Source organism: Scaptodrosophila lebanonensis, unplaced genomic scaffold (genome assembly GCF_003285725.1).
Source record: "Scaptodrosophila lebanonensis strain 11010-0011.00,11010-0021.00 unplaced genomic scaffold, SlebRS2 tig00001412-arrow-pilon, whole genome shotgun sequence".
Taxonomy (NCBI): Eukaryota; Metazoa; Arthropoda; class Insecta; order Diptera; family Drosophilidae; genus Scaptodrosophila; species Scaptodrosophila lebanonensis.
This window is the reverse complement of record NW_022060739.1, coordinates 12,602,102-12,674,190: the sequence shown is the minus strand read 5'-3', so window position 1 is coordinate 12,674,190 and position 72,089 is coordinate 12,602,102. Positions and strand designations below refer to the sequence as shown.

The window sequence follows — 72,089 nt, the reverse complement described above, 5'->3', positions numbered from 1 at the left end:
GTTCGCCTTTTTATCGTGTGCGAAGGCGACGGCGAAGACGATAAACACGCACGATGTGTTGGCTTTGAATTCCAATTAAGGTTTTAGTTTGGTTTAGTTTTTAGTTTTTTTATTATTTCGTGACTGCTTGTTTTAGAGCTGGGTAATGAAGGTTTTATGGTCGACATACCCTATACCTACACCTATTAGTATGCTTTTTAATATAAAGTTACATGTATTATGTAATCCACTAAAGCGTTCGAGAACCTTACGCGAATAGCGAGAATGGACGCTTTGTAAAGAAGCAGAGTGTAGCTCAGTGGGATGTTTGTATTGAAAGGCCCATTGGATTGGAACAATTATTTCAATTGCGTTAGATCTATTTACAAGTGGATTCTTTTTTTTTTTAGAGAATATTGGATACGCTCCTATAATTGGATTCATTGCTTATACGAGTATATACTTGACCCATGTATGTAAAGCCGGAAACGAAATGTCCCTTCCAAAATAATATTTTGAAATCACCTACTTTTACAAACTGTGATGGAACATTGTCAAAAATCTTATGAAAATAGGGACTAAATTTAAATTGCAGCTTTTTATTTATCGTACAAGTATATATACACTCTTTGAAAAGATACCCACTGCTTAAATTTAAAAACAAGGAAGGAATGCTAAAGTCGAGCAGGCTCAACTCTTAAATACCCTGTACCACCCCACAAAAAAGTAATTAAATTAATTAATTAATTAAATTTAATTAATTAACTAAATTAATTTAATTAATTAACTAAATTAAATATAAAATATTCCATGCATGCATACATACATTTACATTTACATCAGAATCGTGCCTTATGCGTGTTTGTGTACTTGTACATATGTATGTATGTGTGCATTGGGCCTGGTTATATGGCTATAACTTTCTTTCCGATCATTCTATCATAATGAGACTTGGTATACGGTTATATAATAACTAACCTAATGTGACTACCAAATTTTAGTTCAAAATTCCAAGAATTACGGGAGTTATAGAAAATCGTTAATAGGGGGGGAGTGGGGGGGTGGATCAGAAAAAATGAACAAACTCGTCCTTTCTCGGTCTCAGGAGAATCTGTATACCAAGTTTGGTTATTCTAGCTCTTATACTTTCGGAGATCCTTGCGTTCATACAGACAGACAGACGGACAGACGGACATGGCTATATCGACTCGGCTTGTCATGCTGATCAAGAATATATATACTTTGTGGGGTCTACCAAGCCTCCTTCTGTGTGTTCCATGTGCACTCGCACAAAACTAATATACCCTTGTACCCTTTTGGGTACAGGGTATAATAAATAATTATTTGTTGTGAATTAAACAAAAAAGGGTTCAATAATTATTATTTTTTCGGCATTATAAAACGAGTTGGATGGAAGTTTTGGATATCGTACTTAACTCTTCTAGTTGGAACAGTGAATATTATATAATTAATTTATATAATTAATTTATTTCCCTCCTCGATCTCACATGAATGGCTGCTCTACATAACTTCTCAATCAAGCTGACTGGCTGGCATATATCAAATGGGCCTTGGGATGGAGACCCTGCGGGGCTGGCCATAACGGCCAAACAATGGCGTGTTAATGGCTACTTTAAAGTGACACTGTCTGCTGCCGAAGGTTAATCGTTTGGTGCAACGGTGCGAACGGGAAAGGGCACCCCCGCTGTTATCTGTGTCGGGCTTGGCTCTCCCTCCGCCAGCGCCGCTATGATAAATAGTTGTATACAAGTATAGAGTATAACAGCTGCTGCCGCTTTGCGCTTCAGATGACCAATATCGGCGCGCGATAGAGTTGTCAAGTTTTCGGGCTGCAATCGGGTCTCGTAATCCCAAATGTTTCCAATTTATTGCGGTTTCGATTGCCAAAATGCCACAATTTTGTATTTGCCGCCTGCCCCAACCCCTGTATCGCATATTTTTGATTCAATTACGTTCGATAGAGACGTAGGTCAGCAAAAAATGTGTTGCATATTAATTGAATTGATAAACTACACAATCACAAATATTTGCAATCTACCGCGGTGTCGATTGTCAGTTGATTTTTGTGGTCTACTAACAAAAGTGTTCGACGAGTTTTCCACACATTTTCGCACATTCGCATCCAACTAACACGGCCTACACACACAAACACATGCATATATGTACGTACATATAGATAGCGACATATACAAAGTATATTTATGCCACAGTTTTCAGTGCAACACCGCCCCTCACGCACGCCCTTTTGAAGACTATTGTTTCCTAGCTGGGCCGTTTTTTGCAATTTTGATGGCTGTTGATGGTTTGTTTTCCATTAAACGGTTTGTGTGTGTTTTGCCAACCAATGTGTTGTTGATTTTATTGCCAATCGCCACTTTTCTTCTTCTCTACCAGATACAAGTACATAGTTGCAGGCCTCCAAAAGAGCAGAGTTATAAATCTTTCGAAATGCCAAAATCAGCCAATCATGGAGTTGATATCCCGCTTACGGATTATCAAATTTGAATCAATTGAAAGTATATGAACTACCTATTCGGAATACATAACTAATTTTTGAATGTGGGGTAGGACGATGTTGAAAGCTCCCTTTAATGGAAACATTTGTTGAGCTTAGACAGTTCTTTTGTAAATGCTAGAAGCTATTTCGGCTCATATCGCTCAAGAATTTGAGCAGAAATAATCGTTTTAAATAAATGTCCAGTGTGAAACAAAAGAAATCAATTTGTGCATTGCATGGATTGAGTCCGATTCTGGAAATTGCGAGCGCTCTGAAATCTGTGGAAATCAATTCAACATTTTTTAATATCTACAAAATTCAGCTTGGACACGCGTATTGGGAGCAAACAATCAAGAAATAATGCCAATCATTCCCCGCACGCTTCTATGAAGCATGAAACCCCATTCAGAAAATGAAACAGTAGCAGAACCTCTGGTCCCATTGTCTTTGCCCTTTGAGGACAAACAACAATTGCACTAATTTCGAATAAAATTTTTAATTCCCAACCATCGAACAATAGCCATCTAGACACACACGTCCGCCCACATCTACGGCCTTGCCGTCCACTAATGTGTCACCCTCGTCTTCATGGTCAGAACCCTGCGGGTCAGATGACCGTTGGTCAGCACGCACCCCCATGTCCATCGACGAAGACAAACGTCAAATAAACAAACGATTTTTCCCAACTTTACGCTCAAAAATGTGCGAAATCGCAATCAAAATTGCTTCTAAAAAAGAATTACAAATAAGAGCAGTTGATGGCGATGCGGTTGAAAGCGGATTTGGAACGGACAGCATGGATTACAAAGGAGGGTGAACTTGCTTTTAGAGTTCTACAATTGGTAGCTCCCATAATGACAACGAACAACCAGCTAATGTTTCATCGACTGATCATTATAAGACTTCAAGTAGATAGACCTCAAAGGTATTATGATTTCGTTACCACAATACCAAAGTATGTTTTCAAATACTTAATACTGCGTTTTATCAATTATTAATCGAATCGAACACGAAAACAAACGTTTTTTAGGATTGAGATAATTGATTTTTCGATCTAGTCCTTAGAATCCTAAAATACACAAAAATATAAATTATAATTGGGAAGTGAACAACACCTTGTTCAAGTCTAAGCTTTCAGCAAACCGACTGAAAGAATACCTCTGCTTGATGGCAAGTCTATTTATTCGGTTATTTGTATTCATAGCTTATTCGATTTGAAAATGGCAGCCACAGAATTTTGTTATGGGATGGGTAGTCGTATTGGTAGTCACTTCTGTTCATGTTCGGTACACTCGTATCGTAAAACAGAAAACTACATAAAAATGTCAGGCAATCTCATAAACAGAAAATAAAAGCAAAACAACTTTGCATGGCACAGAGGACGAATCCTTTAGCTCGCTCTTTGGGTATAGGGGGATAGGTGGAAGTCGGCCGAGAACGTGAGGCTGGGGCTAAGTCACAGCCGCCGTTTGGAATATCTTATTTCATAAACAAATAAGACATGAAGTAAATTGTGAGATGAACCCTTCGTGCAGCGCATATTCCACGTACCGCGTAAGCGCTCAAAGTTTACGCAGATTGTGCCGCAAAATCCTTTGGCGGCGCAAAGCCAACACAGAAGTCGCCCAAACTCCATCAAATTTCAGGCCACAAAGCAAGCCGCACGCACAACTCTGCGACCGCGGATACGCCAAAGGACACGGCCAAGTTGGCTCCCCGGGGGAATGCCGGCGAAAGGGTTGCGGCCGCACCTTGACTCTAGACGGGGGTTGTCTCGACGCCTTGACTTACAGATTCTGGCAGAAAACTTGTACCAAAAATATTTAGACGCCGACCACATGCGGAGGACATAAAACTCTCGCCCCCCATTTGTTGGAGCGGACGGGGGGGGGGGGGGGGGGGGGATGGCAAATTAGCGCCACGAATAAGCCTAGATGTGTTGCTAAGTGAGCGGCACAAGAGTTAATAAACTTGTCAAAATCCACGAGCCAGAGACGCGTGTCGAAGCACAGGACTTGATTTCGATAGTCTCTTACACTTCGGCTGGACAGGGCAGGGGTAGACGGAGAGGTGCGGGAGAGGTACGTAGGGTTAGACAAAGAGGTAAGTTGCTTGCACCTTTTCGGCCGCTGGTTAATCGATTTCCATGGCCAGCGGCTGTCACCTGCGCTGCCAACAAAGGATTATCGAGAGGGCAAGAGAAGTGACGGGTCGGGTCGGGACGGGACGGCACGAACCCTATCTATAGTATATTCACACGCATAAATGTACGTAGATATGTATGTTTATATGTACATCTGCTTATGGGGGCACTAAAAATTGCACCGGCGCGGCGCTGTAACGCCTGCGTAGATGCATAAAATTCAAATAAATTCTCAACTGTTGGTGTTGGTTGGCATTGTTCAATTTTTCACTTTTTGTGCATGGGGGTGCGCATTAACATTAACATTAGCATTAACTTTTGCCATTCCGCTCCCTTTCTCCCTCGCTCTCCCTCGCTCTCCCTCGCTCTCCCTCGCTCTCCCTCGCTCTCTCTCTCTCTCTCTCTCTCTAGCTGTCTCAGTCCCTGGCTCAGTTTCGTCAGAAGAAGAAGGTGCAATTCACAATTTCATTTTCGTTTTATTACATGAAACAAAGACAAATTACATAAAATATGTGCCCACTCGGCGCAACGGCCTGCACTCTTTTTGTGGCCCAGAGTGCCGACCAGAGTGGGACCATCTTGCAAGGCCCACACCTGGGATTGTTGTTGTCTTTTTTATGTAAATGCGCCGACGGCAAGCACGGTCGCCGAAGCGGTCCCAAACAATCAGCAGCAGGAAAGCCAAAAGCTCAGTCCGCGACGAGTTCATCGCGCCTGTAATTGCTAGAGGAAGTTGTTACTTTGTAATTAAAATTTGAGATTGATTAACTTTACCTTTTTCTGTTTCTGTTTCTGTTTCTATTACTGTTACTATTTCTGTCTCTATTCGTACAACCCCAACTATTACCTGCAATTTGATGATTTGATTTTGCTCTTCACTGTCAATTCTGCCACCGCCCTCCCCTCCCAATGTTTCCCTCAACCCACTTATCTAGTTCTTTCATAGTTTCTATTTTGCTGGCTTAATGACTAGACTAGACCTAACGCTCTAACACTCTAATTGCACACATTTATAGACATTTTAAATTGCAATTAACATTTTATTTCCTCTGCCATTCAGTCATTGCGGCATAGATTAAGAAACTTCCAAAAATTAAAAAACAAATCATTTATTTTCACACATTAGTGGTTTTCCGGCAAGCGATTAAGCTTTAAATTAATATCATAAAATAGATTGCCGAAAGAAAGCGTTGAACGAGCTGTGCTCAATATTTCCGAGAAATAACTTTCTGGATAAATGAAGCCTGGCAACTGATTTTGTTTCAACTAATTGTGAGAACTTTTTATTTTTTTTTTTCATTATTAGAAGTTGTTGGATGAAATCTTATTACAAATCTAAATCACTAGCAGGAATACGTTGGAATCGATTTTTGGTTTCCTGTTCTAGTCTAAACTAAACCTTACTATTTAGCGTTAATGCGGACAATCACACTTTTTGGGCATTTATTTTGGTAACTTGCATTCCATTCTAAAGATAAAACTACTGTAAACTGAATTCCTGCTACCGCTTAAGTAATATTTAAAGTATAACCGCATTTGGTGGGCCATAAAACCACTTATCCTAAAAGCTTTACGCGTACTAATAAATTCACACTAATCGCGAAATTTATAATTCATAAAGGATATATTCAGCAGTCGACCCAACATATCATTTCAAAAGTTGAACCTGAAATCGAATTTCAATTTAATATTTCAGTGGTGGAGGTGGCAAGTGGCATGTGGCCTGCCTTTGGTTGCTGGCATCACGTATTCCTCGTAATACGGCAAATAAATGCTCTCAAGGATAACGACGATTTCCACTAGCTGCTATTTTGCAAGAATATTGCGAAAAAGTTTCAAAAATTGATTTTCATCTGCGAACGCTGCACCCTTAAAAGGATTTCTTCTACTTGCGACGGTAGGCGGCGATACCAATCGGAATTGATTTTTTCGTAACGTAAACATTAATAAAATATGTATGAACACAACGTTTATTCCGGTGTAGATGCACAGAGGCAGCGGGCGCCTTGTTTGGCGAGCAAATATTTTATTTCTCGTATGAACTCTTGCTTGATGTGTGACGGTGGGAGTGTGTGTGTGTGTGGGAGTCCAAGATATGGACGTCTCTGCCATCCACTCATCAACAGTTAAGCTATGAGCTGGTCAAATAAAGCAGCCCGTAAGTATTTCATAAGTCGCTCGCTGGGCATCCTTGCAACCTCACAGATAAGCAATAAGTCCCGACCTCGACTGCACTGGTCTGCTCTGGCCTGGCCTGGCCGGCCGGCCGGACCCGGAGAAGTGCCGAACTTTTATCCCAGAGCCATAGTCGAGTGCCAAATTCATTGGCACACGTACGTCTAATACAAACAAGGGTATGAGTGCTGTTCGTGACTGAAAAGTTTCATCTCGACTCGCTCGGACTGCTTTCCCGTAGTTTTTGTATTTTATTTCCATCATTTTTATTTTTATTCTCCGCTCGGACAAACCAACGGCCAAAGTTTGCCTTCTGCCGCTGCTGGCTGAATGTTTCAAATAAAAATTTGTTATTTATGGCTTAAGGTTTTAAACCAAAAAGCTCTCAATAAATTCAATGTCTTGACTACCGAGGCATCGCACTTACATGCATTCATACATAACTGAAGCACGAAAGTTAAAACAAATGAGAACTTCAATTTTTGGCAGGAACTACAAATACCCATTAGAATAAAGATTGTAGAAAGAGAGGTTTAGAATACTAAAAGCTTGCCGACAATAGTTTTGGAAATACGTCTGCTACCACCTAATCAGTTTCGTATTTTAATCGTAAAGGGAAACCAAACAACTTGGCAATTATTGGTAATTGATCTGTATATAGAAAGCTATAGTTCAGAAAAGCTGACAATAGTTAAAGAAATAAGCACATTTCTTCTTCCACCGCAAATGACAAAAGCAGAGACTTGATATTTCCATTTTTTTTTGTACTGTTTGCTAATCGATGCAATTAGCAATTGGCATTTTATTTTATTTTATGCAAATAAAAAAAAAACAAAAAATGTGTAGTAATTTTATTTTTAACCCTGTATATGTTTTCTTTGTTGTTGTCGTTTGTTGCTGTAATTTGGGAAACCGACTATAAAATACTTTCTTACAATTGCTTTCCGAATGCACTATTGAAAAATTCTTCAGCTCTTTTTCAAGTTTTATTATAATTGAAATTCCCGTGCATCGATTAATGCCAACAAAAATAATTAAAATAAATTAAAATGCAATTAAATAAATCGAACGAACGAACGGTCGGTCGGTCGGCCGGCCACGTATCGCATTGAGTGAAAAATCGCAAAATTGTAGACGAGCAATATTTTTTATGTGCTGATTAAAAAACATTCCTTGGGTATTGGCCAAAATATGCAGCAGCCCGACGCGTCGTCCGCCAGCCAGCCAGCCGATCCGATTCATTTGCATTTACAATGCATTGTTTCGGTTTTTATTGCCTCGTACATCTGCAAAATGTATCTGTATCTATATGTCTGTATCTGTATCTGTGGCATCATCAATTGACGGTTCGGTTGTCTTGTTTTATTTTTTGTAATTGTAATGACAGCTCATTGGTTTCTTTGAAAAACGACAGCGATGTGATTTCGGCATCGGACATGAGGAACTGCTGCCGTGGCTGCACCGATGCTGCAATTAAGAGTTAAAAATACAATTATTGCAATTTCGCGAAACAACAGCAACAGCAACAACAACAGCAACAGCAACACAAAAAAAATCACCACAATAAACAGCTTCCAGTCGAAGTGGGTATGCGATGGTCTGTCACCAAGCTAATTACACTCTGGATAAACTAATTCGGGAGACATGGAGACCATTGCTTGCAATTTTTTGAACGCACTATAGGGAAGGTGCGTGTCCCCTTGGCTGAATGTCCTTGCATGTAACTGTAAAGTTGACTACAAGGTGACAATAACACAGAGCCGTGCAATTGCACTTTCAGTTAAAGTGAAAGAGGCAAGAGACACCTATATAGTGTCCATTGAATTTCAAATCGACCCAAATGAACAGTCCTAACTACTTTTGTAAAGATGCATCTGCTGTTCAAGAAGATCAACTGCACAAAATCGAGGGCAGATGTAATCTTCAATCAAGAGAGCTTTATTTATTTTTAATTTTTATTTATTAGTCTAACATCTCTGCTGGCATCCATACAGACTGAATTCTTTTTAGAAAAACTTTACACAATTCAAAAAAGTAATAATTTTATTATTCAAAGGTCATTGTTTCTTTTAATGAATAACATCAAATGGACGAAAAAATGGAAAACTTTTCAATGAGTTGTTCAACTATTCAAAATGCAAGTCAAAATTGAAGTTCAAAAATTTGCCTAACCAAAACGGACTACAAGTAATTTCTTCATAACTTATGTAACATAAATTAATTTTGAATGGCGATTTCTTTAGATTTGGGAAGTTTTTTGTATGAGTTTTCTAAAAAATAAGTTTTGTTATTAACTTTTTCTGCAATTAACTTGGTTCGTTCAGAAGCTACAAATCACTTTTTGTTTTCGAAAACAGTGAGAATGTGCCACTGTGGTTCGGCGATCTTTTGCCGCCGGTCTTCGTTTTCGTCTTTGTCGACATCGACATAGACGTCGACATCAACGTTTGTTTCAGACATTGTTATGGACACTCGCACTTTAAATCTGTATTTCAGTTTTTATATAGTTTTAGTTGGCAATAATCAGTCGGGGAGTGCTTTGCATGACAATTATGTGTGTGGTGGAGTCCATGGAAGCAATGGAACTACGAGTATGTATGTTGGGTCGAGCCGAAGCATAATTCGAGTACAAGTGCCACACATGCCACTGTCGCACGTTCAAATTACCCTAATTGCGTGCCACGAACGATAATAAACACACATAGACCTAATAAGTAAATGAAAAGTGTGAATAAGTTGCTGTGCCATCTACTTGTACATCGCCAGAGGCAGAGGCAAAGGCATCGGAATCGGTGGGTATGGGAACGGCGGTCGGGCCAATAAGTATAAAGCCGTTAAGCCAAATACTTGCCGGTGGTAAGTGTGCGAGTATGAAAATGAAGGCTAGCCAGCCATTTCGTCTCATTTCGTTATTACGAATACGTTTCATTTCCAATTCGAGCACACGTTCGGACCATAAAAGCGCTTTTAATATCATCTGTAATTTTGACGGAAATTTTTTCAATTACTAGTTTGAGGCAAATACTTACAATATACATAAAAGCGCGTATCTTTCAAATAATATCGTGTGAAAATTTTGGGTAACCAGCGCATGTAAAAGCAATCTCACGTACTCAGTCATTTGAACTACAAAGTACTTGTAGACGAATTCGTGTCCACATGGAACGAATGGCAAGACAACTTATTTCTCATATCAATTAAATAACAACAAAAGATAAAACACAACATTGATACACAAAAAAGAAGATCGTTTTGCATATATTTATGTTACAAGAATTGGGATTCCCTTTTATTTATTCAAAACGCAATGTGGCCATCGAAAAAGTTACTTTTTTTATCCAACATTTCAATTCATTAATCTTAATTAGCTTCGAAATTGTATTACCTGAGTATTTGAAAGCTTTTTCCCTTTTTTTGTTCAGTGTAGTTAACCGATTTTATAACGCATGTAGGTTTGGATCCGCAAAGTTCTGCGGACAGGCTACTAACCTGCAGTCCATTTCGAACCACCGCCGCATTTTCATGGGCGTTGTGAATGCGATTCATTTCGATTTTGGAAAGCGGTCGGTTTGGAACTAATCGGTTGTTCCGACAAAGCTGCCAGGCAGCCAGTCAGCCACATTAAATTATGATCAGGGTTCTGTGGGTAGCCAGAACAAAAAGAAAGGAAAACGGACACTAGGACACGCGGAGCAAGAATTTGTTTCAGTTCGTAAAAGCTTTTTGTTGCTAAGCGTTCCTTTTAAGAACGCACGCACATATACACATCTGTACAAGTAAATATACATATGTATATAGTTATGCTGTTACACCTTAAACTTATAAAAGCCTACATACTCGTGCATATATGCACAAAACCGGCTTGCACCTCAGCTTAGTTGCTAAGGCAAAATAACAAATACGATCAGTTATTGTCAAGGCTACTTACAAAAGATAAACTCATTAAAGTGCAGAGATAATCCAATAAGACTTCGGTATAGCCAAGTATTGAATCTTAATGGAGAGAACCCCCAAGAATATAGGAAATAACGATATCACATGTAATGTAATGTAATAATTGGGAAAACTAGATAAAGAAGTAAAATTACTTGAATGATATTTATTAGAGTTTAAATGTAAAACTGTACTGCCGGATACAGAAGTCACCTATAAAGTTCACTTAAAACACTTTCGCATCGACAGAGAAATACTTTAGTTGGGGTTGTGACGTAATCGGCTTGACACTGATCCGGTTCCGATTGTAATTCCATAACCCGGACAAGATCATTAATTACGTTATCATGAAAATGTCGGATACTTTTCAGTGCACTGCGAGCATGTATTCATAATGTATGCGTTCATTTTCCCCTTCTACGACAACGCTTCGGTCTGTTTGCATAAAAGCGAGAATTAATGATACATTTATAGAGCGGGTCGTAGGAAATAATTGCAGACATCAACGCCGAATGTTTCAAAATGAAAAATTGTTTCTGTTATGTGTGTGCAGAGGGCAAAACGAATGTGAAACACGGCCACAGCTATTTCATTTGAAACAGTTTTCTAAGGCTGGAAGCTCCTTCACTTTTTAAACTATCCTAATCAATTGAATTTTTCGATATTGTTATTGTTATTCAATAGAATGTTATAGTCAGTTAAACATAAGTTTCAAGAAAGCTTTTTTTTATCATCAACCCACTTCATCCCAATCTGCCATAACTGAACGTAAAAATAACTCTCTTCATTCGCTTTAACTCTGCCACCACCTGACTGATCTTAATTTGTGGAAGCGTCGCGAAAAAGCCCGAGGACTAAGCGATATCTCATGCTGTCTTATGGGACATTCAATGTGCAGGCATAACAAATGAATTATTGACGTTTTTAAGCAATACTCACGAATATTCGTTCCTCAGATATGAAAATTGTCAAGGCGGGCTCTCATTTGCTTAACTATACCCTGCACTCAAACGATTCAAATGGCATCCTCACATCGTCTATTTGCAAGTAACAAAGTCGATGCCAGAGTATACTATATATTCTGGATTTGCATCATGAAGTAAATCGCAAAAATGTCATACCAATATGTCTATCTAATTTAAGTTTGTAATTTTTGGAATTCCATTCAAATTCTTAAATGCATATTTACGTATTAAAGGAAAATTTACAATTTATAATAATTAATTTATATACAACTAAAATTGTATTACAATTATTTTATATATGTACAATGTATATGTAATTTCTGTATATTTATTATTTGATTTTCATTGAATTTTAAAAAATTCAAATCTCTATTAACATTAAGAGTTTTCTTAGGGGAACTTTAAGTTATTGTCATTATTATTCTTTAAAAATTCAAGATCAAACATTACTTAATATTTATATCATGAAAGAAATATTAACATTTTGGCATCCGAAAGGCTTTTGAATATAACTTTACATGCAAGCGTCAGTATTTTTAAAATGTTTTGGCTGGCATTTCGGATATTCTTAACTGAACTCTGAAATTGCTACCTGTATATGTATTTTATTATTTGAAATGAATTATTACAAGTATCAGCGCCTTTCAATGTTTTTAGTGGCATTAAGCTAAGCTTTTCATTGTGTATAACATTTAAAATAGTGATTTTTTAAGTGAAACTTTAATTTGTGTCAATTGTAGGCATTTCATTTTTCCATTTATAGGCATGTAGAGAGAGAGAGTGTATTTAAGAGTCGGGCATGCGTTGCTATCGCATTTAAAATTTGTTCATTTTGCCTTTTGGCTCTCTGCGTATCGGTCTGTCGTCTGTTTCAGTCAGGATGTAAGGACAGTCGGACAGGTCTTCCGCAGTCGGTCTGGTGGGGGGGACTTCGGATCGTCGTTCATTTTCGTGACTGTTGGAGGCTGTTGAGCGGTGATGAGCGATCGTAAGCCGATCCTCAGGTAGAGACCAACAACAACAACAACTACAGAAACAAGAACAAAAATGTCGCATGTTAATTTGGATGTTGGGCCATCGGTTGTTGTTCTCGTACGAATGAGTATTGTGCTGTTTGCGGTGAAGAGGTCTGTTCATTAATGAGTTTAAACGGTCTCCTTAATAATATTTAACGGCTTCGCAGCAACGGTTTATGATGACAATATTTTAAAAATCGAGCCAGACCTCTCTGGCCAGAGAGGCAAGCGTAAGAAACTTAAATATGCATACACATATGAGTTTATTTTTCTTAATGGTCCTACATCAGCAACTGACAGTTGACAAGTTTTTTCTCTGTTCCTCTCCGAGCCATCACATTAAACTTTTTAACCTACGAGTATGTTGTGAGCCCTGAAGCCTGAAGCCTGCCAGGGAGTGGGACGCTCTATTAATTATTCCCTTTCATAAGCGCTACAGCGCAAACTTTGGCAATTGAACGAACACCATAAGCCAATCTGGGCAATCTGTTCGGCCATTTATCTCATAAATTCTATTTGATGTGCGCCTTACCGTCCACATACGAGTGCTCGTATGAGTAGACGACCATCAAAGCAGTCAATCATATGTCGAAACTTGCGTCGTTGCCATTTTCCTCAAATCGATTTTTGATTGAGTTCATTAAAGGGCACAATTCGAAATGCCGCAACAGAGAATATTATCACCAAGTGGCATCGCCATTGCCAGGACTCGCACTAGCACTTTCCTTGCCTTGCCTTGCCTTGCCTTGCTTGCAACGAACATTGGTAATGACTCCCCGGAGCATTGGAGGGTATATTCCCTGCCGTTGTTGCTGCTGCCGGCCCGAGCCGTGCACTTTGCTCGAACATTTTTGTTATTAGCGCAAATCGCGTTGACTGATTTACTTTTCCCTGGCCTTTGTCGTTGTCTTTGTCTTTGTCTCAAGAATGTGCTTTGATTTTTGCACATCTTGCTGTCAGGAGAGGGGATGGGCGTGCGACTGCGTTGTTATCATCTGCTGGTCAGACAACTTCGTAGCAACCAAATCCTTATTGGATTTATGTGTATAAATGGATTATATTCTTTTCCCAGTTGCTTGTTAGTTGCTTCTGTTTTGCTTTTAATTGCAGGCGCCCGCCTGCGTCGAAAGGAGGCATTTTTGCGACTGCCAGTATTTAATATACAAAGCCATACAAAGAGCATAGTTCTAGAGAAGTTTCTACTGCTTGTTATCTAACAGCACAGTTTCTGCACATTTTGTTGGTGCTACGTTCAACATAACACCCCCGAAACACCCGATTCCCCTTTGGTTACAGGGTATGGTAGATATTTATTATAAATGTCTTTCAAAAATGTTGAAAAGCAAAACCGAAATCCAACTAATAAGCCGGCTTAGATATTTATGACATCGTGATATCAGACTTTGTTGCTGCGCTCAGTCGAGAATCTCGCGGGTCTGCGCTCCACTCAGTTGAGCTCAGCTCTGCCAGAGACGGAATGTCTGCAACAGATACACTCATCGATACAGAACATAAACATAAAAACACGATATAGAACCACTTTTTAGATAGAGATAGGCAGGTCGACAAGAATTATGCCACAAACAGAATGAGTGTATAAATATGTTATCAGTGGCGAGAAATCAGATATTCATAGATCTAATTTATGACTTCCTTTTGTTTTCCCACCAAACTCAAACTTTGCGGGCACACAGGTATGCTGCATCGTTCGAGCGAAGTGAAATGATTATTATTATGAAATCAATAGGTATAGAAGACATTTTTATATTGATTTTGGTTTTTGAAGAAAGCAGACTTGCGCCACACACTTAAATAAGAAAGAACTGCCTGCCCCTGAGATGGTCAGTCTTTCGTTATCAGTTTTCATTTACGAATGCTGTTAAAACGAATTTATATGTCTTTTGTGGCACTAAATATCTAATAAAACAGCTATTGAAGAGCTGCAGAAAAACAACAGTAGGAATGAAACTCACAGAATATTTAATATCGCATTCCTTTTTACTAATTAGCAGTATGGAAAACATACATACACACATATGTAAGCGACCAGCACGACCAGGCATATTTAAGTAGAGATGTTCCTCTAGACCCCTCCGTTTCATTCAAAGTATTAAAATATCGCACAATTTATACGTATGTATGTATATTATAAGTTGAGATACAAACTACCTCTTAAGGTCGGTTGAAACTTAAGAATAAATATGAATAGGTAAAGATGTAAAGGCAAAATGGAATTATGTGCTACTAACATTGTTTGAACAATTTGCTTTCGCGATTAAATAAAACTGGAAAGGACACACACAGAATAGCAATAAAGTTGAGCCACTCTGAGAAGAATAGCGATAAGGGAGGCTGGAAGACTTCCCCTGACTTGAAGTGAAGAGTAAAGAGTAAAGTAAACTATGCTCCTAAATGGGATATCAGTTATTCACTGATGTAGTGAATAAATAATAATCGATCGAATGAAGACCTGAGACGAAAACAGATTGCAGACAGTCCAGATGTGTGGCTTATTATTATTATTTGTTCAGCGAATCAGTTACATTTCCTTCATAACTAATCAGAGAGTTGATAAATATGAAAAACAACACTAGCTGTATTAATTGTGCGACAAATCAAATAACTCGGTTAGCATGTATCGAGGGCGTGAATTCAAATGTCAGAGCTGCCGAGCTGTAACCGAATGCGGGCATATCATTGATTTGTAATTCTAAAGCGCAGCATAAGAAACTTAACGTGTGAAATCTGATAGCCAGGGCCAACCGGCTTAGCCATGGAGGTGAGTTGACCGGTTGCTTTGCTATTTGTTGCTGTTTTGCAAATGTGGCCGTGGATGTGGTTGTGGCTGGTTATATGTACCTTTCGGCGATCATTTGCAGCTCGTGGCCGGGCAACAAATCTTATTTTATTCAAGGAACAGGAACCCAATGCGTAGGTCGGCCAAACAAGCAGCCCCGCACCGCGAAAAGCACATTTCCATACCAAGTGCAGACCTCATCGGACACATTTATGAATCAACGCCAGTCCCACCATTTCATTCAATAAAACATGCACCGTATACACGCCGCTTCCCTGGCCCTCTCCCAACCTTCCTTCCTCCCTCCCTCTGTCCAGATATTAAACTGCGTTCAGTGCACGACAACCCATCGCCGTCGCGTCGTTCTCCTTGCTATAGTCGTTATTGTCACTGTTGTTGTTGTTGTTCTTGGTGTTGTTATTGTTGTTGTTATTGTTGGTGTGGTGTATGTCGCCAATTCGCAACGAAACATAAATATTTCGACACTTTTGCATACGCGTCGATTATGCACGAATGGTCATAACTCATGCAACAAATACTTGCACACAACCAGCACCCAAACCCAACTAAGAAGGCTCGATCCACGCGACCCAAAACCGAAAGCAACCGGCAACAGCATCCGAGGCATGCACCAAGAGGAGTACGAAAGGGAAGGGGAAGAGTAGGAGGCTCTCTCCATTGAGAGCGACCGGATACAACGATTTGTGAAGATTTGTGTGCGATTTGACGCCTGCCTGTCCCAACCAACAGAGTGGCCCCATGACTGACCCTGATAATGCGAAGTTGTCTGCATTTTGCATAATTTTGCTGAGCTTGGTTCGCATTTGTGAAAAGATACCACAGACGGGCATTTTCGTATCCCTCTCCCATAACAATAATCTGTAATGTTAGAACTCTGAAAGTCTTTTCTTCTTGGACCATGCCTAGTGTTCATAACCTGCGAGATCCTTCTGTTCATACAGACAGATGTACAGTCGGACAAGGAAATGGAGATAGAACACCTCATCATATCTCGCTGATTAGGAATTTATACACTTCTTGAGGGTGTTACCAATACTCTCAGAAGCCAATTCAATCAGCCATGCAGAATTCTTGCACAGCTCAGAAACAAGTCCATGGTTCCATGGTGCACGCAGACCGTTTTTCATGCCACCGGATGCGTTGCATGAATTTTTAAACGTAGGCAAAACTCGCCAAGTCTTGTTAAACGGGTTGGTGAACTTGCCACTCAAACGCGGCTACTTTGCCAAATTGCTCCGCTTAATTCTAATGCGAACTTTATATGTCTGAAGTAAGCAAATAAAATCCTCCCTGCTTTTCTCTTGAGCAAAGTTTGGATTTGATGTTTTCGTTTGTCTTCGTAAATGATTCCTCTCTCTTGGATGGTTTTTATATATCCCAGAAGTACTATAAGTATACTATATATAAAATGATCCTATTCAGCAAAGACTTTCGTAGTTGCAAAAAATGAAAACATTTCAATTCCTTAAGAGTTTTCCAGCGACACTTGGCAGTGCTAATTTTTCATCGTCTGTTGAAAATCAATAACAATCAAAGGCAAACCCGTCGGAAATCGTTTAGAAGAAGGCACTCCAATGTCTGAGTGTCATTGTGCAATCAAAACCGGTAGCCAAAATACTTCTGACTTCTGGCTTCACACGCTGCTGTCCACGATGCGAGCGGCAAAGCCAATGTAATAACCGATTAAAGCACCTTAAGCGGACGATTATCACAGCAGGAAAGACCACGACCGGCCCTCCATCTGGGCAGGTCACAGAAGCAGTGGCAGTCGCAGTCACAGTCACGCGCACCTGCTGGGTGCCACGGACCATAATCCGAGGCAGTCACTGGCGCCCGGGAACCACATGTGGGCCCCGACCGACACAACCCGACCCGCCAGTTGTGATAATTTCATAATTCACACGAGTCAGCTTTGGGCAGTCGGGCAGTCGGGCCTTGGTTGATGTTCTTTCAACAGTACGCCCACAAATCGAATGCATGTTTATAAATCTGTTAAGAGTTATGTTCGGAGGCGCCTCTCTTTTCTATACATATCTAAATATTATTTCTGTGGCACTTTAATGTGTTTTTCTAACTTGGTCTCTGCATGCAATGGATGGCTGTCGGCCGGAAATCTCTGCTATATAGAATCGTTTATAGAAGGCTGGCTGCTGTTTATTTAAATAGCAATTAAAATTATTATTGGGTTCAGCAAGAGCAGAAATGTGTTTCCATTAAGTGTTTCCATTTCTGCATGGCCGATTAGGCAATCGTTTCATTATCCAAAGAGACCGAACAGCTTTACAAAGCAGACAGCAGGTGACTTGGCTGTACCTGGAATTATTGTTCAGCTCCGTCTAAAGTTGTGATCTTTCGTTCCCATAATTTATATGTCAAGCTTTGTCTATATTAAAAATTGTTCTCTTCTCGGCTACATACTTGTACCTTCGCCGTCTGGCATTCTCATGGCTGTCTCACACTTGTCTCGTTTTGAATGTGCGCTTTGGATTTCGGCGTTTTGGTATGAAAGGAAAATTGGGGCCCCATTTTATTTGCCATTATTATTTGTATGATGATTATACATACTCGTACATGTGTGTATCTGCGTCTTTCTAACTTGGTCCTCCTCCGTTCTTTCTTTCTTCGGCAATTTTAATCGTATGCTCGCTTTCAGTCATAAGAAGAGGGCCAGACAAAATTGGCAATCAGTTTCGTGGCCCTTGCGCTTGCATCTCAGAGCAACATTCGTCGACTCACTTGGTAATAAAATTTATCATATACTAGTTTGCGAGTCCGCCAGTAAATCGTACATTGCTACTCTGGTCCCACACAGCCATTGTAATTTTCATGTTCCTGTAACTGAGCTGAGCTGAGCAGAGCTGAGAACGTCCAGAGGAACTGTCCGACTGGCCACGAATTGTGCGCCAGATCAGAGATGGGGTAATGACAATTCAAACGATGACACATAAAACGACGATCGTGTTGGTAAATTGGCTTACAAATGGGGCAGGCACATGAACGGATGATTCTACCTACACACACACTCGTACATATATTTAAGTTGAGGCTAGAAGTGCGCAATCATCGAGGCGATCAGAAGAATTGCGGCGGTGGCCATGATGATGGCGGCTGAGTTGACGAGAATGACAGCTTAATTTGCCTCTCCTTGAGAACTTTAGACGAATATCCTCCAATTATGGATTCATGATACTATATACTTGCCGCATCATTATTATTTATATTTTATGCAACAAATATGCCAGAAATTTCGGCATCATACTGGCAGTTCTCGGAAGACTCTGTAGAAGAGTTACGAATTGTCACGCCTTATGGCCGACTGCTTAGCCCAGCGACTTGGCAGCTGGCCTGTCTTTGGCTCTCAGTCTCACAATTCATATCGCGCGTCATCTACACAAATAACATTCCATTTTGCGCTAGTTTCCTTTGCCCGCTCCTTTTCTTCGGTTGCTGGAGCAGACTTCTGCCTCTGCCTGAACGCTATTCAAAATTCATTGCAATTGATATTGTTTCGAATGCATAAATACAAAAACAGAAACAGAAAAAATAAGCACAGCAGACGACAGCCAACAAACCAACCAAGCCAACAACCAACCAGTAAAGTCTTCAGGCGAACAGCGTGACTTCTCGATCGCTGGACCTGGACCTGGAGCTGGATGTGTATGTGGACACCAGCCAGCAGAGCGACGTTGAATCTGGGAGCTATACAGAAAATAACAATCTTACTAATTGGGCGATTTTAGCATAAACAAATGTATTTTAGCTCTAACTAAAGCAGCGCAAAGGATGCGCAGGCAAATCGGTTTGTGATTCACATTGTTAGATGTTTTTCATGATCACGATTCCCGCCGTTGCATCTCAGGCAGATGCCAACAACCACAGCTGCGTATTTTGAATACTTATGTATATTGAACAGCAAATACCACAGAGACTTGCCTATCCTACAGGTTGTTGCTCCCTCAGTGCGTCAAAGCATGCAAATCTGGGCTGCAATATGAATACTGCAGAGTCCTTAGACTAATCTCTGAGTACTAGTCTGTGGTCTAAGAATACGAGGCAATTAATGAGGACATTCATAACGCTGTCAACGTGTGCTCTAAATACCACTCATAAATATTTATACAAAAATAGACTTGCCATCAAAAAGATGCTGCAATTGTCCCCCCGCCGATCGCTAACTGGGAACGCAATGCAACTTGTGCGGCCAAACAAATTACGAATTCTGAAAGACACAAAAACAGAGCGTGCGTTCCCTACTTGGCAGGCCACCATCAACTAACGCTCCGCTCCTACGTTGCGCCTCAGCAGCCGATCTTAGACAGTTGGGAACGCAGAGGTGAGACGATGTACAGATACAGATACGATATACCGACATGAGCTGCAGGCGTCAATACGACCGACGCCACAGTAGATACGAGTACATCAAACAACTTGCAGCGGCGGCCTCCAGCCATCGCATAAATTTCACAAAACTTTAATAATTCACATCAGGAAGCCAGGCCGGCCGACTCTGCTGCGACTCGGCAGCCTCCAACTGGGCCAACTGACAGCAGAGTCATACAAATCTCAGTTATGATTATTGCTGCGACTTCAAACTATCGCCATAGCCTTCTTCAACCTCGCCGGATAATCACATGTTGTCACAAGCTCCGACCGCCTTCAGTGCCTCAAACTGAGAAAGGTGCTGCTGTCATCGTCATCTTCGTCTTCGACTTTGTCTCTTCAAATATGCCATAAACATAATCTTTCCTAAATTTCCAGCTAAATAGTTGTACTTAGTTACTGTTTTCTGTGCCGCCGCGTCGTGCCAGCCGTAAGTAATTACTTATATCCAAATCGGGCATATGTGGACAGTGACCAATTTATTTAGGCCTCGTTGAACAGCTCCTCAAAGCTCTTCGGCAATTATCTGCAGTAAGATTTTGAAATGCAATAGCTTATATTTGTCTAATACAGCCATATGCCACTTAAACTTGCGTTTGCCACCATTATCCTCCTCCTCATTAGGCTGGAGGATACCTCAGTTGAAATTTGGAAAAAGGAAAGGGTATATGAGAGTCTGTTTGTCAGTGCAACGACCAATTCTGTAGCGCTTGTATTTAGAAAACAACTAGCTGCATAATGCTGGATTCAAATAAATATCAGACTTCAGGTAATGTACTAATAGGGTCCTCCTCTAGTTAGTAGGCAGGCCACAGTAGGTTATAATTATTTTGATAACTTCGCATGATTTCTAGTTTGCCATAAAAAACAGTAATAGAAGCAAACGACACTAGACTATGAGAGCTGCAAACCAATTGGCTGCATCATTCGATGCCTATTAAAAAACCACATTTTTTATAAAATTATATACATACTTGTATAAGTACGTGTACATACATCCAGACGACTATATGGGCAGTATGTGTACATACAAGCATACATACTATATTTCAATATGGTGCGTTGTTTTATTTGACAAGCTGATAATGGCATGCATTGAATTTGGTATTTCATTAATTAAAATCCCCTTTTATATGAATAACGGATTATGACATCTGAATGAGTTGTCTGTGTGTGTGCGTGTGTGTGTGTGGGTGTCTGAAGAGTTGTGCTTAAACACCCCCTCTCCCCTCATTCGGGCTACCGTTTTATATTAAAATTGTTAATTGGTTTTGTTTTTAATCTGTCAATCAATTATAAAACAACTGCGATTTAATTAATTAAATCAACAAAAACCACAGTACAAACAAAATTGGTTTTTTTGAACTTTCTGCTGCTGCCTCTGCTGCTGTAAAAAATAACAAACAATTTGACAGAGATGGGCGTGCCGATGCGGATATACCCTTAAGGTTTATTATTCTTTCAGCATACTCTTGCCTCTTGACTATTATTGAAATGCTGCTCCATTGGAAGCCATCGAGCAATGAATTTGCAGAGTTTACCTTCGAATCTTCTATTCATGCGCATATACTGATCCACTTGATGCTTTCTTCTCCCCCACATCAGTTATGGTTGCTGATAAATAGATTAAATTTAAATTCACAGCGCCACCTGCGCTCTACCTTCCATAAATATTGCTCGAATGGCTTTCGTCTAATTGAAAACCATAAATTGCGATAAAATGACATGGGAATGGAAATTCATATCGATTTTAGCATACAAATAAATACATTTAATTAATAAAAACAAAGCGAAGCAGAGTCAGCGAGTAGTCGCCAATTCGACAGCGAAACCGCAAACAAAAGAGTTATGCATAACAAATTTTTAAAACAATTTAAATAAACGGTTTCCCACGAAGCCATAGTCCGCTTAGGACACGAGATGTCGCCAAAGTTTCGCACACTCTCCAAATATATAACTAACGCTAATTTCGCATTCATATTTTCTAGTTCGATTGACATTTCAGTGATTTCAATGTGATTTAATAACCACAAGCAAGAAAGCTTAGTCAGTGAGATACAATTTTGGACCGAACCGGTTATTTTTTTTTAGACTTTTGACATCTAGATTTTCGGAAGCTACCACCTTACATTATTTTATGTTGAGAAAAGAAACTGAAACAGCAAAGCTAGCAAATCGCTTGTGATTGAAATGCAGATACATTTAGGATCGTATTTAGTGCCTTAAGGGTAAAAAGGAATTTTGAAAATATTCTCCTCCCATAAATTGGTCAGCTTAAACTTAATTTGGCATGCAAATGTATTCCCTATTTTTAATAAAACGAGTATTCCATAGAATTGTACACGCTTATCAAATCCCAATCGCAATATATTAAGAATATTAAGAAGCGCACAGAGCATATGAGAGTCGGGTACGCACGACTCAATCATTGGTAACATCTTTTTATATGCAAAGCAGTAGCACACGCAGCAGCAGCATAAGCCAACTAAGTTGTCAATAAATCTTTCGCTCTTGCCTTGTTTTGCATTTCCGCTAACAAACTAAATACAAAAATAAACGCAAGACTTTGCTCGCCGCATTCAAGCCAGGCATCCAGTCGGTGTTTAGGCTGCAGATACAGTAGCCTCATACGAGTATGCATTTATAAACAAGACCCGGTTTATATTTACGGAATCGTATTTAAATAAAATTAATAAGTAATCAAATTAAAGGCCAAGCAGCAGATCAGCCGATCAGCAGTGGGAATCCTCATTTACAGTCTCCTACTCTTACTTTGTTTTACTTTATTGTTTGAAGACAAAGACGAGTGCTACGTCTGCAATTCAGTTGTGGAATGTCAGCTCAGATACAAAAATATTCGATCGCATAACTCATGTAGATTAGTAATGTGGTCCGCAAATGAAAAACTCGCAAATTAAGTAGAAAATATAATTGATAAGTACGCGCGAATTCTAGTTCCACCACTTTATCTTCGGAGTCGGCGCCTTTTGCATACCATTAGATAGACTCTTGATTTATTAACGTGCTGATAGCAGAGAGGCGGATCCAACCACAACCCCAACGGCCAAGTGCGGCGAGGCTTTTAAACACATATGACCAGTGACTGTCCAGTGACTGTCCAGTGGCCACTGCCCAGCCGCTATTTATCTAAATAAATTGCGCGCCTGCGCTCCAACCTGTCTGCTCGGGAAAAACTGCTAAAGGTGTCAGAGTTGACGCCGCAGACTGAGAAATTGTCAAGTATTATGTCGGTTAAAGGCTTATATTTGAAGAATAATAGAAGAGGTACGCAGTGCAATGACGCTTCTATTGAACCAAGTGAGGTTAATACACACACAAATAATTTAAGAATTAAGCTATTTTCCTGTGACTTACGCTTCCTTAAACGAATAGCGTCAAATAACAACAACAATATTAATATATACATAGGTAAGCGGTATGCTGAACAGTCTTACCCCGAAAGTATGCTACGTTTTATAGTTTATACAAAATGCAGATCTATGATGAAGCACATCTTCAATGTTTAAAAGTCGTATGAAAATAATATTCTCATATATGCTGTAATAAATCAGAAACATATTTGGTTGGGCAAAAAAAAGCAATCTTTTTAGTTACTCAACTTTAATATGTTTTGTTCGTAAAGTATACTTGATTGTATTAAAAATGCTGGAATTCCCTACATCTGAAAATCATCTGATATTCAATGTTTTCATTCGTAATATTTAACGCATTGTATTGTCAAATAGTTTTGGCTAACAACAGCATTAAGAAACATTAGCTTAAAACTTGTGTGCATGCATTGGCATTGTGACATATAAGCAAGGTCTCCAACAAAGGCATTATAAGTCAAAAATGAGGCACTGGCTCGTTGCGCATCTAATTAATGTTGCACCTACGAAGGTGTTAAAACGACAAACGAACCATAAAACTGCTGGTATTAATGTAAAATACGATCAAAATACAAAGAGGCACACACTGCCAGACAAGCAGCAGGAAGTGAAAAGGAAAACATTGGCAGGAGCTCAACCCCCGAAAATGATATACGATGCATTCCACAGTTGCAAGGATGGTGGACGCGACTGCGCATATCTCGACCTCGCCCACGAGCAGCCGCTTAAACAGGTGCATGATGTCTGCAGGACGAAACTCGCGCTTCAAGAAGGGTTCAGCGAGGCAGTCGACGGCAACGGCACAATGTGCGTTGATGTGCGCTTATCGAGTTGTCACTGAGCGCAGTCCTTCGCAGACCCCAATTAAGTCGAAAGGATAACAGCGAGCAACTTAGGCATATGAGAAATGCGCAAACACGTGCCTAATTAATTTACGCCTCTGGCTTAGAGATCCAATAGCGATGGTAGAGTGCAGTAGTCGTGAGCGGATCGTGAACAATTCCAAATGTTGACTCGATTAATGCCCAAAAAAATCAATAGTTTAGAGAACCAATGGAGATGGTCATCACCTTGCTTTCTTGTTGGCTTATAAAACATTATTATATACTTAACTAATTAAATAAACACTGACACTGTATTTGCTGTCGTCAGCTATATTGTCGTCACGCGATCATCACTAACCTACAGTTGGCGTTATGATGTCCTTTCGAAGCGCATTCGTATTTTTATTTCCGCTCACCCCCTCGCCAAGTCGCTTAGCTGGAGGCTTTTTGTGGGGATTCTTATCGCGGGTGTTTGCAGTTTTCGCGCTTGTTCCTTTTTTTTTAATAAAAAACACGCGGTGCCCACAGCTACCGGCATTTAAGTTTCTCCCTGGCCAGGTGTGCTGATGGATAGAAAGTCTTGGCTGTAAGCCGATCGCCAGAATGTGTCTCTGATGGCCATAAAAGAATTTTAGGAATTGTTAGTGATCAGGAAGAATGTCAAATATATTTTTGCGAGAGTTAAATTACAGAATTTTTAAGAAGCAGCTATGAAGTTCGTGAGTGTCATCTAACTCCACTCATTTTTAAGAAGCTGTGATAGAAGAGTTAGGAAGATTTTAAATGAATAGAAAATTGGATTATGCAAAATGGGTTTTTATTCTTATATGTTACATATTTAAGTTGAGGTTTTACTCAGTATAAATTAAGGTGCATTTTCTCTCTATTTATTTATGTCTATTTATTTATTAATGTATAAAACATGGGCGGTCGACATTGAATAAAAATATACATACATTCGGCATAATTACAGCTTAAAATATAGAGAGCGTCAATAAAAACCACAAAATACAAAATAATGGTAATAAGTTTGCCGATAAGTAATGAAATAAAAACATGATAGAAACTCGACCATATTATTATTAAATTTAATTAAATTCCCAGCTTGGCAAACAAATGGAGTTCATCTGGCATTTAATTTCCTTACACATTTTAATTTTTATTTTGCCGCACAAAGGGCATACAAAATGACAGCTTTTCAAAAATGTGTTAAAGCGATGGCAGCCTACCCATCCATAGGCGGCCCCCACACGGTGTATCGGATGATGGCCTATGACCAATGGAGAGTGGAGAACGGAGAAGGGAGTATGGGGAGTGGGGTATGGAGGAGAGGCCCTCAGACTTTGCATGGTTGTGCTATGGCATTTTTTCTATGGCCTTTTACACTTTTATTGCGCAGAATCAATGCTTTGCCCGTGGGATACGTAATCCGGATTTTGCCATTCAGAAAGTGTAAATGAAAAATCTGTTTTTGGAAGCATTTTAGCGTGAAAATGCAATATTGAATTCATTTCAATTGAACGACGTGGGCAGCGCAAACGTCGCAAAAAGCAATTACATCACAGGAAATCTGATAGGAAAAAATACGAGTCTATATAAAACAAGCATTGCCACAATTTGTTTCTGCTACTCAGCGAACGTAACCCTTCCAAGGCGGGCATAAATTATAATGAAATGTAAATACGCACTCCTCCTTACATATGGTGAGGAAATGATGGCACATAAAAGATCGGCGACAACAACAATGGCCACATTTTTTTTTTCACAAATCTCGCCACAAATTCTGTCACCTATCAAAAATACCCTAAAAGGGCATCCGACTATGCTCCTCTCTGCTCCACTCCACACCACTTCACAATCAATATGCGATCCACGAGCTACGAATCTGGTTCTGGTTCCGTGTCATGCGCTGGCGCGGTCGTTACCCCATCGCCCTGACAATCGATGAAAATCAATGTTTGCATTGCATTATTATTATTGGAATAAATGAATAAAGTATCGCAGCACCGCGAACGCTTCAACATTCAGTGACAATGGCTGCGACACAGCCGGTCTCGTCCGTCCCTCAGTCCCAGTTTATGGCTCTTGACATGCTCCCTCGATCTGGGCCGCGGCCTCAGCCGGCCTGAGCCTGTGCCATGGAATCGGGATTTATGCATGTTTGTATGTCCATGCTCTGAGGCTGCTGTGCAAGCAAACAGCGCGACTGCCTCGTCAATATCGAAATCGGTATTAAGATCAGCTGGAGCTGTTGAAGCTGCCGCCTAGACAGCTTCCATGGTATGTCATGCAGGCTGTTCTCCATGTTTTTAACATAATCGTATTTCATGTTTGCATATATACCATTACTTGGATGCATTTGCTGCTCTATGATGTGCAAATTACGATAAACATACCAAGAGGTATGGATTTTGACATAACCACCCCAAGAAGTAATTCAAAATTATTTCAAATAAAATTGAATCGTATTTTTTGGAATCCAAAATACAAGTACTGCCTATTGGACGAATAGAAATACTGACTTTTTAGCTTTCATAGAGTAGTGTCAGGAACTGATGCACTGCATAACGGATTAATGTTGATTAAAATAGAAAACTTTTCTCATTCAAGTTTATTTAAATAGCATATTGGTATATGTATAGCTACTGATTGAAATTTAATATTTAAGCAGTTAAGCAACCAGGCGGTTAATCAGCATTTCGTGTAGCGGACACACTTTTCGAATGTTTACCGATGTTTTATCACCCACTTCAGCCACTCAGTAGTGTCGAAAGCAAATGCGAAGCATGCCAGTCCTATGCTACAATCGCTGCTCCCCAGTGGCGACGATTCGGTGGCAGCCTGATCTTTGTATTGCCACCGATTGGCCATTGGGTCTGGCCCGCGAGACATGACAATCGCACTGCCAGACTGCATGTCTGTGCCAGCGATGCCGAGCATAGTTTGTCATTTAATTTATTCGGCAGCGGCTCGCACTTTTAGACTTGGCTTTCCTTTGTTGTACAACAGCGTCTTCGACAACTCGTTGCGTCGTTGCGTGGCTGTCGTCGCGGCATCTCATCTGCGTTTTGTGAGAAATGGGAAGCAGTTTTTGGAAATATCGTTTTGAAGGAATAAACAATCGAATCAATCACCCTCAATGGGGCCGCAGAAGAATCTCCGGTTGCAGGCAGAGCTTTTCGAAAATTGAAACCATGGAACAACACATACATGTGTTTTGGATTTTCACTTCCCTGTTTAGTTATAGTCTCCTTCAGTGCGACTTTGTCTTGGGATTTGCATTCTTACTTACGGTTAGGAACATTTATCCAAAGCCACAGGAGGTGTATATCTCCAGTATGAAAGGCACTAAATGATTTGCGTTAAAGTGAATATAATTCGCAGAATTGAATTATCACGCTGCTTTGCTAGAGACTCTATAAACTTAACTGACTTTTTGAGCATAAACTGTCACTTACAGTCGGAAGGATGCCGGGGGCTGCTTCAGATTGTCGATTGTCAGTGCGCTCTTGTAGAGTAGAGCTAGACATACGAGTGTTACGCCCACATCGGTGGTGCGAGCGAATGCAATAAGTTTTGAGGGCCGCCCCCTTTCAACATGCACGCGGAGTGTCAAAAACAATAAAAGCAAAAAATGCTCAATCGTTCAAATTTATAATTGAATGGCAAAATACACCTGAGGCCCGCGGGCAATGCCCACCCGCCGTGCCAAGCGCAGAGGCAGTGATGATGTAATTGAATTTAACATTCGAATGCCTCATGAAATGACGTTCCAAGGCGCGCAGATACGGGCTTGTGGGTTGGGATAACTTTTGCCCGCAAATGCTTGTCTGGCGAATATTTAATCGACAAAATTCTGAAGTAAAACGCAAAAGACAACAACAAAAACAAAATTAACAAAACGATGTTGGGAGGGGGATGTAGGAGGGTGTAAGTCTGGACTGGTCTGTTCTATGTTCTTGATTCGCTAAGCACAAGGAACGCAATAAGTAACAGAATAATTGAACAATAATGTCCAAGTGTCCGCCTGCCATTCATTATGATAGACAAAACAGAGAGTTTCGCGAGCAGTCGACGGATGTCAGACCTAAGCCGACCATGGAAAGACATTTATAATTACCTCTGGGCATTTGGGGAATATTTTCCGACGTCCATCTGACTGGCAGTGGCACTGGCACTGGCGTTGGCGTTGGTTTTTACGCTACTGCCGGGATAATGACAGCACAGATAAAAACAAAGGAGAACAACGAGAGAAAAAATTCGAACAAAGTATCCTGGCGGCCAGATTTCCTTCCCCCGACAGCTGCGAGGTATTTGGTGTGCATTCTTTCAGAGCGAGTAGTGGCCAGTGGGCAGCCCGTTGGACGACCACCCCACCTCCAAATTAAACTTAATGAGCCGATTTTAGCAGCCGGGGAACAAAGCAGGGCTGCGCGTGGAAGAAGGACATCGTCAGCAGTTTCTGCTCACTTTCGTACCCTCTACCCAAAAGTTCATTTACTTTGTGAAAGTGCTTTATAAATAATGAATGCAAGGAAACGCCGGCATAGTACTAGAAATATCAGAATTATGCGAGAACTAAGTTCCCAAGCTTCCCCTCTTTTTGGAGAGTTCCTCGAATACCCAAGCAACTTAATATTGGTTGAAAATGTCGTTACGAAACTAGAAATGTTGAGAGAAAGGCTTAATTATAGTATGTATTATTTTGTACACATCTATAAGAAATAAGGTACAGAGCATCCTTTGGCCGCAAACACTCAGCCGCAGCGTGCTAATTTCCTTCTTCTTTCTGTTTCTTCCTACTGAAAAATGTTATTAGCCTCAATTTATATAAAAACTGCGCACACGCACTCTCCGGACCCTCCCTTCGCTCAGTAGGCAATAATTTGCTGTCCACCCCACGGTAACGCCGAAAATGAGCAAATTTTCTAAATGAATGAACTTGAACCGTGGCAATGAGAAAAAAGGGATACTGCCGCTCAAAGGTATCCATTTATCTGCTATCTGCTGCCTGCCTGTATTACTTCCATTTATGCAATGCTAAGAAAGTTATATTTGTATAAGAACCTAAGATGAGACAATATAGGAAATATCAAATATTAGCCAAGCCTTGAGGCTTTGATCTGTGAAAAGCCTTTTTAAAAATTTCAAGCAAAAATCCTAATTTGTTAATTGAATGTGCTTTTATTTATTTGTTTACTAATTAATGAGCTTCTGGTGACAGAACCTTAATCATAATTCTTAAAAAAACTAGTAGATTTAACCAATTTGTTTCCAACATTTAAAATTGTCTGTCTGCCGGACTAATCCTTATTATACGTGTTGCGGTGTCTCGTTAAAAGGAGTATTCTGGATTTATCTTGTTTTAATCATGTGTGATTGGCTCCCAGTGTAATGTTGGAAGCTTGCTGTCATTTGTTAAAAATGAAGGTCATGTTAGTTTGTAATGTGATTGTAAGAAGTATAGTTATAAAATATTCATAAAGAAAAGCTAACCAACAAATGAATAACATAGCAGCTGTATATAACATGCTATATAAAGAAAAGTAATAACCAGAATATATGCATTTGTGTATTTTCTAGCTACGCTCTTCGGATTCTGATTTAAAGTACCCGCATACTCTATTTAAATCCACTCCTTAGTTACGTTTTTCACACTAGTTAGGGTGAAGGACTATTATCTGAAACCAATGTGTAACAAACGTTCCATTTCCCACTACTATTTACGTAATTAGGCGAAAAACTTGACTAATAAAAAATATATAGCCAGACGCGCTGCAAACCGGAAGAGAGGACGACAGGTCGAGAGGACATGGAGGACAAGGAGGCGCGGCAGTCGATTTTATTTGTAATTTGTTACGCCTAAACGTAGCCACGCGTTTGACGCTCATGTTTTGGTTAATATTATGGACACCACCATAATCTTTTCTGTCAAAACAGACCGCAGCGGAGCGGTCGACACGCAACTTCCAAGGACAGTGTTTCGTGACTTTATGGTTTACGTGCCTTGTCAAATACTTGATTGACTTCAAAGTCGATGGTGAGGTGTCCGGCGGGTGCACGGGGGACGTACGGACGGGACGGACAGGAGCCACCCTTGTTTGCATATTACTTGATGGCATTTGCCCTTAAAGTGTGCTAGAAATTACCTGTCTGCCAACAATTAACTTTTCAACTAATTTTCAAAATTATTTACCCGCCAACCCTACTATATACGAACATACTTCAAGGTGTTGTGGGCTTCATAAAAGTTTAAGGCAGGTTGCGGCGTAAGTTTTTGAGGGCCACACTCAAAAGCTGCGATCAATCTGCCCCCCACTAACTATTTCTGGTCCCGATTTGGATACCTCCGCCGCACCGAGCATACTATATGTTAAATGGAGTGGAATTAATTGTTTCCGGTGTTTAACTTTTCCACAAAGCAAATTTCCATTCATGTTCCACTGTCTGTTGTTATCGTTGTTGTGGTTAGCCGCCCATGCAAAGGGAACCGAGCCAACTAAACAAGCGCCCCCGAATCCTGGCTTCGTGCTATTTTTCCTTATCGCTGACCACAGCGCCTCAATCATTCAGCTTTGATGAATTTTTGACTTTTACATTTGATTTCAAACGTTGTGGTCGAATTTGTTTGCATTTAATGAGGTCACTCGGGCGAAAGCAATTTCCTTCACCAAAGGCCCACAAATGCATATGCCTATAGGTGCCTACTCAGGTGGGCTTTTCTCCCCAGCTTAACGATAATGTTTTAGATCCAGGAACTGCAAGTTTGAATAAATAAAGGCATTGTGGCCATCCTTTATTAATTTGGGAGTATTTTCCGAATCTGGCGATAACGACGGTAATTCATAAGCACCTTACACCTAAATATAATATTTTTAAATATACTGTTACATTTATAACTTAAACTTGTAGTTAAATAACACACAGTGTTAATATTGCTTGAATTTTTTTTTTTTGATAAAACTTTAATTTTACTGTTATTATTTACAACAACTTAAATTAAACTTATAGAAATATACAAATACAGCTTAAACTAGGAGTTTAGTCTTATTTAATTGCTTGAAAGGTTTTATGAAATTTGAAATGGAAAATAATGTTAATTAAAGATAGCATACTTTTAGGGTTAAGATGTTAATATTTTAAAAATTCAGAAAAGTTAGAACCTGGTCAAGCGATCGGTCATGGCAAAAGCCGGAAAGATGGCATGGCTGCTTGCACCCTGCAACAAGCTGTCTCTGCACAGTAAGGTGACAGTATACAAGTCCATATTAAGTCCAATATGGAAGTATGCGCTACCAATTTATGGCATTGCCGCTGCATCGAACCTAAATAAAATAAGAGTTGCGCAAGCTAAAATACTCAGAAAAATATGCAACGCTCCCTGGTATATGCGCACTAGGGACATTGAAAGAGACTTATGTGTCCCCAAGGTTGGCGATGTCATTCAAATGCACGCAAGCAATTACGAGAAGCGACTCGGCAGTCACCCCAACGCACTAGCGAGGCGGCTTCTGTCCAAACCTAAGAAGAGAAGATTGAAGAAGTGCCACCCAAAGGATCTCCCCACAAGATCCCTTGTATAAAATATATAATATATATCATAAAATATAATTTCATTTCTAATGTAAAACATTGTAAATATTGTATATATGTACATAGATATAAGTGCGTCCTATAGATGCTTACTATAGACAACTTTTGTATTCCCTAACTTTCAACTAGCTTAAGCTGCCATATTGGTAGTAGAAAACTAGTTTAATAAATTGTATATATGTATAAAAAAAAAAAAAAAAGAACCTGAAGACAAATAAGAAGAACTAGAAGTAGTTGGCCATAGAAAGAAGGGACGGAGTTCTGAATATGTAGTAACTTTTGGCAACTAGACAGCTAAAGGATTCAATAATAGTCGATGCTAGGTATAATGTACTTCTTGTATTTAACCGCAAATATGAATTCTGCCAAATCAAACTACACGTGATATAAGAAAGGCAAAGGAACACAAAACAACTAATGCTTTTTCTATCTGACAGTTTGACGACCTTTGCGCGTACCGCCAATCGTTACATTGCACATCTTGCGCTCATCGCCGGTGCCACTTCCGTTTGGTAATGCTTCAAACAGGAAAGCCGATGGAAATCTCTTGGTCCGTTTTTAGTTTTGTGTCAAATTAAAAGTAAACAACTTTTTTATTAATCGCGCATCACTAATCGCTGATGCCAGGGTCGATTGTTGTACCCCTTTAAACAGAATCTACCCTTGTCATACCATTATGATAGCCACTCGCTACTATTGTCTATTGCTGTGTTGCTTTTGTCGCTCTGTCTGTCTGTCGGTCTGTTGTTTGCGCACATGTCATATGGAAGATTTTGACAAAACGCTACAAGCATGTTAATAGTTGCCCGAACATGGGCCCAGCCGGAAAGTCACCCCAGCCTGAATGCGATACAGATAGGCCGAGGGTTAAAACTAATGTGCATCGCGAATGAGCTGAGAGGTAGTCGATAGAATCATCGAACTTGAAATGCATCGCTTGCAGATGCATTCGAGAGATAGTTATTAAATGAGTTTTTAACTTCAAATACTCAAATACTACTATTGGAAAAGCTTCTTTGTTTGCACAAGGATTTCAGATGAGAGAGTAGTGATATGTTTTGAAAACGAATACATTTTCGACAATAGCATTGGCATGGTATTAAGCATTCTTTTTATAAAACAAAACAAACTTTGTTAGTACAACAATACCACATTTTTTCAATATTTAAAAAAATGTTATTTTCTCGCGTACTTGTAACACTGTTTTCATTTATGTATTATTATATTAACCAGTGCATGCATAATTTTTTTTTATTCTGTAATTAATTTAATGATTAATGCGTAAGACACAACCCAAAAGTTATAAAACTTTTATTTATTGCGAAATATTTATATAACAAACCTAAATGTATGCAGCAAAAGTGTTCATGTCATTGAAAACTGCTGCTAAATACCTTTGCCCAACCTCATTTGTTTCTATACACATACTGCGATAAACAAAAGAAAGGAATAAATCGGTAATTGAATAAACCGCTCCTCTAAATCAGGTCTAAACTAATGCAAGCTTTTCTAACTCGTTAACTCTAGTAATGCGGGACGCAGATAACAGCTTGGCTAACATGGCTGCTGTCTCCGCACTGCTTGTCGTTTCTTTTCATTTCCGTGGCGCTACACTGCTTGCAGTCTGCCAGAATTTGTATATTGCCTGAAAATAGGGCGTAAGTAGACGCGCATTGGATTTGATTTGAAATGGCTAGGTGAGAGACTGTCTCTTGCAATTCCCTAGCAAATTTAAATTAATTCATAGCAAAAATAAAAATGGCCAGCCATTAAAACCGTTTGTTTTAATAACAACTGCAGTCGTTTCCGGTGATTCTGGCGATGCAGCGATTGATGAGCAGATGCGACCGACCATTTGGCAGTTGGCTGTATTGCAATTGAAATGCACGTTGATTTGAGTTGCTGCTGTTGTTGCTGTTGTTGTTGTTGTTGTCTGACGCAGCTTCGTTGACTTTTTATTGCAGTTATTGACACGTAACAATTGCCGCGCTGATGGCTCCCTTACTAGGCCCGTATTATTCACTTTTTTTTGGCACATTCACGCTGACGTGACCGGCAATATAAAATGGGCAGACAACATACGAGTACATAGTCGAATGTGCAACATATTTTGCGACAGTGATTGTTCCTAGTGCTGTTCTCGCTATCATTTTTAGCAGTTTCCGCTGATATTCAATTTAGTGTGATTGCTGTCGTTTCATTCTGTTTTTGTTTTTGTTTTGTTGAACAAATTGTCCATTCCTCGCACGATGTTTACATTGAAAAACTCGAAAACGCGCGCATATTTCAAATCGATTTGAGTGGCCGGCAGCCGGGAATTGGCTTCTGGAATACCCCACCAGCTGCATGACTCTTTCGGCTATTAGTCCATTAAGTCGATGCCTGACTAGGCATTTTTTTCTGTGCCAGTGGTGTCATATTTTCGGCTTATTAGTATGCCATAGAATGTCGTATGTGTGGAAAGAGTTTTGTCGCGCTCTAAGCGGATTAGGCATAATAGATTTTGATTAAAGGAGTGCAAGGAGTGTGCTGGGTGTCGCCTTTTGGCACGTGTCATTAAAATCATTTAAGAACTATATACTCGTGTATGGTGAAACGCAATACATACTTGCGACACAACCTGCCACGAGGGACGCATTCATCAAGAGGAAGTTTTTAACATTTTCTTTGTGCTTGCTTTTTTTCGCCATCATTGCATTAATGGGCCTGATGGCACCAGCCATCACTCCATTACTACGCTCCATTGAAACGGTACTGAGAAAAAATATTATTCAAAATTGAAAACTTCGTCTACCTTCTTGCGAAGCTGTCTCACGCTCGAGTAGATCGGTGGCTGTCTGGCTGGCTGACTAACTGCTCCTGCTCTAGTCTGCGGCCATTTGCACAGCCCTCGACACCCTGCCTTCACTTGGCATGATAAATTTAATTTCGCTTCTATTTTGATGGCACTTGTCAATTCAAATACTTTTGTTATTTTTTGTTTTCGCCTGTTTTATTTGAGAGCCGTAGTAAAGAGCTCTTGACGCGACGAGCCGCGCCGCGCCGCGCCATTGTGCGCAAATTCTGCGAAAGTTGAAGGATTTCCACGCATTAGAGCCTGCCACTGGGGAAACGGATAAAAAGGCACACCTGCAACCAATTTAAGGTAGTTTTTTGCTGCCGTGACATAAGAAGGCAACTTTGAGAAGGCTAACAATAAAAATTACAATGCGCCGAAGGTATTAAAGATAGATAACTCACATGTCGACTTATTCCTTCCTCATCAACTGCACTCAAACCAAGTATTAACCACAGAGATCGATTTGTATTCCACGTACGTTTTTATTCATAAGCGATTTATGGAACGCCAAGAGTATATTGTAGCCTATTTTTAGGAATACTTTATTCTCCAGCCTGCGGCTCGAGCTGGCTCTATTTTATTGTGATAATTACTGTTTAAGACATTGATGACTATGACGATGAGGAAGATATTCCTGTTTTATTTTCTTAATACACTAAACTCAATCAAGTCAATCAAAGCTCAAAATATGGTAATCGGCATCACCCTCTGCTGGTAGGCCTTCGCCACTGCATGTGCGGCCGCCCTTGGTGATTATTACGAGTATTATTAGTTTTTTATTGTAATGGCAAATGTTAGAGGAATAATATAACGCGCAGGACGATTATGGACACTTTGTCCGGCACAGCAGCTTCAATTTAAAATGGTCGAAGATCCCGGGGGAGTGCGAACACGAAGTGTACTTGCTTGTCGCGCTTAGAGTTGTGCGCAACTCGAAGAGAAACAAAATAAATGATGACTTAATATAGGAAATCCCAAAACTGACTTATTCCTCTGGGGTGTGTTTTACTTGACGCGCCTGATGGGCTCCCTGCAATGCGCGATTATTTTACGCTTTCCTGTGTGTCATACTGACAGCTGCCACTTGGATTGGAGGGAGGAAGTCGCAACGCAGTGGCGTAAGTAGCGGAGGTAGTTATTTATTAAATCGTGCGATTTATTCCGAAACAGTGGCCCTGCACTTGCGCCACCAGATGATGTCTGCGGTCGCACCAGATTTGAATTGGCACGAGCACTTCATTATCAAAAAATAAAAAGGCTGGGAAATCAAGTGGAAATGGCATGAAAACAAGACAGAGGACAAGATGAGAGAGCATATAGTGTCAGTCTTCTGTCCTGTGACAGTCTCTGATAGACGCTCGCTCGCTCGCAATATTGCAGTTGTCTGTCTTCTGTCTGGCAAAAAGTTGCGGACAACTGATTTTCATTATAATTTGCAATTTGCGCAGTCAGTTCGGACACTGCCGGCAGCATTCCACTGCCCGATAATAAGTATGAAAGGCATATAGTACTGCGAAAGTCCAATTCATTCATCAAACTGTTTAACTTCTTTTTGCTGAACTCAGATAACATACATACATATAATACTTGAGGCGTTAAGAAAAATTGAATGTAATTAGCTTTTGAACAAAATGTTGTAGAGCTTGTGAGGAGAAGATATAATTTTTTTTATACAAACCAAATAAACTAGCTGTCAAATTTCTTAATAGAGCAGCAGTAGATGTATAGTTTTGGCTGATGAGAAACACCACTTTACAACCAATGAAGGTTTTTTTGTTTCATTTATTAGCCTTTTCCACAGCTTTAGAAATCAAATGCAAAAACGAACGCAACCCTCGCCAGCACCCCACCACCAACACTACCCCTTCTCTTTGCACATACCGTGCTCGGATTGTTTGCCTTTATTTGTTTATACTTATTTTATTTTCACACCCCTCAGATATGCCCACTCCTAGCTCATCCCATCGTCATCATCGTCATCGTCATCGTATGCCATTTTTCGTTTGAACTATGGCCAAGTTCTCAAGTTACTCTATTTTCCTTTCATTAATTGTTTGTTTTCACTTCCATTTCACTTTTCGTTTCGATTGTGTATGTCATTTTGAAAAATGTGTTTGGCTGTTTTTTAAATTCAATTGTGGATTGCCTTGCTGTGCTAGTCCCGGCACATCCGTGCCTCAGGCGTAGCCGCAACCACCCCTTTGTTGCGACCTCATCTAAAAAAATAAGCAATACGGCTACCTCTCCTCTGGCACCCGCTTATGGATTGCAAATTTGACACCACACATTGTTCCTGAAAAACGCACACCATGTAGACCTTGGTTGGCATATCATATACTATACAGTTCAGATCGACAGACACACATCAGTCATCATACTAGGTTAGTAACTTTGGAGAGGCATATTGGTATTAACAATGCCAATTTACATGCAGAGGGAAGGTTAAATTAGAAGAGGGTGCGCTCCATTTTTGTTTCTGTCTATATTAAGACTGTGTCTTTTCGTTACAAATATTTTAAGATATTTGAGAGATCGCTGATTGGGTAATTTTCGCAACAATATTCCAATGTTAACTAACAATTTGATGCCAGCAGCCATCTGCAGTGCTAAGCAGTTGAAGCAGTTCATTTGCTAGCTTCTCAAGCAGTGCACCTTCAAGAAAGCCCAATACGAAGCCTGAATATAATGTACTTTAAAAACAGGATTATTTAGGATTGTTTAAAACAATACACCACGGCCTTTTCTGGAATTGTTGTTGCCACATATAGTGACACTTTCAGAAGTCAACAATATAGTAACTAAACTAAATGCGCGATTTATTAGTTAATGCGCCCACAGCTGCGGTTGGTGATCCAGCAACGAATGACTCTACAAGATTAGAGGGCGGTTTTTTCATCAACGGCATAGTTCTAGAAGGTAAAATATAGGAATATATTTTCTATTTACTTGGACGTTTCATGAATGCAAAACATTCCCTTTTCGTTTTTGAAGCATACTTTCTTGCATAAATTTTCATATTTGAATTAAAATTTAAAAAAACAATAATACTTGTAAAGTAATTATATGTCGTTTTTGCTTTAATGATGGACTTCTGAAAACATAAAGATCTATATCTTTACATATACATATAACACAATCTCTCAAAAGTTCTTTGCAACGGTTTTCGATAAAAGTACTAAGTGTTGTGAAAATGCAGGAATTTAGTAAATAAGTTTACCCTTTGCGTGCAGACTATGAATGAAATCGAGAAGTACAGGTTATCCATTTTTATTATGCGTTTTCTTGTCACACTTGCCTTTTAGTTTGGGGTGATAATCCTTTTGCCAAAGTCCCGCACGTGCGGATAAATCAGTTGTGATAATGCGCAGGTCACCCCGTTAAATGCATTTATTTTATGGCTGAGTCCCAAGTCGGACAATGCATTTGTCATCACAGCTTTGCTATGGGAGTCAAGGAGGGAGTACTCGAGTCCAGAAATGTGCAGGAAGTGGCATTTGTCGCAGCTTTAGGGCATCCAGCACGTGTTCTGAGCAGGAGATAGCTATCAAAACATGCAGTTGCCTTAGATTTGTATAGATAGAAATATTTATTTGCATTTAATACTCGGCAGATCCACATGCATTAATGCTGACAAGTCTGCCCCTACTACCCGTCATGTAAGCTAACACGTAAAGGTATCCAGGGGCTCATCGAATTGGAATTTTAAACTAAAAAATTAGTGATGAGCCCATCTCTGTGCCAAGTCTCGCAGTAATTTATGGACAGATCTACGATCTGGCGACGACTGCCACTTCTCATTAGCGTCCATCCGCTCCAAATTGATTGATTTATTTTGGCAATTATGTACATTTGATTAAAGGTTCGACTCGAAGTCACGCTGCGACGCGCGATAATAATATGCGGGGAGCAAAGCTCGAGTCCACCGCCACCCCCACTTGTGTTTGCCTTGGAGAGAAAGCGAATAAAAAATGCGGACAAAAACAACATAAATCCCCAAAATATCCCACGGAGCAGATTACAGGCCTATGAATTGAAAACCAATTGTGCTTGGAATGAAAAATCACGCCAACATGCCCGGCATGTGGTGCGTAAAACTTTATGGGGGTATGGGGATGCGAAGGGGAGCCGGAGCTTGTAATTCAAATACGGTTGGCTTATTTAAAATTCTGCGATTTGGACAAGGGGATTTGATTTCTTTGCTTTGCGTCGCTCGGTAACAAATAAATCGACCGACATTTGAAATAATTGACAGCAATGCCAGCAATTGGCGACAAAAAAATCCAAAGAACGGAAATTATTTTCTAGCTTCAGTTAAACAAAACATTGCTTCAATAAATTATAAAAGTACATACTTCTTAGCTAAACAGGCTGAGCAGTGGTTTCAATGGTTTCTCATTACGATTTCCTTCGGTTTGAATGGTTTCCTTTACAGGGAGGAATAAATTAGTATTCTGTATACTGAGAGAGAAATGGCGGCTTATATTAGCTTCGTCTTGAATTGATTGTTTTTTAATAATTTCCAAACTTAGTATTTGTTAAAACTCACTTCTTGTCACTTCTCGTCAGTCATAGCTTAAAATACTTTAATAGCATATATTTTATTTATAAATATAATTTATTCACTTCTCGATGGACTAACATTTTTAATTCAAACTACTTTTAATTGTTAGAGCTGAGACTAAAGACCAGAACAGTTGTCGACTTTCCCTAATTGGATTTCTCTTCTTTCAATTCCTGAGGAATTTTATAAAAAGTGAAGACCTGCAGAAATAGTATTCCTGGGAACTTTTAAATAGCTTTGTTTATTCTGGCAAAGAAGAGGGCGGAACATGGTGGTTGGGCTCGGTTCGGTTGACTTCGATTATCGCGATGGAGTCGTGTGGCAAGGTCTTAACTTATTTAAATTTATATGACTTTGTATTTATGCCCATAATCAGCACATGGAATCCCTTTAAGACGCGTCATAAGTAATTTGCTGCCGTCTGAAATGGGCGTTCGCCATTTTTTTCTTTTTTTGTGTTCTTGTCATCAACGATTGGTAAGCCCCGAAGCCATTGCCATTGCCGTTGCCGTTGCCGTTCAATTTTGGTGCTTTTATTCAGCTGCAGCGAAATTAGATTTGTATCAGAGCTCCCGCACAGATACAGATACACAGCCTTATAAATACAACACCCATATGGCATGCTTATGTATACTGTAGTATGTATATTTGAGTTTATGGTAACTCATACGGACTCGTATCTGAAAGATATAAAAGCTGGAGCTCAGAGAACAGCAGAACGGCGGAATGGCAGATACGAGTACGCACGGACTAAGCTGGAGCGCCGCCATTTTGCGAATGGTATGTAAACGAATGACGAAGATGAGGAGGGAAAATTGTAATAAAATAACGCAAATATGGCAGAAGGAAATGCTTTTTATGTGAGTATTTTATTTTATGTATTTGCCGCATAAGCAGCTTAAGTGGCATCACAATCGCACACACAGAGAAGCGTTCTATGACATAGAAAGGGAAAGGAAAGGGAAAGGCATAGCATAGAGAAAGGAGGCAGTATCTATCTATGTGTGTGTGTGTGTCATCCTTATCGGAACGAATGCCGACGTCTCATGTGCCATAATTTGCCGCCAAATACTCCACACACAGCCTCCAACCAGAGGCAGCTCTCGTTTGGCACAAATACCCCATTTATACTTATATATGTGCTTGTATGTGTGCATGTCTTTATGTATTCATGTATGTGTGTACATTTCTGCATAAAAATGCCTTTAGTGGTTCCCCCGCACACACACACACACACACACACACTCAAATACACACACAACATGAATAATATTTTGCTTTCTTTTCATTTTGACTTTTGTTCTTCCACTCTTTTTGGTATCGTGTGCGCAAAATGTGGGCTCATGGTTGGACCATTATGGGTGGTATATGTATATAGTATGTATAGTATAATAAAAATGGGTGTATACCATAAACACAATCATTTTTTCTCCGAGTTATATGTTCAGTATACAAACAGGCACTAAAACCAAATGAAATGAAGCAACGTTCAAGGCTAGATGGGAAGCGCTTTTTAAAAATTACATCAAATCCAATCTACAAGTATATAGTTTGGAGTCCATTTATTAATAATTATGTTAAGATCATGAAGAAAAATTTGAGTCATCGAAAAAACTGATCTATATGACCGTAACTTAAGTTTCCTCCTTCCAACCGACTTTTTTGAAAAATAGCTAACACGTAAAAAATATAAAACACTTATCTTTGTAATGGAATTAGAGCCTTAGGCTTTGTTTTATTAGCAATAAATGTGTTTATAAAATCTGTCATTTTAAGCCCCGACTCAGTTTGTTAAGTATGATAATAGTTTAACAAAATGCAGAAGCCTCATTCTTTTTATTTTCAGTTGGTATTGGGTTGAATATTCTATTTTCGTTAGGCCGCAGGCGTTAATTGTAAATAAGCCGAATTCTTTAGTCAAGAGGATGTGATTTTTCAATAATAATTGGCCCCCAGATTTCGGACTTATGGGTTCAAGGACCACATTGATGACATTGCCTTTCTGTGGCTGGGATAACATAAATGATTGCACACATATCTAAAATATTCGTTTATTGTAGATGGAGACTAAGTCGTGCGCTTAAGTGGATGTGTCCCCGTCAATATATTAACTACACTAAAAACTAGACTAAACATAAATTGTCTGCACCCACGCAAAGATCCAACCATTGCTGTTCCTAAACCTCCATTCGTCTTTGGTAGTTTAGCTGCTTGCAGGACTCGTCCCCTAATAACAAGGACGCATGTGACCCGTTCCCTAGCGTTACTGGTGGTATTCATAGTAATACCGATATGGATCCAATGAAGAGCTACTTCCACCAACGGCGGTACTGACGCCTACGCCGGCATTCGCTTTAGATACGGGCCTGATGACGTAGGTGTTGCGTCTGAAAGTTGATTGAAAGTTGGGTTGGATTGATGATCGGTGATCGGAAGAAGCCTGGGAATCATCGGAAGTTCGAACTCACCTATTGTGGTCGTTGGCGTGAACCTGAAAGCTGGACTCCTCGCTGTGGTCGTGCGAGAAGAGCTTCTTGAGCGCAATTATGCCCGCAATGGTGAGGGCCACTTTGCTGATTACCAAAGCCTTTCCGGCAATCGCCGCCAGTGCCTTGAGTCCCAAAGGACCGGCGATTCCCATGGCCGTTAGCAGCGCAGCTATTACGTATTTCATGTGACCACCGCCCTCCTTATGTTTCTTCTTCTTGTCATCGTGGCCGCGGCCGACCCCAACATCCAAATCTATTTTTAGCGAATGTGTGCGCATTAATTTCTCCAATTTGGTGAGCAAAACGCGATCAAGGTTGTCAATATTTCGGGCCTCAGTCAACACACTAACGACTCGCTCCCTATCCGTCTGGTTCTGCTTCTCCAAAACGAGTCCATCCGTAATTTTGATGGAGTCCTGATTCAAGGCACGGCTTAGCGCCAGAAGCGCCTTATGCTTCAAACAGCCGACAAAGTTATTCTTATCCAGACAGCCCTCGTAGACACGGCGCACAATGGCGAACTCCGGTCCTAGGCCCAATCCGAGCACAAACTCAGTGCCATTGAACCCTGACACAGGGGCTGAAGTTGCGGTTGGGGTCCTGGAAGCGATGTGGCGGACACGTCGCTGGCGGGCGGCCGCCACCTCGATCGAACGGCTGCCGCAGATGCTCAGAGCACACGCGAAAAATAGCATCCACTTCCAAGCCATTGTTGCTTCTAGTCCTTGTTATCCTTGCGGGCTTCTACCGTCCCAGCGCAGCACTTAACTTCAGCTTGCACAGCCAGTTGCTTCCAAGCTCCAGCGAGGTTCGGATGCTATTGCAGCGAAATCGCTGCCAGCTTCAGATTTTTATAATATCGTATTCAGTCTCTGCCGAAGCATTCAACCGCATCTCAATGGCGTGCACCGCACCGATGGGATGCTGTTGGAACGATGCACGATTTACATCGGCCACACATATTTTGTAGATATGCGTTGGCTTTTCAGCAATCTGCTTTATGACTCTGACATGTTTTCTTTACTCATCCATGCATCCAACCATGTCCATGACTGCCCAGATCTCGTGCGAGCGAATGATCAATTGGCGGCTGCATCGGCTAGAAATTTCAATTTCATCGTGTTCTTGTACCCTGCGCTGTAATTCATGTCTGTTATCAATTTTAGAAATTTCTAATAGCTGATTTTCTAATTTGCTCTACCCCCATACTGGCTAGCTATGCCCCGATTCACAGACCACGAAATTCTAGCTTATAAGATGCTTTTTATAATTTTTATGTACTATCTCCTATGTCGACAGTCAATGTTTGTTGACATATATAAATAAATAAATACTCCTTTAGGGTCAGCTATCTGGGCAACTAACAAACAACTAGCCAGCTCTATAATTCAGAACCGATTCGGGTGCAGTCACTCGCAGTGTTCCGAACTATCTACACAGTCTCATTATTTTTTGTAATAACTTATAGGTGTGTAGTTCTAGTAAGTTTTCAAAATAATAATCCTAAAATGTGATAATGCTTCAGATATAGAAAACGAGATATTTGTGAAAGAATAATAAGATTCTTTGGACCTCAGGTCTGTCAATAAACACAATCATGGAATTCGTCTATACACTATTCAATAAATAAATTTCAATACAGAAAAGTACAAGAAAGAAAACCAAGAGGTCCTGCTGTGCTGAAACAAAAAGATCCCTTAAAAACTAACCAACTTAAAGTCTTACAATACTTATAATTCAGTCTGCTGACAAATCAAGTCCAGAGAATAATGGAATATATACTATAAGTATTAAGCGGGACTTCCAATTCGTATGCTTCATAGAAAGGATTCTTCACATATTGGCGTATTTATAAATGAATAATAGCAGTATACTCATTAAAATACAAGAATAGTTTTCGTAATTTTAGGTGTACAAAAATTATCATCAGCCCAAATCTAAGTTTCATCTTGTACAATCGATTGAGGACTATAAGTGCACACCTCGTATGTAAGACAAAATCAATTTGTTTCTTTGTAATTAAAACATTGCAGACGATCACGAATGCCCTTTGATCGTATCCATAAATATATATCTACTGAGTTGTCTAATGTTCAGATTTCTGATTATGATCTACATTAATGACGGTGCGAGACTCTGTGATGCACGAAATGGCGTCGAACTTGTGGCTGGCTGGCCGCTCGACGATATTGATGCCGTGAGATGGTTGATTATTTAGTGCAGTGGGTACGATTAAGTTTAACAGTTTTCTCCCTCCGTTTTCGCTAATTGCTCAGCGACTGTGAAGCCTATCGCATGTAGAGCTGAGGCTTTCGACGCACCAATGACAATTTGCGCTTGTTAGCGTCACTTTCGACGACAACAAGAGTTATGACTTGTTAGAGAAAGAGATAGTAACAGATATAATTAGAATAGACAGAATGTCGCCTTATCGAAAGCATTCCAATTAATAGTACGAGCTTGGTAGATGTTAATTGTATATTTAAAAATATCGCCTCCACATTGTTAGTCTTATGACTGATTTCTGCGCCTTGGCCACTGTTGAACTTATAAGCTTATCTCGCGATACATCACTATAGGGGGACTACTTGTGTTTTGTTATTTAATTCATACTTATATGGTATTTGTGATTTTTCGAAAACAAATTTGTTTTGTTACTAAACTTCATGTTTGTTGCACAGACCCTCAAGTATTTACATACGTATGTATGTACGATCTAAACGAAGATGCACTTATTTAATTCGATGTTTACATTACATCTTGTACGTAGTTTATAAATACTGCCTGCGTGTGTGGTGGAGAGTCGTGTCTTCAAGGTATGTACATACATATCTATATAGTATATGATAACACTTAACTTTTAATGCTTAATCTAAATAAAATGTATGTTGTCCATCAATTACTTTCGAGCTTAACGAGAATGGAGTTCAAGGTTTCTACCAGAAAGTGGGAGGAGCGTTATTATCCAACTGCTTTGATTTAGTCTTACAACTAATAATATAAATCATCAACATGGCCGAGGGAATTATCCGGCTGTGCAGGCAAAAAAGTTCATCTTGCGACCTCCTCACTCACGAAATCCAGCTTGACCACCTCGGCAGGCAGGCACTCTTCGACATCCACCTCATTCTCCTGTGCATTAATCCGATTCAATGTCATTGACACATCCGGACCACTCTTCAAAGCCGTTGTTGCGGGCGTTTGCGGAGTCGTCGTGCTGACGCCGTCGACGACCACTGCTGTGGTGGGTGTGGGCGACAACGAAACTGTTGTCACTGCAGGCACAACTATCTGGGGCGTCGCAACAACGGTGTGCGCTAACTGCGTCTGCTGCGTCAGTTGTGCCGTCGTTGTCGTTATTGGTTTCTGAATGATGATGTTTTCCGTGATTGTCGGTGTGTTGGCCGCCGCAGCGGCAGCAGCAAGAGCAGCTTTCTGTTGCTGCATTTGATGGAACTGTTTCAGCGTGACAGTCGTCGTTTGGGGCTGCTGCAAGATCAGTTGCTTCGGTTGGGTTTGCAGTGTCTGCTGGACGCCATGGACCTGCTGTATATTCTGCACGTGATGGATGTGGACAGTCTGCGGCTGCTGCAGAACCGTGTTGGTGGACACGGCTGAAACAGAGTTCTGAGAAGACACTACTGGCAAGTGCTGGACTGTCTGAATTATATGTGTCGGCACTGGTACTTGCTTGGCTGGAATGCCAGCATCCTCAAAAGCCTTCTTCTTCAGAGCTTGACGTATCTGAGACCTGTTGGAAAAGAACAGTTGGTTAGACGTATGCTCTGAAACTCATGTCCTCTCGCTATAAGCACGAACTTGGCGCGGTTCACTTACACTGTGCGGTTTTTAATGCTAAGACTGATCTTACTAAGGTCGTCTGAGAAGCGCATAATGGACGTATGCAACATATCGATTTCTTCGTCCGTCCACTTACTGAAGCCCAGCACGGCATAGCGAGTGAACATGAAAACATCGCAGTTAGCCTTACACTCATAATATGCTTCTGTGCAATAACTTACCCGGACGCTGACTGTGACTCCGCATTTGGGTGTAATTGCATTGTCAGGTCTCCCAGGCGGCTGAAAGCCTGTCCGGCCGCCGTGAAAATCTCGCCAACCTAAACAAAAAACAGTTAGCATTATTTGCATTCAACTTCTATTCAATTTTAAGCCACTGTGCACTATTGCATTGCCGTTCGGCAAATTCAAAACAAACACTCGTCTTTCTGCGCGCCCCGCGCAAAAAAATGTGTTACATTTTGGCAGGAGGCGCGCCGCCGACTTGTACCGTACAAATTAAATGCCAAAATAATGACAGGAAAAATGTATCTTAACAAGCTCACAAATGCAGAGCCGTTGCTGGGAAACGCACCTTTGTTGCCGAATTCATATTAAGTGAACAATAATAAAACCTTATAATTATTTATTTTCTCTTTTGCCGAGCTAGGGATGTAAAAATGCGACGCATCGATGTTTATCGATTTAGCATATGTGGGATATATCGATAATATATCGAAGTTTTAGAAACATCGCAAAGGTACTGGATAACACTAACGTCTCATCAAATTATATTCATGTTTATCGATGTTTTAATGCTGACGCCCATGTTAATCTGTACAGACCAGGGATGCCAAAGAAACTATCAATCGTAACCAGGGAGTGAGGGTAAATGACGAATATGTATACTGTCTCGCGCCTTTTTTAGAGTTGAGTTCGTTATGGCGCAAAAATTAAAAGCACGCATATTCCAAATTTTCGAGTGTTTTCTTTATTAAACTCAAAGCTGGAAATTATCATATAGTGTAAATTATTTAGTAAGTTTAACTATTTACATACAATTATGGAACATTTTTATAATTTTATACAAAATATGAAATAATATTTTAGTTTGATATTTTCATCGAAATTGTTTTAGAAAGACTTAGAAATACTTGATTTCCAATCCAATTTCTTTCCCTCTTCTCAATTTCTGGGTCTTTCAATAGCATTCGATTGATTAATGTTTATAATATTGGGATTCCTGCAAGTGAACGCTTAGTTTTGATATACGAGTACATTTTTAGAGCAGCAGCTCGAATATTATTTTCCAAATTTAAATCAAAACAATTAAAACAACAAAATGTCCATCAAGTTTTGATCAGCCTTTGCGATGATTTGGTTTTGATTGTTTTTGGAACCGAAATCTAAATCTAATATACTTCCCTAACAGGAATCCCACTAATGAAACATTATGCTTCATTTATTAAAGTTGCATAAAAAAGGGGAAGAAATTTGCTTGCTGTTGCTGAATTTGAATACACAATTTTATTTGGTTGAGTTTTATATTAAAATGTCTTCATTTAAAAATTACATCTCTGTGTTGGTTGTTGGTATGCGTGTGTCAATAGATTTTATAAATTTTGCAATTTTCTCCGTAACTATTATTACATTATTATAAGTACGAGTATGCTTGTTGCTTTGTTTTACTCTGTGTAATAAGTTAATAAATTGGCATGCTTGACTTTTATTTAGGCGGTAATCATTTTGAATTAGCATAGCTATATTTCCATTTAAAAATTAGCTTTTTGTCAGCATCTTAATCGAGGCATCCAAACATTTTTACAATTCTTTTATCTAGTATTGGAAATCAGGCTAATTTTTAAGTAAATTCTTTGAAATAAATAAATGTATGCTTCATGTGAAGTAATTCCTTTCTTTAAATTTTGTTATTCATTGTAAGATATTTATATATGTACTTATATAGTGAATTGCCAGTTCTGTGCATTAAATATATTAATGCATGATTCCACACCCAATACAGACACATACGAATATGTCCTAGTATCTGTGTCCTCATTTATACATATATACATACATATGTATGAATAAGCGTCATGTACACATGTATATCGTTATTTGGTTTACTCAATATTTATTTATTATGCATTTTTGTATTATTAGTTTTGGGGCTAATACTTATGTTAGGTAATTTATATTTTCTTCAAGTTTAGCTAATAAATTATTTAATTTAGGTGTCACATTTTGCTGAAATGTGAAACGTTCGTCAACGGACTATGTTCTTGAATACAATTCTTCCAAAATTATTTCACATTTTTGGGTGAAAGTTTTTTGAATGTTTGTGTGAGTTTGGTTGGTTTTGTGTTGCTTTCGGGATTTGCTATTTCCATCAACAGGGGACTAATTTGCGAAACCAGCTTTGCTGAATCTGTTATGTCGTGCTATTCAATGGCCTCCCCTCAAATAATTCATACATATGTACACCGATATAAAGAAAGTATGTACCTAAAACGACAAATGGTGATGCTCGACCTTTGATTTCCCAACCACTTCTCCCCCTTCCGAGACACCCCATTTTGGGAATAATCAAATCGAATAACTCAGCTGCGCATAACCTGATTGATTGGCGATATAAAAGTGCAGATTTTAAATATCTAAGCAAGGTACAAGGTAATCGTACTGTTCTCCTTCTTCCCAGTCCCAGTACCTTCAAGATGTTAGCTTCACAAACAGACTTAGCGACTAATGCACAAAAATGTATATTTCAATTAAAAAATATATATAACTTTGGTCATTTTTTGTTGCTGCCATTCAAATTATCATATGAAAAGTTTAGTTTACTTGCTTCTAGTTTAATTATTTTATTCTGTAAGATTAAGAAAAGCAATTTAGCTCAGATTCTATGCCAAACAGGAGAAAGTAAAGACAGGAATCGAAAGAGGATAGTAAATACGTACTACATAGATTTCAACATACTTGTATTTGCAATTGCACAGTGGTCAGTGGTCACAGTGGTTGAATTGCCAAAATTATTGACTCGACAAATATAATCAAGGTAGCATTAACTTTTGGTTTTCAGATTTTGCATCTAAAGTCAAAGTTTCTAAGGATTATTAAGAAATACAAGCTAGTCGAGTTCCATAATGCGGGCATGAAATGAGACCCATTTTCTAGATTGCGAGACTTTAGTTAGATTTGGTGGATCTGAAGTGGTGGAAATAACATGTTGCTTCGAAAATTTTAACTCTTTTCTTTCTCCACCGAGAGCTCGCGTCAATCAATCAGATTTTCTTGATATGTATTACTAATAGCTACAAAGAGAACAACAAGACGGTTATTGCGGATACTGAAAACTACCTGAAATACGAAAAATACTGAAATATAGATCTACAATATGTACATTTTATAGGGAACTGTGATGTCTCTTTCATACCAGAAATATATGCACAGAGAATATTCCTTTCAGGCTGCCCTTGGCATTCACATTTAATATTTAATATTTCAGTATTATTTCAATTAGGACGAACTTCTATTTATTATTAAGTTGGAATACTCAGAAACATTTCTCTCAAAGTATTTAAGATTAAATTGTACAAAAAACCGTAGACACTTCGTGGAATAATTTTTGTTTAACGAATTCGGATATTGCGATCTTAGTTTAATAGGAAAAAAAGTTCGGAGCTACATTAAATTAAAAATGGATTAAAATAAAAGTTTAAGTTTGAAACTGCTGCTGAAGTCACAATTATATATTCACTATAATAAAGGTTTAAGATTATAAGTATTTTAGTTTGTAGAACTGCCTCATTCTATACGTATTTTTTTTATACTTGTATGTTTATAAATATGAGGTCCACTGACTCACTGTGCGTTGATTTGGTTTTTGAGATAAAAAATAGTTAATCTGTTAATAGTTAGTTTTGAATTGGAATTTGATTTAGCTGTCGTTACTGTTATTATTATTTATTTTGCTTTTGTGGCGCCTGTGTTTCCATATTAGACCTATTTTTGTTCTTAATTTCTGCAAATTGTTTTGGTTTTGAATAACAACTTTTGCCATAAACATTTTTTGTTCACTATAACTCGAACCCGCGTTTTGTTTATACAAGTATGTGTTTATTTTGTGAAATTAGTTTTTCTTCTCCGAATATACTCCCTTTGTGGGGCTGAGACCATCAGCAGGTTCGAGTACATAGAAGCATGGAGCTTGGTGGTGTAAAAATTTGTAGGTCTTTGGGTGTTTTCCTATAAATTTTAGTTTTCTTATATAAGCCGCGATCGATTTAACTTCAATGCGCTTATTTCCATTATCATGCTGTTGAAAATAGTTGCTGAGTTTTGGAAGGTGGTTGGAACTGTAAAAGGAGTGCTTGTTCGGAATGGGCCAGATCAACTATACGTGTATGCTTAAAATAGTCTCGCAATCATTAAAAGCATTTATCGTGGGTGGAAACGAGGAGTAGCCTGGAGAAGCATGTAACAATTAACGTAAGGCATGGTAAGGCGTGCCGAATAGGTAGTGTGATGACATGTGGGTGGTGAGGGTGAGGGCGAATGGTGAAATGTGAAATGTGATTTGTGAACTGTGTAGGGATTCGAATGTACTTGTACATACATATTTAGTTGATTTTATATTTACTCTTCATTGGTTTTAAGGCACTAAAGGTGTAAATCAACAGCTTTGTGTAACTGGCGGAGAAAACGGCTTCAGCAAGCTTCGGAAAGGAAGTACGAGTACTAAACTATTCGCAGTGTATTAACGTTTCTCAGCGTCTCGAGCGAGAATAGGGGTAGGAAACGGCTTCGGCTACGGCTACGGCTAGGGCTAGGGCTTCGAGCTCAGCTCATTCTATTAAAGAGATTTCATTAAAGGTCGATTTCAAGTCGATTTATCTTATATACGAGTATTTTCAGCTACTTAAATTTGTACGTGTTCACTAAATTATTAAAGCTGACACTTACTCAGTTATTTATTTGCATAAAAATATATGTAAGTAATGCACCCTTACTATGTATGAACAATTACCCATCACGGATCCCCCAGTGAGCAGCCAAGTTCTCAGATGGTTCAAGAAATGCTGTCAAGGCCTAATTACTCGTACTGTGTTTTCTTTAAATTTATACTTGTAGTAAATCTTACGTTAAGCCCTCTTTAAATTCATAATGCCTAATAAAATCATTTTATAATTAGCTACTGGAATTTAAGACACAAAAGGCTCATGCTATTTTAAATCATTTATTTATACCATTCCCTTCGGCTCGTGCGTCATTATTTGTTTTATTTGTTTTTCAATCAATTTCTTGAAACGCTAAAAATGTACAGTGCTCGCCATTCATGGTTCAAATGGGAAACTTTTGGCACAGAGAAACGCTTTTATTTCCGTCTATGATAATTATTGTTTATTTATTTATGCTTTTGTTTTTCCTTTCTAACGTTCCCTTAGTCTCATTTTTTGCGATTATAAAAGTGCAACAATCGAGAGGCATCATCATCTAGTATTTGGCCTCATCATCAATATGTGGTCTCTTCCTGCTTATTTAAAGTAAACTGAAATTTCTGTGTGGCTGACTGAATGAAATCTCTTTAATAAAATTGATCCGTGCTTAGAATATCCTCTTCGTCCTCTTCAACAATTACCTTATTACGTATTGCACGCGTTACCTCTTCGACATTTGTGAAAGATGAGGTGGACAGTTCTTGTGATGCGGAAGAGCTCTTCTCATGGCTGCGGGCTTGTCCTGTGAGCTGCTGCTGCTGATGCTGATGATGATGATGGAAGTGGGGCATGTATTGGAGGGGGGCATGTGGGGAGGGGGCGGTGGCATTGGTATCTCTATTGGCGCGTGGTTGACGATAACTTTGGCCGTCAGGTTGATATGATCGCATATTTGTGTGGCTCTGTGGGTACGAATAGGGTTGGTGTTGCAGCGGAATATGTTCGATTGGCATGCGATGATGATCTGACGGGTTGTGTGATAGGAAGGAGGAGGAGGACGAGGACAGCCATTGACCCCTCCGTTGCGCAGAGGGGTGATGTTGGCGTGAGGTGATGCTGTTCTGAAGTTGTGTGGTCGGTCTTTGTGGGCGTTCTAGAGGTAATGGTCTTTCAAGATCAAAACTATTGTCGCATGCTTCCATTAAACCTGCCGCTCTTGAATCGATCTGATCCCACCCCTATATCCACGATTCCTACATGGCATTGAGCATTCTCCTACTACTCCCACCACCCCTGTGCGGACTATATTCATCGCTATCCACAATCGGTGCCCCTCTTCTCGTTGTTGGCGCCGACGGTGGCATATCGCGTCCATACCGACTGCTGCTGAGTAGACGCGGATCCTCGCGCCCAAAGTCCGGATCCTCCATCAGGCGACCACCCCGCGACAGGTGACCATGATGGGATGCCCCGCTTGGCCCGCTCCGCATCGCCGGATACTCAAAATTGCGTTCATCCAGCAGCTCATCGCTGTTCAAGTCGTAGTGCATGAGGTCGCGTTCCCGCGCGTGTAGTCGCTCCCGCTCCCGCTCCCTCTCTCGATCGAAGCCAGTTCCGCCACCTACGCCTCCTGCGCCGCCTACGCCGCCCACTCCACCGCGCTCGTGGTGACGCGCCGAGCTCTGGGGCTGTCGTCGGCTGTGATGGTAAGCAGCTCCTCCTGCAATAGGGTCAACACAAGCTTTAATTAGTCGCCAAATCGAGCGGAAAATGACAAAATTGCGAAACAGAACTTGTAAAAAAACATTCGAACGCACCAAAATAGAACATAATTAAACAAAGCCAGTAAAACAAAATACTCAAAATTGATTGTAAGTATTAATCGGGGTGCACATAAGCAAAGTTTCAGTATTCAACGGAGTGGAAATAGCTCCAAGTGTTCAGTCGAACATACTCCTACGCATGTACCTACTGGGGTTAGTTGACTGATGGTACAATGTTCCTCCATTAAACACAACACTTTCTACTAAACACTGGATTCAATATAACTACAAGCTCTTCTAATAATTGAATTCACCTAATTTCATTCTAGCTAGGAAGTCTTTGTTTGATTTTGAATTTTCTGGGCTATGACATACGAGCTAAATAAACAAATTGGGTGAACTTTCAAAGATAATTTCTTCATGGGAATATCTATCTATCTACTTATATAGGGGACTTGCTTCTTAAGTGTTAGGAACTCCTACATTAATCAACAAGGGTACATAATGGATAAAAGCCGATTTAGAGCACATTTTTTGATTCGCTGTTAAAATGTTGCACGTTTCGTGTTTTCCATACACGATTTAATGTATTTATTTGCGGTATTTCCTTTTGGTTTTGTTTACATTTTATGGTCTGGGCTAAGCTTTTCAACAAATAAATATAACTTCATATTATTTAAATATTTTTAACTCAAAGTCTTTCTCTTCATTTGTTCGTATAAAACGCGTTTTTAAATCTCACGTATGAAGAAGATAAACATTATATCTATCTATTGTGCTCTTCTTAAATAAATTGTTTTCCTGATTTGAATGGTTTTCATATTTAAAAACGAATTAACTGCAAACTGGAAAATGGACTATAAATGTCTTATATACATATTTACAACGATATTTCACTACCATGGATTGCAAGAGTACAAGATGAAAGCTGAATATAATTGAATGCCAACAAATGACAAGTCCTAGGCATGTGCTTGTACATTTATTTGGTCCATGAAAATTGATTGAATGAGGGATATATACGATCTTGATCATTAGGTGTAGGTGTTTATAAAACATATATCAAACAATTAAATAAACATTGCGAAGCTTCAGCAAAGGCAAGTATGTGTGTCCTAAATCAATGAAATTGCAGTAAACTCAATTGTCAGCAAATCATCAAGACTTATAATAAATGAAGAAATAATAGAAATAAACGAGTAAGAATCTGGGGGATTGGGGGGTTTCGTATGAAAGTAAAACAGAAACAAACTTGATGGGGTAATGGTACTCACTAAACATAAATACGTCTAGAGAATGACTGCAACTCGGACGAGTTGGTTTATAAACTATTAAAGGTGTAGTCACAATAAATCTTAACAAAAACAACAAAATCTTTTCGGACTGATCAGAGCCGTTGGCTAAAATTTCGTGTACAATCGGATACTGGGACATGGTTATTACAGACGCACCACACCCGGCGTAACTAAAAATGAGTACAAAATTCGATCAATCAGACACATAGAAGACACATACATGCAGAATGTCAATTGGAATTATTGATACACGTAGTGCCCATCTACATTCGTATGTGTGTGTGTATGAAGTGTGTGTCTACAAATGGATAATCATTGAGGAAGCACTGGATAGGGGTAAAGACAATGTGAATAGTTGCTGCCAATCTGGATGTATTGCTCGCCTAACTTATTTGATTTATTTTATTTTTATTGAAAGGAATATCACACGAAGTTGAAGTTCCGCATTAATTTTGTTTATGAAGTAAGGAACGAGAACCTACAACTATGATATGGGGAATTATTGTGCCTAAGTTAGAGGATAGCTCCCATCGGTTTAGTACCTTCTGTTTTCAATATTAAGAATGCAGGCAATAAAATAAAATAGAAACGTTGGTGGTTAGTAACTGTTAGTTAGCCTTTGCGAAATGGCATCTAAAGCACCTCGTATTGGGTCTGCCAACGTGGCGGTTCTTTGGGAGAGCTACAGAGAGCTAATTTCGGTAATTTCGGATGGTATGTAAATAGTATAGTATATTGATAGTAGTTTATGTAACGTTGGAGAGCTTCTGAAACACGACCGTTTTCTTCTTTCGGTTTGTCTTTTACTTTTTGTTTGGTATTATATATATTATTGATGTTGTTTTGGTAGTTTTTCTTTTTGATTTTTTATAGCATTGTTGTAAAGGAACCGGGTATGTCACGTGATGTGAACGCTGCAAAGTGTTTGTATAGAAATAAACAAAAGATACAGTTGGTTTTTAGGTAGATGTGGATGCATTTAAAAGTAAATAAATATGAAATGATTGTAAAGCCAAAATTAAGTATGTAAGCCAAATAAATGCATTCAAATGGGCGATCGGTATACTAAAGCAGATGTATAGTATGGTCGGTCTTGAATGAAACCCAATTTCCAAGTGATTATAACCGCTTTGATGTTTACAAAACTGACTCAAAATGGGAACTCAGGAAGCCGATGTACGTGTATAGGAGAAATATATGAATTAAACTTCTAAATGATTAATATAGTAGTATATAGTATGTATGTAAGTGGGTTTAGACGAATTTAAGAATTAACTGATATCATTATCAAGACTTATTTACGACTATTATACGACTACCACTAGAAATCGTATATCGTATGCATACTGAAATAATTGTACTTATTTAGATAGGTTTTTGTTTTGTTTTGTTTTGTTCAGAATAAGATAAAACCAAAGAAATAAATTTACCTTGATCCCAATCGAACTCTCTATTCCAATCTCTCTCTCGCTCCCGTTCCCACTCGCGTGCTCTCTCGCGCTCCCAATCCAAAATCTTCTCCCGGTCCTTCAAAGTATGCTGTCTGTTAAAATCTCTGTCTCTTTCCCTGTCCCTGCCCCAATAGTCGTGATCGCGATCACCATCGCGAATACGATCGCGTTCGCTGTCTCTCTCCCTACTGGCCCGCTCCCGGCTACCACTTTTGTGCTCCCTGCTACTATCACGTTCCATTCTAGACTCGGAGTCAAACTCCTCGCCATCGACTGCAGGCACACGAGTGCGAAGAGAGAGCAAGAAAGGGCATCGATTGGTACGGTCGATCGATCGTACAGTCATGGGAATTTGAATTTGAGAAAGACAAAGTATAGAATTTTTATAGAACTGTTATAATATTGTATAGGTATGCGCACTGTGGATGTGTGTAGTGGTTTTGTTGTTGTTATCATTTTTTTTTTTTTTTTCGAAAACTAATATCGAACTAATAAATATAATAAAGGTGATTGAGGGGGCGCGGACTGGTGATGGCTGATGGTTTCTATCCCAATCTCAAACGAAAACATAATGTGGGTTTATGAGATTTTGCTTAGTTATGCTTCAATTTGATTGTTGTGTGGAAGTTCGGGAAGTTACTAAATGAAATTATGATCACATGAACGTGAGAGCGAAGCCGGCTGAAGGACAATTGAAGAATACCTGGTGGAGTTAGGCCCATGCGAGCTTGATCTGTTGATGGGGACACCTCTTGAGATGGCATAGGCCTTGCTATTGCTGGTACAATGTGTACATCTGGATGCGTTGCCTTCCAGTAAGTCTAGACAATGCAAGGATCGTTTAGTTTTCAACTCGCAAGATCAGAACACTGCTTACCTCTAGGTATTCGGCAATGTGCTCGCAAGCATCCTCCAATTGGTTTTCATCTAAAATTACGTCGAACATTTCTGGTGGACATTGGGCTAGCTTTTCAGCGGCGACCATTTGCACGGAGAGGTTCTTTGCCTGCGATTTGCCGCGCGATTTTATTAAACGCTGTAAAACCTGAAAGAAGTTCGAGATCATTAGATGACTGGAGATGAAAAGGCGATGGGGAGGGAGAGGGGGCCTTCTCTTACCTTACTACTACTAATTTTTAAGTAAACTATTGTTGGCGCTAAAGAAGTTTTTGCCAATTGTGACGGATGATTGATTGTATCACAATCGAGTACGACTAGCTGTAGTGATCTGGCCAGCTCGAAAATTCGCTCGATTTCCTCCTGCACCTTACCGAGGCAATCAGATCGGCTGCTCGAGCGCTCCATAATGGCGCGCTTCGATGGATTGTTCATGATGGAGCGTTTTGCCAACGAAATATCCGCCATAACGCGCGTTATGATTATCCGACCTTCGAAGCGATGTTTAAGGAAGTCAAAAAGCGCCTTCTGCATCATATCGGTTACCTCGTAACCCTTAAGGCTTGGACCCACTAAGACGACGGGACGCATCGATGGCACCACATCGTATGGAGAGGCGGTCTCCTGTTTCTTAAAGAAAGGTTTCCGTTTTTCCTTGTTGGGCGGCGTTGCTAATGGCGTTTTGCCATGACGTCCTGGTCCCACAGAATCTGATTCGTCACCTTATCGTTAGTATCATCAGAAAATGGCAAAGAAAAAAAAAACAATGGCAACGGATGAGCGAGCTTATGAATGCTACAAGCTACAATCGAATTCTACGAATCACAAAGCCAATTCATTACTCAACATGTTTCCAGAAATTGTACCACTAAGTGTACAAATTCTCCACATGTCTCTTGTATTGTGTGCATATAGTATATGTATGTATCTATGGATCTGTATAAGTACGATAGCGATATGTGTCTTCTAGAACTGGTCGTTGGAATTTGAAATTTTAAGTCATTTTCTTTACTGCAGGAAGCCGTCGAAATGTCAGCTAAAATATGAGGGGGATCTGTCGCGAAAGTACGATTAACTTACAACTAGTTAATATTTGAGAAATATGTACGAAATTGAAATACGAAATACGATTTCGATTACGGATATAGACGAACATGATAAGTGACGGAAGTTCAAGCGACAATCAAAGTAAAATAGATGGATAGAGTGGATTCGAAAAGACAAAGACAAACCTGTTTTCTTTCTCGGTTCTATACTATAGGGATCTGTGCCATAAAAGTTTTGTTGTTGTGTTGTTGTTGTTGTTGTTGTTGTCGTTATTGTGAGCAGAAGTGGATATGGTTTTATCAGTTAATGTTGTTGTCGTTGTTGTTGTGGCAATTCGGAAACCAAACGTTATCATATTGTATATACAAAGGACAGATTAGAGCAAGCAACAGTGTTCTCGTCGACATGGATTTATGGATTTATAAACATGCATTTACTTCTATGAGAAAGCACAGTGTGTACAAATTTTCCTATTCATATTTTTGTTTCTTTCATATTTTTGTTTGATTTTTTTTGCATGCGCATTTTTTTTGAGAATTATTAGACCAAATTGCGTGGAGGGGGAAGTCGCAAATCAAGTTCTAGGTTGCAGTTCAGTTGTGAAGAGATGATTGATTATATGATAAGTATATCAGAGAAAATAAAAATAATTAAAAAACCAGTTAAGTCTTTTCAAAAACAGAAACAAAGTAGAAAACCCCTAATTTTCAAATATAATTTTAATAGTAATGGTAGCTTGTAGTAGCATCGGTGGTTTAGCTTTGGCTGAATTTAGGCTGCTCTTGATATTGTTGGTAATAAACCTATGAACATTTCAATTTGCTTTGATTCTTTTAACTTTTTTGAATAATTCCTATCGAAGTATTTTTGTGTTTCTGTGAAACGAAAAAGAAAATAAAATAGCTGGAGGAACCATTTCTGAGAGAAGAGGCCCTCGATCGCAGTATTTATGATCACAAGTAAGATTACGATTGAATAAAGAACTTTACTTTAGAATTAAGTAAAAAATTTTAAAAGTTTTGAACTGCATTTCAACTTTTGTATACCAAATAGAGTCGATTGTTCAAATATCGAATTGGTCCGTCATTGATCCTTTCGCAACTCTAATATGCTGAAATTCAAGGCGACAGTATTCTCCCAAATGAGGGCTAGTACTTTGTGTGGTTTTGAAAAGTTTTCCCACATTACTGTTTAGAGAACAATAAATTCTACACGATGTAGAAAAACACTCCACTGTAAAGATAGAGGAACCTGAATAGAGGGAACACATTTCGGTCCCAAATTGAAAATCAGCCTAGCCTTCAGTTGACTCTGCCATATGTTGAAATATGGGAGTATTGTATTTGGGTGTGTGTGTGTGTGTGTGTGTGTCAGGGTGTAGGTGTATGAAAGTAAGTTGTTACCCTTTATAACCGTCAAGATATTCGTTAGACCACGGCGACAACATAAAGATATATATATAAAGAAGACGTATATAAATATTACATAAAAATCAAACAGATAATTAGATTGAAAACATTTCGTTTACGAAATAAAACCTCGTCTAAGGAAATGAGGAAAATGAAATGTGTGTCATACCAGGTGTAGGGGGTGTGCTACCTCGTGATGGCTCCGCACCTGCTTGTCCCGCACCTAAATTACCGCTAGATGAACCCTTTGTGCCATACAGTCTCGAGGGTTTGGTTTGATTCTGAAAGAAGCAGGGTGTCGGTAAACTGATATTTCTTTTTGCGCTACCCACCTGCATCCGAATGTTGTCTAGCTTAGCGGGGCTGGGTATGAAGCCCACATCACAGCCTTCCTTGACCAGTCTGCCGATCCACCAGTTATTGTCGTATTTCTCCTTGATGTGCAAAAACTCCCTAATCTCGAATGAAACTGCTCCTCCCTGGACAGGAGAGTCATCGTCGATATTGCCATCATATGCTACGTTGGTTCGCACAGCGAACGCCACTGGTTTGCTCTAAAAATCAACAACAATCTGAAGTAAATGGGATTTATCTAAACGTAACTCTCCACTCACTCTAGCTTTATCCAACTGGCTTAAGGCCTGACGTTCCTTTTCTCGCCGAAGCGATTCCTTTTCCTCGTCTAGCGACAGATCGGATGACGGTTGTGAGTAGTTCGAGTCGGCAGAACCCTAAAAAATATGATTCAAATATATAATATGATATTGTTTCAATGGAGTTATTACATTCTATAACGATTCCATACATTCTATAACCACTAGAGAATGGAGTTTTCACCTTCCCAACCCATTTATAATTTACCAAAAATAAATCTTTTAAGTACTCCAATGTTCCTTTTACTAAATGTTTGGAAATGTTCTTATAATTGAATGAAATATTATAAAACGACGTGTTTAGTAAAAACAATCGCAGCTTAAAACTACTACTGAATTTAATCATGGAATTCGTATAAGATCGGAAATTTTCCGGGACGATTTCGGTCCCCCTTTGTTTTGTGAACCTAACACAGTAATGGAATAGCCCGCTGATTCAGCTTAATGCTTGTTGTGTAGTATTATTGATTTCCATGTAGGTAGAGGAGTCTGCATACACTTCATTGGTTCGGTTGACAATGGGGAGAGAGAAGCTGGAGTTTGAGAAAATGGGAGGAGGCGGTGGCTACTTTGCGAAATTCAGAAACAATATTTAAAAGAGATATGCAAATCCTCGTGTGTGGGAGTAGAGTATTCATTTGTTTTGTGTGCCCACCTGTGTGAAGAGCTTATTATATCCGCTTTGGTATGAGGAGTATCCAAGGCCGAATCGAGACTCTCGATGGCCGCCCTGAATGGAGGGAGCATCTGAAGAGGATGCACGCTGCACCATGGGCTTGTCAGCCCTGTAATCTTCTTCGAATGAAGATATTTTGAAGGAATCTTTAGAGACACTTTCAACAATAACAGCTTCGATATCGTCGTGTTATGCGAAGCAACGTAATTTCCTTTCCACACAACCGCCCGACGATGACGATGACGGCAGTGGTGATGACGTCGTCAGTAGAAACAGTGGCGTTCGCGATGGCGGTGGCGATGGCAGGAAAGGCCACGCCAACACTCACGCAGCGATGTTAGTAATACACATATAATAAACGAGTATAAATGAAAATGCTCGTTGTCTATCCCCGATTTGCATTCCCGCACCTATTCCGATTGAGAATTCGCACAATTGAGAGAATACTATAACTTCTTGAATCGCCGCCGCCTTTGTTCGATATTTAGGAACTTCGAGTTGGACTGGTAGATGGTAGACGGATGGGCTATCCCATCAAAGCTACTGGTTTCGAATTGGACCCGTGTTGGCGCTTTTAAATTTTGGTTATCCGGTTTAAAAATAGGTATTTATGTCAGTCGAGTCGGGTCGCGAAGGTTTTTTTATTATATTTTTATTTTTAGATTATTTTTGTTTTCTAGTATATGCACATAAATTACTGGAAAACGCAAACCGAAAGAGAAAAAGCACTGAGAGCAATGTATGGGGTGGGTTGGGGGTCGAAAATTCCCTTTTTGGTGCTTTGCGTCTGTTTCCGTTCTAACTTCCTGTCTCGCATTCGCAACCGCCGCGTATCCCTCAAATCACTACAGCCGTTTGTAAAAAGGAGTTTCTAGCAAAATATATAGTTTTTTAGCAATTTCCCCCAGCACTCGATGCACACTCAAAATTCATATTTCGGCCTCGCCTACACGCGTCGCAATTCACTCGCAATTCCACTCCGCACGCAAACTGAACCGTTTCTGAGTTTGGAAATGAAAATTTTTCGTTTAACGCTTCAGCCTGGAAAATCTTGTAGAGTTTCGAAGCTTCCAGTGTGTAAATGTGCATGTTTTCTGGAGTCCACTCTCTCCCTACTCGCGGCCGTTCCTCCATTGCGGATTCAGTCAACCCAGCCGATGCGAACACACAACTGTGTACTTTCCTGCCAAAAATGTAAACAACATTCTCGCCTGCCTGCCTACCTGCCATAGAAATGAGATTTCAGTTCGACCCAATGTGCGAATTGTCTATATACATAAGTGTCTGCTGTATGTGTCTGTCGTTAGTTGAAATTAAAAGTTTTCGAGAGATTTAAAGGGCGGGCCGATTTGTTTAAGCTACGCTTAGACTGGCAAGTGGTAAGCACATATATATGTCACGAAACTCTGGGGCAAAGGAAGAAAATTGTCACCCAAAACAATCTATTTTGTATTCACTTTCAAAGTCTAATATATTTATATTTAAATGCTTAGAAACATAGTTCACGCTATTCTATATATTTCGTTGAATTAAAATTTGTTTCACTATCAAATTTTTTTATATTTTATTTAATTTCAAATTCAAAACAAAACCAGTCCGATGCTGGTTATTTTTAATTTGCTAACTAATTGAAGTAGTTTAGTTGGCTTTATAATATTGAAAAGGCTTGTAACTCAAGGAGTACACTCCACTTGTCGAATTTTGTGTGTAATGAAAAATCAAAAAGAGGGCTATCTATCAAATCTACTCTCCATGAAGTATGAAAAACATGTCTAGTATCGCCTAGTTAGTGCACGTATCACAATTGCTATCTGGACTATCAATTCCCTTTAATGCAGTTCACACACAGCGACTGAGCAATCATTGATATTTTGAATTTTAAAATAGCTATACCAACAGAAAAAATAAATACAATTACACTTAAAAAATGCATTAAATTTTTCAAATTGTGCAACTTCACCTATTTTTTAGTTTTTTTTCAATGCAACTCTTGATTAAGTTTTTCAAATACATATATTGCAATAATATTTAAATTAATTGAAAAGGTATAGCATATTTTTGAAGACCAATTCTGCTTCAAATTATTTATAAAAATATTAAAAAGGAAATTGGGAAACATCATAAACAGGTTTTATCATTGTTTTAAATTCCTCAATTTTTCCGATATTATATACACTGTGCAGAATAACGTAAACACTCCGTCGTAGTATTTACCACCGCGAGAAGCGACAGCACAATTTTCCAGGTTGAGCGCGAGACAGAGAGACAGAGAGAGAGAGAGAGAGCAAGCGAACCCATATTTTCTTTGTGATTTCTCCACGTTCGCTTTGCGCAGACGCCAGCTGTTATCTACTCTTTCCCTGCTCTGGCCCTGCTTCCACAATTTTCATTTCCATGCTGCTGAACATATTTTTCCCCATTGTTCGTGTGGCCAGAGGGAATTGCCACAGACGAGCATCACTACAACATTCATGGGGAGCCCTTTTGGGGGAGGGGGCGGCGGGGCGATGGGACTTAGAACGCGCAGCAGGCAGTTCAGATATTGTTTACGTTTTGCCGTTAAGAAAGCTCAGTTGATTCCACATTCGGCCAAATGTGTGACGACAAATAATGAACTTGGTCGTCGCCATTAACAGAGCCCATCCATTAGGCCATGCGGCATAGCAACTGCCAGCCCGCAACAGCTTTCGGACACCAGAAATTCGTATTCAAATAGGCGTATGGTTGTTGCTGAAGAAGTTCTGGGCAAACATACTCTTATAGTGCAGTGTTGAGGGTTAGAAAACAAATCGTAGCAGAATTATTGTAAGCTAGTGGGGTCTAGCGATTTAAAGCTTTCACCTGGTATTCTAAATTTATAGCCTGATTGGCTAGTATTCTAATGTTAAAATCCAAGTGATAAATAATACAGAGCTTCAATAACAGAATAACTATTTATTTATTCTAGTAAATGGTTTATATTTTGTACACAAACAATCCGAACATCCAAGAGTCGTCTTCCATATAGAACTACGAGCTGAATCTGAAGATGAACTCTGCGTTCAAAATGTTTTCATAACCAGAATACTTCATAGAAATCTGCATATCTGCATTCAGTTTCAGTTGAATTTAATTAAAAGCCACTTTAATATTGAACAGAGTAATTTTAAAAATAGTAGAAGAATAAAAAACAATAAATGCTTACAAATTTAACTAAAATATGCTTTTTCGAAAGTCTTCTATTCTATGCTATTTAAAAAAGCAAGTAAGCAGTTTTCCGATATCAGAGACAAGAGGATTATGATAGATTTGCAATGAAAATATATAGTAGTATTATTTATTATATCGGTAACATTAAATAACATTGACGGATACTTTTTATAACTTTATTTTAGGAGGCTAAATTAGGCGTTTTTCTGATATTATTATTATGACTCACAGGTCTTAGAAATCCGCAGCAAAATGTTTGGTTTTGCCTTTGTTATTTATTGTTTTTTTTTTTAAATAAACGAATCGTTTTAATCAGTCCGATTGCTTCTAAGGGTTAGGATTAGGATTTCCCTGCCATGTCTGTTTTATGAGTAGGCCCCATTGAAATTCTTTGAACACACTCAAGAAAGCAAAACACAAGCAACAAATTGGTGGAAAATAACAAAAGCAAGAGGCGAAGACACAGCACAGAAATCGCGAATAATTGGGAAAGCATTGACAAGAGGCTACGAACTACGAGTCGTAAGAAAGAAATATAAAAAGAATGAGAGTGTGGGCCAAAGACAGCTGACCAAGAGAGCCCCAGCGGATATAAATACTGGGGCCAAAGTCAACAGAGCTTACCCGTCGGTTCTTATTCCGGAAGGGCTTGTAGGACTTGCCCTTGTGCTTGACTCCCAAATGCAGTTTCTTCATGTTGGACAGCACTCCTTATATCAACGGCTGTACAGTTACGAGATCGAACACATTAACCAGGCGATATGTTCGGCCTGGCCTTTACAATGCACCCTCGAGTTATTTATTTTGCTTTCGCGGCCACGAACAACATAAACAAACTCTCAAGCGAAATGGCCAGCCGATTAATGGATACTAAATTGGAAACACATTAGGATGGCGCAGAGTCGGCGAACATCTGGGTCATGGTGGACCAGGGGATGTCTAGAGAATCGAAAATATTCACGATCGCGACGCTTTGGCTTACAATACACGCACTGCCAGCGAACTATGTATTTATATGCACAACGAATGGGCGACTACTGGCGCATGCATACATATATATATATAAATATATTGGTATAACCAAAAAAATATATATATATATGTATATATATATCTATATAGAACTGGGCAAATTTAACAAGCAGCAAAGCCGCTCCGCTGACAAGTGGCGACCACAAGCGAAAAGAAAACAATTCGGACTGATTCAGAGACAGCCAGCATCGCGACAAATGTTCTGATAGCTGACACATAGTCTAGTCCCCACAATGTGTGGGTCGGAGCAGCAGATCGCCTGAGAAAGTAGTGCACGGCTCGCAACTGAGAGGCAGTGCGAAAACAAAAAATAAACACGAATCTTCAAAAGTTGAAAATTGCAACCACAATGAATTACGATCTTATGAGCATATCTCTGTGCCAAGCAAAGCAGCCCCTTTGACGTACATCTATACGAGTAAATAAATAGAAAATTCTGCACTGGACGGCGCCTCCTTCTTACAATTACCAAGCTTGATCTCACACTATCGGTATTTCAGAGTGTGTCTTCCTGTTCAAGAAACCGCATAAATGAGTGCCGGTGTTTATATAATTTAATAATAACAATTTGCTGATTTCCCAATTTTTATTGAAGAGCTTAAATTTAATTACCTTTTGGTTCCGCAATTCTCTAGGGTGTATTTTTACAGTTAGCCCGGTTTGAATGTGTGGTCATCAATAGTTGGGGCTTCCTATATTCTCGTATGCCTACATTGGCTTCTATTTGCTAACATTATAATTAAAATTTGTGTCTTCAATTATCGTTGTTCTTTTGAGTTGGTAGCTGACTTCGTTGCAGTCCAGCTATCCAGCTATTATCTGAAAATACAAGAAAAGAATTGTGTATAAATAAAGAGTTTAAAATTTAACAAAATAAATAAATCAATCACACTTAATTGTTGGAAGTGATGCTAAACATTAACAGCAAAGTAGTAAATGGTTCATCGCTGGAAAAATGTCAATTAACATTTTTAATTATTCTTGGCTTCTCGGTCTTAATGGAGGTACACTTTAAATTCAAAATTTCATTTTGTAAGTTGAATAATATTCTAAATTCCGAGTATTTCATTGAAGAAACATCTAAACTCTTTCCTTCCCGAACTTAGTAGAAAATGAATTAGCATTTATTCCTTTCGCGATCCCTGCGTTCATGCAGACAGGTTTAGGGCTGCGACGCCTCCTTTTGAGTGTTACAACAAAAACATAATGATTTCATAAAACCCTTTAAGCCTGCGAGTACAGTGCATATAAATCACAAACCCGTTTAGGCCACCACTAAAAAGGAGCAGTCCACTGGCCAAAGACCTCAAGTGCAATGCAAATGGACGGATGGATGGATGGTTGGATGGAAACACTCGCACTTATTAATGCTTTAATAAATGGCATTTCATTTTCTTTTATTCTCGAATTCGACAACGGGCCAACGGATTTATGCGGCTGCGCCTAAAGCTTCACGCATTTCAGTTGTTGTTGTTTTTGTTGTCGTTGCTGTTTACGTACATATGGCTACGTATGTATGTATGTATGTATGTAAGTCGTTTTATTGGCCATGACTAAGCGGGCAAGCAAAAGACCCTGAACTGAACGGCTCCGCGATATGTGCTTAAGTAATTATTTCATTTGAGCCAACAATGAGGCTGCAACTCCACTTTCTGCCTGTTCTGACCGCTCCGAGCTCTGAGCACTATCCTGTCTGCTGGACGCGTGATTGACGAGTGAATATTAAACGATCGGGCGACGCGTTGGATGGCAGGACAGCCAGCAAGCATTGTAAAATATTTCAACTAAATGCTTTTGAAGGCTCCGAATGAGATTGGATGAAGACAGGAAATACAAATGATAATGTGGCTAATAAATATTGTTTGCGATTGTCTGTAGCTAGAACTGAAGAATATGGAAAAACTGGAAATTTAAATCAAATAATCAAATAAGGAATGTAATCTTCAAATATTTACAATCGAAATCCCACGTTCAGACCAAAAACAATGCGAGAAATTAAACAGATTTATTTCGGCTTAGTCATAAAATAAATAGTTGCTCCTCGCTCATGTTTTCGTTTATAGTGGGAACTGGACTTAAAAAATAGATCCATAAGTAAAAGTTACTTAATTTTTAACTTTTGACGAAAGCAATACATTTTCAAACATTTTTGCCATTTGTGAAAAATTGGCTTGCTCTGAAATAAAATTGATATCCATTTTATTTAATTTTACTTGATATTTCACAAAAATGGTGAACTTACTCTGGTTTATAAAAGTTTAGTTTCTAAAATGAACTAAAAAGGTGCAAACTTAATTTCATTATTCAGTGGATTGCATCCATTTGTGGATTGTGTATCTTTAGTAAAGACATCCAGCATTCGCTCTTAGTGAAGACATAAACCACAAACATGGTCATCAACAAGAAAATATCGAAAAACATCGATGCATCGTGCCAAAGCACGCCTTTGCGCAACTTATCGATGTTTCGCACATCCCTATTGGACAAAGTGAAAACAGATGTTTTGTTTAAACACCAACGCACATAAAAAGCTTGAAAAGTAGCGAAACCGCAAAGGCATTAAATGGTTGCTTTAAATAAAGTACACAAGTATGTGAGGGCAATTAAAAGCTTGTAACCGCCTATTTATAATGCTGGCATATAAAGCAGCCTTAGCGGCTTCGCAGAACTAACAAGTGGAAGCTGGAACACAATTGCATAGCATCCATTGAGGATGGAATACATTGCTAATTAGTTTGACTTTTTTTAAGGCATTTCAATTATTTTATATAGAAATCGAAAAAAAGAAGTAAATTCGACTGTAAAATCCATCTAAAATCTGGTTTGTTTCGCTTCAAGTTAATTGAAAACTACATGCATACATATTTACATACAAATGTATATAACCATTTCAAACCGAACGTTAGCTACAAATTACTTAACTTCACCAAAATATAAATGGCAACAGTATGTATTTCAATAACAAATGTAGTCCATAAAAAGCTAAGGTGTTTGGACGATCAAAATGCCAACATTCCAGTTTTCTAATAAACAGATTTATCAGGTTAGACGTTCAGTTAGTGTTTATAGGCAGTTGGTTAAGCAACAATTCTCCAATAGGCATACCAAACGAATTGCCAATGATAGAAACGATAGAATCCCTGTACTATATTATTTCAATTAAAAAGTGAAAGGTAATTTGTTCAATAATGTACTGCAGTGTCTAATATTAGAATAAAATGTTATTCTCATAGTTAATCTAATAGTCATTTTAATATTAATACAGCCCACCGATATTGATGAAAATCAAAGCCTAAACAATTTACGCCTAAATACTGAGTTTGGTGATCGATTGTCCCAATGGCAGTCAAATAAAATAATGAGACATATAAGGTTTGTAATAAACTATGTCTGCATATGGATGGGACAAGTCTAGTTGCCAAGTTTGGCCATCATTTACTTTTTTGTTTTTGAAATTTCGGTTATTAAACTATTAGTTGACAATCAAATTTTATTTCAATCACTTCTCTCTTGCATTTTGAAAGATCTTAAGCTAAAACTTATGGACAAAGTCACGATACTGTTCATAAATGAGCCCAGAATGTCCCACCGGCCGCACACACTAATAATTTCTTAGCATATCATTTTTTGTCAACAAACTCGGAAAAGGTTCTTCTCAGCATAGCGTTTTTGTCAGATACAACCCCAAAAATGGGGACCATTTGGACTTGAACCTAAGATTGCAAATAAGATTAAAACTGTGCCATATTTTTCCCACTTTATAAACATGCTAATTAATAGTGACTCAGTCCTTCAAATTGGAGTTGCACCTTCTTGTTAAAGTTTTCATATACATATACATATGTATGTGTGTATGTACAATATGTATGTATGTATGTTTGTACGTGGCTGTAATGGTTGCAGGACATATCAGTGAGAATGTCTGCTTGTATTCATATAGAGCCTGGGACATTAAAAGTGTCTGAAGGGGCTTTGGAGTGCAGAGGCTGGGGTAAGGCTGCGAATGACTTGAAGCTAAAAGATGCAACGATCCACTCGGATGCATAAAAAGTAACGAATGTGCGCAATAATAAAAATCATTAAAATACAAATGTTTATGAGAATACATAAACACGACTTTATAAAAGGAGCGCGGTGCGGTCAGCACTTGAAGGCTGATATGCTATGCGGCCTCAAGGAAGCCGAGAAACCAAACAGGCTGCGAAGAGATCGCGTCGGCTAAAAGGAGGGGGGTGGAGGGGTCAATGAGCAAACTATATTCTCATTTATTTCGGTTGCGCAGAAACAACTCTCAACCACACGCACACAGAGATACTTTTTGGGATGCTAACTCATTTTGGCGGCTGCGGCTCAGGCGCAGGCGCTCGGCTCAACAATAATTTGCAATTTCTTGGAAATACTCAGTTTTGCGCTGCTCGCGTTGACTTTATGCGCTGCCGCCATCAACACCGCCACCGCCACCACCGCCATCGAGGCCGCTTCTAAAGAACCCTGTGCGAGTCGACAAGCGAGCGGGTCTGGCGGGAAGTGGCGCTGAATACTGTTCGCTCTGGCTATGGCTGTAGCTGTGGCTGTGGCTGTGGAGACGAAGGCAGCGGTAATGAAAATTAAAATACGAAACAGTCAAGGAAGAGGTTGAAAGAAGCTATGAGTATGAGCAAAAGTCCATGCAATGCCCCTCCCCCCTTTGCTACTCCTTCGCCAAATCATCAGCGCGTCTGGGACCGTATGGGTGACCGGCTGGTTGGTTGGCTGGTCGGTCTGACGGTCGCTCGGGTCGGTTGTCGTTATCTTGGCACGTCAAAATGGTCTTACGAATATGTATGTATGTCTGTCTGTCTGTTTGTATCTTTTGTATTGCGAGTGTAAATGAGCAGTCGAGATACATATGTATGTAGGTATGTATGTCCGCTGCCCGAGTGGAGTCGCCTCGTGGAGTCTCGAAGGTCTTCAAACTTCGATGTTCGAACCAAGGTCCTCTCGGACCACTGTTCGTGTTCCTTTTTTGTTGTTGTTGTTGTTAGTGTGTTGTTGTTCTGTTGTTTCCTTTTTGTTTCATTTTGTTTTCATTTTTATTTGTTTGCTTTCTTGCAATTTTTATGCCTTTATTGTGTTTACTTGTTGGCTTCTTTTCTTTCTGCAAATGCTTTTAAGACTTTACGACTCTTAAGTTTGTAGTTGCGCGTACGAATTTGTGCCCCCGCCTCCATACCTGCCATTGTCCCCAGTCCCCTGTCTCCATCCCCATCCCGGCCCAAGCTCTCGGGTGCGAGGCAAACAAGATCAGCGCGTCACTCGAATCTGGACATCACTGTTGTGTGTGCGTACTTGTATCTGTGTACGTGTCTATATCTTTTTCAGTGACTGGCTGCCGGTTCCCAACAACCCAACAAGGCATGCGACTGCGACTGCGACGGCGGCTGCGACTGCGTCTGACGATGACGATGATGATGACACAGCATGAAAAGGTAAAACACGCTAAGAAATATTAAATACGCTACGTCGCTGTCTTCTGACAGTGAACGTAAATTTGCTTTTGCCCCTCCCAGGCCCAGGAGTGTCCCTTTGGCCTCCCCCTCTGCCACATTCGCTCGGACGGACTGCCAATCCATTTAATTGCGCGTAAGATCAGCCGATGTGCATGCGCATATCCTCAGAGTGCTGTTGCTGTTGCTGTAGCTGGAACTGGACCTGGACAGAGTGTGGAGGTTTCCGTCGCAATTAAAATAGAGTGTAAGTTAAGATACATAAAAAGCTCTTCTTTATTTTACGCTGCACTTATGTTTGCCGCACACCCCGCCACCCACCCTCATCATCATTTATGGGCCCACTCCGTATCGAACTGTAGCTCTGCTACGCAATTAAACTCCATATACTGGACACAAACATATGTATATCCTTGACTGACTGACTGACTACTTTATACACAAAGTTGTGCTATGTTCAGACAGGCAAACAAAATGATTCCTCAACCCATTAAAAAAGTGATTCAAGATTTGAAAACTAAATCCCAAATAAGTTTGTTGTAGCAGGACACTCTATTGTACGAGTAGTATATTCATGAAATGTCATTAATTGTTTTAACTTCACATAAGCGGGTCATATACGAAACAAACAAAATCATTAGCACATTTGGCTCTCCTTTTTTGCAACTATTTTTGTTGATGTGCGTACTGAACATAACATTTTAATTGCCTTTTGATTGAATTAACAATAACTTTATGACAACCGTACTCTTATATTCATTAATTAACCGAATTTGTGCGCAAATCATTTGTCTAACTGACCAAGCTTTGGAGTGATAGTCATGACAACACTGTACTTCTTAAATATCCTTACTAGTAGAAACACTTTAATTATGCACTTAAATATTCGGTCATCCAACACTAAGCAGGGATTACCACTTCAGTGATCAAAATATCTGTGGATAATTAAATACGGCAGTATAAATATAAATATAGTTAAAAAATTACAGGGGTTTCTTATAAAACAATCATTATTTATCATCATTATTACAACACAAAACTTATAGCGGAGAATATAAATTGGAGTAGTGCAGTTTTTTTTGAAAGTTTCTTCATGCATACGTTTATATATTAAATTTATCTTCATAACATACAATTTATTTATTTATTGTAAGGTCTGTTGTCTTTTGAAAAACATAATTTCAAACCACAATTCCAACACAAAACGGGAAACTTCATTTGCAAAGGCATTTCACCTTCAAAGTTGCGAAGTTTAAATATTCGCATGTACGTTTTTGTTGTACGTACACAATCATACTACTTGTATATATGAACATGTGTTGGGAATGTGTTCCTTTTCCTTTTGCTCAGTGCTGTATATAAGTGTTTGTCTATATCAGTCATTATCATCCCTTGCAGACGCGTGCACTGACGTCATTCTCAGAAAGAGCCGCAAAAGAATAACAAAAAGATCAGCCATACGATGTGCCAACTAGAAATCTGACGCGTAGACATCTGACGATTTTTCAATTGAAGCCAATTTCAACACAAAATGCACGCAAAAGGAACGAGATGATATTTTGTTAGAAGCAAAGTCTCACCTTCCAAGCCACTCTTACAAACAGTGCGCTCTTCTAACTCTAATGGAACCGTCATCATTCGAAATATTACATTCCAAGTAAGTAGCCCTCTTTCTTTCACTAGAATCGATATCACGAGATGAATTTAATCCTCCTTCCAACGATTCGTTGGTGAAGCAAATATGTTGGGTTTAGGGCAATCAAATTGTTTCTGATCCGTTTTGCCCTCACCCATTTATATATACTATACATATGTATGGAGATATGTATGTGTGAGACAGATGTGCTTATATATGAGAATCCTCAACTACAGTTAGAAGCATTGTGAGGAGAGCTCGCTACCCAAATACATTCAAACAGAAATTGGTGTAGCTGAAGGGCAACAGCAAAAAAAGAACAGCGAATAAGTTTTTTTTCTTTTTTTTTTTGACTTAAAGCATTTTAAGTTCTTGGCACAGAGACCGAGTTTCGGTTTGATGGTCTGTTCTTGATGCGTCTCATGAGATATTCGTGAGCTTGCGTTCGTATATCGGTTAGATGCGCGCCAAACTTGTTTTGAATTGGAAAACGTTGTTGCTCGTGCAGAGTTGTTAGAATTTAAGGAGCACACAGAGATGCCCACATTGCGATCGTTTTCGTCTGCATTCTGAGCCCGTTTTCTGAGCCAAATACATAAATCCTTGATCTACAGACGTGTGTACAAAGTACGAGTTGTGAAGGTCGCCCTACTGCCTGCAGACACAGCAGCACCGCTCTTTGGTTTCAAATTTGTCGAATCTTCAATTACTACCGGGGCTTCTTATTGTAAATATATGTATATTATACACGTACATTCGAACGAGTATGAGCACAAGTGCTCAGTACAATTTGAGTTTGTTTAGTCATCTCTGGGACGCAACCAATTCTCGAAATAAATTATTGCTTTTACGAGTAGTCATCGGTATTGGCGGTAGTGCTCAGCTTGAAGCTGGAATGCGCATTAACGTGTCCAAGATATGGTATCCAAGCCGTGCATGAAGGTGTGTGTACTTTTTTTCATGCCTTCTTTCCGCCGCAATTTGCGCTTCGGACCATGCCAAAAACCCGCCTGGCTGCGTTGGCTCGTGCTGAGTCACCCGCCCCGACTGCCAATACCAGTCAGAGTAATGCCCAACAGCTGCTGTTTGTTTCCTCTCTGTTTAGGCTTTCAGACCTCGTCCTCTTCGAGCCATGTACTCGGCTTGCAGTACGAAAAGAGCGGCTTTAAATTGTTTCATATTAATACTGATTGTTCATGTTAAGCACTGCTACACTC

General features: G+C 39.4%; 3 protein-coding genes across 15 annotated transcripts; all 3 read right to left on the bottom strand.

Annotated features, from left to right (window-relative positions):
* Positions 1–41,396: 41,396 nt before the first annotated feature.
* LOC115631409 lies at positions 41,397–42,332 on the bottom strand. Its single transcript, XM_030528132.1, has 2 exons — positions 41,602–42,332; positions 41,397–41,520 (listed from the first exon to the last, which is right to left on the bottom strand). Exons 1-2 carry the CDS (start codon positions 42,330–42,332, stop codon positions 41,397–41,399), a joined length of 855 nt encoding a protein of 284 aa, XP_030383992.1.
* Positions 42,333–44,468: 2,136 nt separating this feature from the next.
* LOC115631553 lies at positions 44,469–46,093 on the bottom strand. Of its 2 annotated transcripts, XM_030528339.1 has the most exons (4): positions 45,997–46,093; positions 45,645–45,742; positions 45,460–45,558; positions 44,470–45,373 (listed from the first exon to the last, which is right to left on the bottom strand). In XM_030528339.1, the coding sequence occupies exons 1-4, from the start codon at positions 46,012–46,014 to the stop codon at positions 44,674–44,676; spliced, it is 915 nt and encodes a 304-aa protein (XP_030384199.1). In that variant the 5' UTR covers positions 46,015–46,093; the 3' UTR covers positions 44,470–44,673. The 2 variants fall into 2 exon arrangements, with proteins under 2 accessions (XP_030384200.1, XP_030384199.1); XM_030528340.1 differs by lacking the exon at positions 45,460–45,558 and having other exon boundaries at positions 44,469–45,373.
* Positions 46,094–46,905: 812 nt separating this feature from the next.
* LOC115631551 (voltage-dependent L-type calcium channel subunit beta-2) lies at positions 46,906–63,692 on the bottom strand. 12 transcript variants are annotated; one of them, XM_030528330.1, is made up of 9 exons: positions 63,343–63,692; positions 58,815–58,931; positions 58,533–58,754; positions 58,391–58,481; positions 55,967–56,454; positions 55,725–55,892; positions 55,551–55,668; positions 54,827–55,120; positions 46,906–52,058 (listed from the first exon to the last, which is right to left on the bottom strand). In XM_030528330.1, the coding sequence occupies exons 1-9, from the start codon at positions 63,412–63,414 to the stop codon at positions 51,592–51,594; spliced, it is 2,037 nt and encodes a 678-aa protein (XP_030384190.1). In that variant the 5' UTR covers positions 63,415–63,692; the 3' UTR covers positions 46,906–51,591. The 12 variants fall into 12 exon arrangements, 9 of the variants coding, with proteins under 9 accessions (XP_030384190.1, XP_030384189.1, XP_030384192.1 ...); XM_030528329.1 differs by lacking the exon at positions 63,343–63,692 and adding an exon at positions 59,509–60,166 and having other exon boundaries at positions 55,967–56,466; positions 58,370–58,481; XR_003996222.1 differs by lacking the exon at positions 54,827–55,120 and adding an exon at positions 54,039–54,310 and having other exon boundaries at positions 51,976–52,058; positions 63,343–63,686.
* Positions 63,693–72,089: the final 8,397 nt, after the last annotated feature.

Bases quoted from the DNA above. Each gene is read 5' to 3' on its own strand.
- LOC115631409 (XM_030528132.1), bottom strand. From the start codon at position 42,332: ATGGCTTGGAAGTGGATGCTATTTTTCGCGTGTGCTCTGAGCATCTGC. The intron at 41,521-41,601 runs GTGAGTTCGAAC...ATCAACTTTCAG, and splicing joins CACGCCAACGACCACAATAG to ACGCAACACCTACGTCATCA.
- LOC115631553 (XM_030528339.1), bottom strand. The intron at 45,559-45,644 runs GTAAGTTATTGC...GCTGGGCTTCAG, and splicing joins GAGTCACAGTCAGCGTCCGG to TAAGTGGACGGACGAAGAAA. The intron at 45,374-45,459 runs GTAAGTGAACCG...CTTTTCCAACAG, and splicing joins AGCATTAAAAACCGCACAGT to GTCTCAGATACGTCAAGCTC.
- LOC115631551 (XM_030528328.1), bottom strand. From the start codon at position 59,625: ATGGTGCAGCGTGCATCCTCTTCAGATGCTCCCTCCATTCAGGGCGGC. The intron at 55,121-55,550 runs GTATTCTTCAAT...GTGTGCCTGCAG, and splicing joins CATGGGCCTAACTCCACCAG to TCGATGGCGAGGAGTTTGAC. The intron at 52,059-54,826 runs GTAAATTTATTT...ACCCTATTGCAG, and splicing joins AGAGTTCGATTGGGATCAAG to GAGGAGCTGCTTACCATCAC.